This window comes from Schistocerca cancellata, chromosome 8, assembly GCF_023864275.1.
Source record: "Schistocerca cancellata isolate TAMUIC-IGC-003103 chromosome 8, iqSchCanc2.1, whole genome shotgun sequence".
NCBI lineage: Eukaryota > Metazoa > Arthropoda > Insecta > Orthoptera > Acrididae > Schistocerca > Schistocerca cancellata.
Window position 1 is genome coordinate 148,522,643 of NC_064633.1, and position 72,089 is coordinate 148,594,731.

Consider the following 72,089-nt stretch of genomic DNA (forward strand, 5'->3'; position numbering starts at 1 on the left):
TTGCCGAAATCAAATCGAAATAGTCACATGATGCTGGTCTGATAGCATTGTTTATATATGGCGCTAGGACGTAAACTTTAATGTTCCACTTATTTACTCTCTTTTCACGTAGCCATTTATAAGTGCAGCAACAGTTCTCAATTGGTGCAGCTACTGATGCATGCGAAAACAGTCCAGGGAAGAAAAACAATGTTTAGTAGGTAAGTACCACAAAGGATTATTATCGTTATCATACCAATAAGAGGTCCTTCATGCTTTGCTTGAAAGCAGGATAAACTGTAATCAAGGCACACAATCCGTAAGGAGGCAGAATAAATGAAGATCAGATTCGAACCTTACATGAGAGCTTTATACATCATAACAGGAAGGTGAATATGGAAGCTAATTTAATTTGGCGGTAATGAGCAAATGTGTCTAGCAGTATGTAATGCAAAAAGGGATGAAATTCAATTGACGGTAATTAACACACTGTTCCTATAACGCATGTTTGAGCGGAAGGTGAAACAAGCAGTGAGAGGTGTTTTAGTTTGGAATTCTGAGGGACAACGCAGAGGCATGGCCGCACTACAAGGGTACGAAGGAAACCACTTAAAGGGGGGTCCCAGGTGGAAAGCCAATGACTGACTGACCAGGTGACTCAGATGGGGAGAGCGAGTATAATGGCCCATCTGGGGGAATTCCAAATTCATACGAAACAAGACCAGTGACGCATTTTCGATCACATGTCCAATGACTCGTACACACATGACAGAGTCAATGTACGCATTTAGGCATCTGGAACGGGGACAAAACGTCCGATTAACGAAAACGCACTAGGAAGGAGAAAAGAGCCAAAGTTTCGACGCAGTTTAGTGGTAAGGACCTAGCGATTCATAGAGAGGGTTTCCACAAAATAAGAGGAACGCTCCTATTGGTCAAAAAAAGCCGTGACGTGAAAAACTAAAGAACCCAGGTGGGAAGACCGTTCTACTTTGAGGGAATATTTCGGGGACTCATCTCTGAACTGGCGTCAAGTGCAGAACAGAGCGCATAACACACTGTAGGATACAGAGGACTAATTTGTGTGTACACTGCGCTCAAAGCGGCTGATATCCAGCTAGAATTTAGCTGTAGCATCGTTTAGCTCCAACTGTGGAGAAACGAACCAGCCAATTAGTTAGCTGTTCTTGCAAGAACTGGGAGAGCACTATATTATGCACACTGCTCCAACCATCCACATGTATATCGCCACATTCTAAGACTAGGGATGAGTACATGCTCTCTCGCATAATGAGAAACATAGGGAATGTTTCTGCGGTAAAATTCAGGAAAGGTGTAATTAGTTTTACAGGAATTACAGAGGAAGAGAGTGGCCTAGCAGACGACAGCTCATCGCAGCTTAAGGTAAATACTGCGTGCAGAGGTGTAAACTTGTTGGTTCACCAGTTTGCGTCCACTGTAAACTCGCGCGACCTTTGGTAACCATTTGCTCAATTTGTCACATAACTAACTGTCCAACATAGACTTGATTGTCATCCTAAAAGTAGTACCGAACTTTGAACCGGAATCGCACGATTTTCGTAGTACTGACGAACATCATAATGTAAGTGTAGGAACAATTTTGTAAAGAAACTTCTAGATAAACTTTAATATTGTAGTGTTTAGAATAATTTTACCTTCTGAGAGTCAATATTTAAAATTGTTGTGTTTAGCATTATTTCGCTTTTTGATGTTGACGAGATGCGTTATCCTGACAACCGTTTTTTTTCGTCACATTGAGAACTGTGAAAAGCGTGTATGTTTGTGCTAATATTGCTACATTAAACATGTCATTGATACTTTCACAGTTTTCTTCAATCCTAGAATAAGTAAACCACAAAATATTGCACCTTACAAATCGTAGTTGTATATGTGTCATATATTGACAATACAAGTGCTACAAAAATTGTGCAGTGTGGGAGAATGCTACTAGTGAATGTCGTAGACACGTTTCAAGAGAATTTCACCTGCAGATAGCAATCTCAGACATCACCTGCGGATTATACAAATCTCAAAATCATTGACCTTAGTTTAAAGCCAACAGAGAGAGATACTTTGGTACTAGTACCCATGACATGGAAATGATTATGTGTTTTACTACTTCACATTACCTCAGAATCAAGAAAGTTGAAACATATAAAAACACAAAGAAAGTAAAAACGTAAGACTCTGCTGCACCATACAGCTACAAATTACATGTTTTTACTATGTCGTACTAGCAAGCTGTTTCGCAATTTCATCGCGGCATAATTTATATAAGCAGAGGCATATCAGTAGAATAAGTGTAGTAGATATCCTCCGAATAACGATGGCTTTTCCTACTTTTCTTATTACGAAAAAGTAGCGTTATCTCCTAAGTCCTCTAACGAATTTCATTCCAGTGATCGAATGCATTTTATTCATATGTCTATGAATCTCGAACGCAAAATAAAGGCTACCATTCAGAGAGATACGGCTGTAGTAGCGATGTAATTACACGAAATAAGTCTGTACTTGTGATGTTAATTACACTACTGGCCATTAAAATTGCTACACCACGAAGATGACATGCAACAGACGCGAAATTTAACCGACAGGAAGAAGATGCTGTGATATGCATATGATTAGCTTTTCAGGGCATTCACAAAAGGTTGGCGCCGGTGGCGACACCTACAACGTGCTGACATGAAGAAAGTTTCCAACCGATTTCTCTTACACAAACAGCAGTTGACCGGCGTTGCCTGGTGAAACGTTATTGTAATGCCCCGTGTAAGGAGGAGAAATGCGTACCATCACGTTTCCGACTTTGATAAAGGTCGGATTGTAGCCTATCGCGATTGCGGTTTATCGTATAGCGACTTTGCTGCTCGCGTTGGTCGAGATCCAATGACTGTTAGCAGAATATGGAATCGGTGGGTTCAGGAGCGTAATAAGGAACGCCGTGCTGGATCGCAACGGGATCGAATCACTAGAAGTCGAGATGACAGGCATCTTATCTGCATGGCTGTAAAGGATCGTCCAGCCACGTCAAGAACCCTGAGTCAAAAGATGGAGACGTTTGCAAGACAACTACCATCAGCACGAACAGTTTGACAACGTTTGCAGCAGCATGGGCTATCAGCTCGGAGACCATGGCTGCGGTTACCCTTGACGCTGCATCACAGACAGGAGCGCCTGCGATGGAGTACTCGACGACGAACTTGGGTGTACGAATGGCAAAACGTCATTTTTCGGATGAATCCAGGTTCTGTTGACAGCATCATGATGGTCGCATCCGTGTTTGGCGACATCGCGGTGAACGCACATTGGAAGCGTGTATTCGTTATCGCCATACTGGCGTATCATCCAGCGTGATGGTATAGGGTGTCATTGGGTTCACGTCTCGGTCACCTCTTGTTCGCATTAACGGCACTTTGAACAGTGGACGTTACATTTCACATCTGTTACGACCCGTGGCTCTACCCTTCATTCGATCCCTGCGAAACCCCACACTTCTGGTCAATGGTGGCCGAGCAACTGGCTCGTCACAATACGCCAGTCACTACTCTTGATGAACTGTGGTATCGTGTTGAAGCTGCATGGGCAGCTGTACCTGTACACGCCATCCGAGCTCTGTTTGACTTAATGCCCAGGCGTATCAAGGCCGTTATTCCGGCCAGGGGTGGTGGTTCTGGGTACTGATTTCTCAGGATCTATGCACCCAAATTGCGTGAAAATGTAATCACATGTCAGTTCTGGTATAATATATTTGTCCAATGAATACTCGTTTATCATCTGCATTTCTTCTTGGTGTAGCAATTTTAGTGTACAGTCAGGATGAGCAGAGTACTTCGGGAAAACCATACGCCACTCCTTAGCCAGGTAACTGTTTTAGTCAATGTATGTTGGCCACCAAAATTCTGTTTTGCGCATCCGGAAGCACACTCCATAGATATCTGTACCCTATGTTGGAGTCATCTGTCAAGAAAACAGCGTCGCATTAATATCTAATGTCGTTTAGTGGATTTGGTTGTGAGTTAATCGTGTTGTTAAACTTTTGTATGGGCGTAATTTCATAAGTGAGACTGCCTTTTGTGCAATAAATGGGCAGAAACAGGTTAATAAATTTCAGTGACTGTGACTGCACCAAAAATATCAATACGTGAGGGAATTGTGTAAAGAAAAAAATCCCACTCACATCCAGAACTGTCATTCCCCCAGCCTGGTTTTCAACTCTTGGAATAGCATAATTGTTTGGAACAGATTTGTGCACAACAGACAATTTTCAAACATAATAACGTTTTCCGTTTATTGGAATTAAATGTGCTGAATATCATTGTCTGACAGATTATTAGCGATCAACGAGCCTTAAAAGCAGATAGCAGCTTCAAGCATGTATTTATTTTAACCTCCTTGAAAAGTTCAGTGGAGAAGGCGATCATCTCCGAATTTAGCTCGTGGATCTTGTTATCATGGAAATAAAATTGACCCACCCACAGTGTATGAAAAACGACTTGTAGATGCCAAAAAGTGACGTCATTAATAACCCGAGAATTTAGCGGAACCTTGAATAAATATTAACATGAATTACCAAAAGTACTTACCGTAAAAAAAAAGTTTCAATTTGGGAACATACATAACTGTTATATATGAATGAAACAGTAAGTCCCGCAGTTTTCATTGTTTGCGTGACTTACTTGATGTAATTTACCCGAAATACGTTGAAACTGATTAGCTGCATTCTTCTATCGAATGAAAATATCTTAATAGGAAGCTTTAGACAGAACTAAGCTTCTTGGATTAGATATGTTGATGAACAATATTAGTAAGAAGGAAATTTGAGTTCTATGTAAATTTTTCACAGTTAAGTGAACATACAGCAGACCGTCAAAAATATTCATTTTTTCATTCTGTCTGTGAAGTGTAAAAACATACTATTATTGTGCTGTTTTATTGTTGTCCAGACATTGTAGCAGTGGTGTTGATCTAGGGATTGAATCTTTAGCGACGTAACGAGTGCGATCAATGTGCTTTATTTCACTCCGTTTAGTAGAAGTAAGGGTTCGTCCTGGGAGTACACTATTGGCAGACGGGGAGTTAAGCTCGAATGAATTATTGACACCTGCTAGTATTCCGCGTACCAGAGAAAATGTGAGTGAGACATAACAGGATCTGTCTTGTCCAAGAGCTTTTCAAAGCGCAGATTTATTGAACAACTGTTATAGACAAGCAAATCTGAAATTATTTTGTTGAATCGTCTTTTAGAGGAGTGTATGCAAATCGTCCCCTGGACGTCAAAATTCGGGAACAGGCGGCCTGGTATTGGGTAAAAAGGGGAAATATAGAAAAAAAACTGAGAGCATTTTGGTGGTGCGGGTGGGGGATAAATTTGCAGTTAAAAGAAGAGGAGAAGAGCTATGGTAAGAACTCTGGGACAGAGAGGAAGCAGGCAGCCACAGCAATTGAGAGAATCATACCTCATAAATTGGTAAGAGATGGAACTGATCCCCCATAGTATACAAAACAAGTCCGAACTCTGTTGCAGAGGCAACGGAAAAAGCATGCGAAGTTCAGAAGAACGCGAAATCCCGAAGATTGGCTAAAATTAACATACCCGTGAAATGTGGCACGGACTTCAATGCGAGATGCCCTTAATAGGTTCCATAACGAAACATTGTCTCGAAATTTGGTAGAAAATCCGAATAAATTCTGGTCGTTTGTAAAGTACACAAGCGGCAAGACGCAGTCAATACCTTCGCGGCGCAGTGTCGATGTACTGTTACCGACGACTGTGCCGCTAAAGAGGAGTTATTGAACGCAGTTTTCCGAAATTCCTTCACCAGGGAAGACGAATGGAATATTCCAGAATTTGAAACACGAACAGATGCTAGCATGAGTTTCTTAGAAGTAGATACCTTAGGTGTTGAGAAGCAACTCAAATCGCTTGATACGGGCAAGTCTTCAGGTCCAGATTGTATACCGATTAGGTACCTTTCAGATTATGCTGATACCATGGCTCCCTACTTAGCAATCATATACAACCGCTCGCTCACCGATAGATCTGTACCTACAGATTGGAAAATTGCGCAGGTCGCACCAATGTTTAAGAAGGGTAGTAGGCGTAATCCATCGAACTACAGACCTATATCATTGACGTCGGTTTCCAGTAGGGTTTTGGAGCGTATATTGTAATCAAACATTATGAATCACCTCGAAGGGAACGATCTATTGATACGTAATCAGTATTGTTTCAGAAAACATCGTTCTTGTGCAACGCAGCTAGCTCTTTATTCGTACGAAGTAATGGCCGCTATCGACAGGGGATTCAAGTTGATTCCGTATTTCTAGATTTCCGGAAATCTTTTGACACCGTTCCTCACAAGCGACTTCTAATCAAACTGCAGGACTATGGGGTATCGTCTCAGTTGTGTGACTGGATTCGTGATTTCCTGTCAGGAAGGTCGCAGTTAGTAGTAATAGACGGCAAATTATCGAGTAAAATTGAAGTGATATCAGCTGTGCACCAGGGAAGCGTCCTGGGACCTCTGCTGTTCCTGGTCTATATAAATGACCTGGGTGACAATCTGAGCAGTTCTCTTAGGTTGTTCATAGATGATGCTGTAATTTACCGTCTAGTAAGGTCATCCGAAGACCAGTATGAGTTGCAAAGCGATTTAGAAAAGATTGCTGTATGGTGTGGCAGGCGGCAGTTGACGCTAAATAACGAAACGTGTGAGGTGATCCACATGAGTTCCAAAAGAAATCCGTTGGAATTCGATTACTCGATAAATAGTATAATTCGCAAGGCTGTCAATTCAACTAAGTACCTGGGTGTTAAAACTACGATCAACTTCAGTTGGAAAGACCACATACATAATATTGTGGGGAAGGCGAGCCAAAGGTTGCGTTTCATTGGCAGGACACTTAGAAGATGCAACAAGTCCGCTAAAGAGACAGCTTACACTACACTCGTTCGTCCTCTGTTAGAATATTGCTGCGCGGCGTGGGATCCTTACTGGGTGGGATTGACGGAGGACATCGACAGGGTGCAAAAAGGGGCAGCTCGTTTTGTATTATCACGTAATAGGGGAGAGATTGTGGCAGATATGGTACGCGAGTTGGGGTGGAAGTCATTAAAGCAAAGACGTTTTTCGTCGCGGCGAGATCTATTTACGAAATTTCAGTCACCAACTTTCTCTTCCGAATGCGAAAATATTTTGTTGAGCCCAACCTACATAGGTAGGAATGATCATCAAAATAAAATAAGAGAAATCAGAGCTCGAACAGAAAGGTTTAGGTGTTCATTTTTCCCGCTGGCTGTTCGGGAGTGGAATGGTAGAGATAGTATGATTGTGGTTCGATGAACACTCTGCCAAGCACTTAAATGTGGATTGCAGAGTAGTCATGCAGATGTAGATATAGAAGGACTTACCAACACAGAAGCACACTAAACGAATATAACGTTACTCTCTCACCTATTTTTCGCATACGGAAAATTATTAAAGACTTTATTACAACCTGACACACCTTGAGTGAGACTACGGAAAGTTAACGGCCTGAGCAGACGTTGATGGAGCCTGGTAGGGAGGTAAAAGCATAAGATATTTTTATGACTCTTAACTCATAGAAACGGCTTGTTGGGAGTTGAAAGCAACTAGCGGCGAGCGCATACCTCAGTAAATCTTGCCGAGCAGGCCCACAGCCGTACAGGGCAGACAGGGCATCCCCTTGTCAGGGGAAGGCTCCGGCAGAATAATGCCACGATACCTGCCGCGGCGTCAGCAGAAGCCTGGGCAGGGACGACAGTTTAAAGGAACGCGTCTACACAGTGCAGTCGTAAGCCGGGTATTGTGTGCAGAGCCCTGCATAGTAATAATTCACATGTTTTCGTGTTTGCCAGTAGTGCAAGTAGGCCAGTGAATCACTTCCCTCGACCACCTCTGTTGTATAAGTAAACTCTGGCATTTCAGAAATGTTTAGAGATAGAATCTTTATTACAACTCAGAGCTACGACTAACAAGCTCCAAGGCACAGGCGTTCACTTGTTGCCGTGAAAATCGACACGACTTCAGAGAAAATCATCTCTTTTCCCATCTTCGAAAACTTAAAAAACTCAGTAATAGGCACTTTCCTTTCTCTTTTTTTAGAGACGCACATTTCTTAAGTCTGGCCCTACTTGTTTGTGCTGTCGTGTGGGAGGGGTGATTTGGCGCCTCTAGAGCCCTGTGATTGGCTCAAGAAGGGGTGAAGGCGGTGTCGTTCAGGCGCTTTGCAGGAAAACGGAATTTTTTTCTGGAGAGGTGTGAACCACTGGGGTGCGGGTTTTTGGTCTGGTGAGGGACTTTTAGTCGAAGCTCTGGCAAGTATGGTTGGTAGTTGGGACCTGTCCTGAGACTGACTTCACTTGCGAGTAGTTTAGACTGAGGAGCCAGTGATGAAACTCTTCCTGTATTGACAGTGTGACTTCAAACGTCTTGGACTACTCGTTTGCCATGGGCACACTTATTCGTTTTTGGTTTATCAGTCTTAATGTTTGGTATCCTTGTGTGCTCTGTCGTATAAGTGAGCCAGATTGGTCCATGGTACGACCAGCGAACGAGTGTGTCACACACTGAAAAGTACCATGATTTCATAGCTCTGGTAGAGAGTAAATTGCGATCCGTCTGCCTGATCGCTAGACCGTGAGATATTTGCATTTCTTTCGTGGCCGCGATCGATTGACAGGTGCCGCCTCCACATCTCACCTCCTCCGCTACACTCATCTCGCCAGCTGTAAGTCATGTCGCCGGTATCTGGGAGTGATAATTGATGAAAGATTGGGTTTCGCCAAGCACATTGAAACGACCACTCAAAGCTCACTAGAAGCTCTGAAAAGTCTCATCATGATAGGACACAGCAGCTTTCACCTTCCACCAGAACTCATAAAGCTATACCATAACACCATTCCTGCTTCCATCGTGGGTTACGGATCCGGAGTCTGGGCACACAGGCTCACGAGGATAGTGCCTGCTATAGCCGTAAGGAGGGTGCAGCGCAACATGCTTCTATGTTCTGTCGGAGCATATAGAACATCTCCTGGAGGGGCACTACTAATTCTCATGGGGGTGTGCTGCCTGGACATCAAAATTCCGGAACGGGCGGCCTTGTATTGGGTAAAAAGGGGAGATATAGAAAAAACTGAGAGCTTTTTGGGAGTGCGGGTGGGGGATAAGTTTGAAATTAAAAGAAGAGGAGAAGAGCTATGGCAAGAACTCTGGCACAGAGAGGAAACGGGCAGAAGGACTTACCAACTGCTCCCAAACATCAAAGAACGTCTCCAACTGTCGCATTTCCAACCAAGTAAGGGACTGCGACACTTCCTCACAGGTCGTGGACCGTACCCGGAATATCTTTGCCGGTTCGGGAAAAGGGCTACCCCCTCGTGTGACTGCGGAGCCGAACAGGGTACTCCGCATCACGTGATCTACGAGTGTCCTATCTTAGATGACGTAGCCAGCGACCTAAGAAACCAGCTACCAAACAATGACACCTATCACTTAATCAGAAACCCGACCACATTTGACATCATAAACCGCCTTGCCAGCGAGGTATCGGCAAAAATCCTGCTAGAATATCGTAGGGAAAACACATGAACTATTGATCACGACATGACTCAATGCGACCTATCCAATTCCGCCAGGGCGTGGATTGGCCAATCGCCGTGACGGTAGGAATCCGCCACGTCCTGGAACAGGGGGATGGTGCGCTAACACCCGAACATCACAATTGCACACCTATAGCGACATAGTAGATAGATAATTCTCAGTAGGAAGTAGAAAGGACATCTCCAAACAGAACCTGCAGCGATTTTCTAAGCGCTAGCCCGGCGCCAGGGGCATGCCCACTGGGAATAGCTCGGTGGGCACGGCCACATAGTAAGTTTATACAACAACTGACACGCCTGTAACGCTGCAGGAAGTAGCTTTTAGAATTGTTAGATTAGAGACTAGATCTTACACATTAAGTAAACAACCCATCATTTCCTGTAGCATGTAAGTAGACTAAAACTAGAATTAGAAAATGCTGCTAACATCATTAATTGTATTGGAGATATTAAGACCCACTAATGTGTAAGGTGGTGGGTTATTATGTATCATATTATTGGATTGCAAAAACAGACATAATGTCTTATGGGATAACAGCAATCAGTGATTTTATAATGTTACTTAAAATCCGTCTTGATTGCAAAAAAAATTTTTTTTATTAGTCATATGACCGGTTTCGGTTCATTCAGAACCATCTTCAGATCTGATGACGTAACATGTGAAAGTTGCTGGATTTGGATGGGTTACTCCTGTAACCGAAATATCAGATCTGAAGATGGTTCTGAGTGAACCGAAACCGGTCATATGACTAATAAAAAAAATTTTTTGCAATCAAGACGCATTTTAAGTAACATTATTGGATTGAATGTAGATTTCTTTTTTAAAAAAAAAGAACAGGGTAATGTACTGCCGCTGCGGCATTGTCAGGGCGTACAGATCTCAATCGCCACTTGCTCTCATCCGCACCTATGTAGACAAACTTCAGTAGATTTGATCATTGAAAGTCTGCTCAGCGTCAGATCAGTTCAGCTTGTGTTATCCACGTTTTTAGAGGCAGAGTACTTGACTCACTGATCAATTAGTTAAACTGTCTTTACGAATCAGGATCCGCCCATTGGGGTATTAAATCATCTGTTAGTTGTTTAGGGTATTCAAATGGTTCAAATGGCTCTAAGCACTATGGGACATAACATCTGAGGTCATCATTCTCCCAGACTTAAAACTACGTAAACCTAACCGACCTGAGGACATCACACACAGCCGTGTCCGAGGCAGGATTCGAAGCTGCGACCGTAGCAGCTGTGCGGTTCCCGACTGCAGCACCTAGAACCGCTCGGCTTTAGAGTATTCAATCTATAACTTGTTTAGTATAATTTATTTCTTGTCTGGTAAAATAAATGTTGTTAGTTCACTAAATTTTGCCAACATTCTCAATCAATTAAATAGGCCAATCTGGTTATCTTTCAAATGTGTGCGTAATAACACATGACACATGACAGTTTCTGCACCACCATTGATACTCGTATCTTCCTGCATTTCACTAAAGCCTTCTGGGATTGCCAGCATATACACATTACCGTTGTGGGCCACATGAATTTCCCTTAAATATTGGTACTATGTATTCTTGTTGATTCAGAGTCGAAAATTATACTGCAGTTTTAGAATCAACCTCGAATACCCATTTCCAATACTCACACCTACAAAACAGATTTTCGCGCATCTTAGTCACAACTCCTGAAATATGTCGTACGATGATGGTTTTGCAGGTGTATTTAGAGGTAAATATGGATGCCGTTTGAAAACTGGGTTGCCAATAGTTAAAAGTTAAGAAATAATAAATTTAAATTTTTTGTCTGATATTGAAGTTAAGATGAACTTACTGCGGAAATGCAGTAACTCTTTGAGGTGCAGGTAAACGCCATACAAATTTACACTAGAGGGGTGTGAAAAATAATTTACATATTTCTGATCTGATCCACTTGTAACGCTTTAGTTTGATTATTGAAAATTTCACCTTCACAAAGACAAAATATTTGCGTTAAATGTGGTCAACGCAGTTATCCATCGCCACATTGCGGTATACAAGTTCTATAGTTGGTGGTCCAACTTTAGTATACCTTCCTTTAAATTTTCATGGTGTCTCTTGACAGTTCTTGACCGCTGCAGGCACAAAGGTTCTTCGCATTCTGAACGCATCCAGACAGTTCGGACCGGGTAATTCTTGAACTGTAAACTGCACATCTTCTAGATGTTGAGTGAATTGGCTGATATTTACTGCTGTCGTGGAGAAAACTTTCGTCCACTTATTGCTTATGTTCCTCGATCTCAGATGATAAATTATTTTTGTATACAGAGGGTGAAGCAGTAGCCACTGAAAATACTTTTGGAGACTACAAACTTTTGTATATCTCTCGACGAACGTCTTTAATGGAAAATTGCTTCATTTCAGTTTCCTTGTGGATAAAGAATGCATTTGTCACACTGCAGTCTACAAAATGAATAAACCATTTCACCCACCATTTTTTGCTTTTTCTGTTTCTAGTACAGTCTGACATCAGTACATAATAATTATCCAAAATAGTTCATACTACAATTGTAATCTTTCAGCACAAGAGGCAAGTGATATTGATTAGTGTCCCGTCTTTTATCCTGTGACTTACTTTGGAAACATCTGATGGTGGATGATATATAGAAATCATGTTCTCTGCCCTGTTATCCTTCCATCTCTAGAGAACTACTCCATCATTGATTACTCTGTAATCGAATTCTCCTCTTTCTGCGCTTTGAGTAGAGGACGTAGGGCAGGATACATAATAAAAGAAAACCCCCCTAATACTTTCTGGAAGTTTTTGTGCTATTAAAAGTGAGTATGAACGAGTTGGGTTTAATCCTAATAGTCTTCCACATTTTTTCATAATATTCTATACATCTATAATGCATTCTTGGGCCCACTCAGTATTCGGGTCTTCTTTGGGGATGTCCGCTAGGTCTTTGCACGTCACAACACCTTTACTGTAGTTTCAAGTGGTATGGACATAAATCTTTTCACATTCCCCAAGAGTTTTTATTCTTCTTCAGATTGAGGTTTCAACCAACAACGTCCCATTTCGGAACTGTTTAACGTATTTTAATGTACCTACAGTTCTCTAAAAATTCTTTTGAATATAACAAGGTGAGACCATGTCAAAGCTTCCATCTTTCATTTCAAGTAACAAAAATACATTCTGACTAGTGGCATGTATTCAGTTACTACACAGACTGGACTTTTGAAACAGTTCTGTCTTCACATGCCCTCTTGTTACATTGGTTATTGGTACCTTCCATAGTCCCTCGCTTTTCTCTGGGAGGAGGAAGGAAAAATTCAGATCCGGAACCCACGAACATCTAGGGAAATAAAGGCCCACCAAGACAGAGACCCGCATGCCTTAGGTAAGTCTCATACAAATGTGTGGCAGGTTCCCCAGAGGTTTCCCGCTAACAACTGTTCCACCTCAACAGCCATGCATGTCATCAATGCAAATGACACCTTGAGATTAAGGATTTTTAATAGAGGATTTTATCATCCTCGCGATCTGGGCTATCAAGGCAAGGTCCCCATTCCTTGTGACACACAACGTCCACCACCGCGCCGCATGGTGGTCGCTGAAGCCTGCCCAGATGTTACAGTAACAGAGGACTGGAGTCGCTTACCGCTCCCCAGTTCAGGAATCCGAGTTCACCGAGATCATTCCTAGAAACGAATGCTAGCGGCAGGGGCGCATGCTTCACCTTCGAGAGCGTTGAGGCCCATCGTTCCGTCGCAACAACAAGGGCGTGTCCACGGACCACCTCGCTAGCCCCCACTATCTCTACATGAGCGGCTGGAGTGCTATGTCTTTCATTTCTCTCCGATACCTGAGACAGCAGTTTGGTCTTGGATACTTTTCGCATCACCACCTCACCTGTACAATCTCGAAGCCCGCTGACCTCCTGAGACCACGGGTGACCATTGCAATATTTTCATTACGCCTACGGTGATGCCAAAAGGATTTATAAGGACATGCGGCCTCACACTTCGCTACCTCCTTTGCTTCAATTGTTAACCAGCCAGTTCAGAAAACTGATGCTGCTAGTTTCTAGTGTCAGCTCTAGTACCTGCGTCTATCAGTTTACTTGTGCTACTGCAATTACTACAGAGACAACACTTCCTCCTGAAACATCGGACAAGGCCCTAGTAGCTAAAGCTGCAAAGCTCCTGAACCGTGACTTATTTTCAATGAATATTCTTAAGAATTTATTTTATTTACTAGCGATTCATCAAGAACATTAACACATTTAATCACACTATGTAAGCATGGAAGTAGTTCCCAGGGAGTAACTGATGAAATTATAACCAAATTCCTTTTAACAAATGGAAATTTTATTCACTTTAATAGTGCCTAAAAGCATTTTCTGAAAAGAAACAGATTTAAAATTATAATTAGAAAGCACCCTCTAAATATCAAAGTTACCATTTATTCAGAGGCAGGAAGAAACAAATTTTGACTGTATGAGCTTTCGGGCAGAGAACCTTGCCGCTCCCTCACACCGCTCACAGCAGCCTCTGAAAGACTACACTGGTGCAAATCTGCAACACACCAGATTGCTTTAAACTAAGAGTCTTAACAATTTACACAAGCACGCAAACTGTGCGCCCCCTCCGTAGGAGTGATGGAAATGGTACAAAACACTAACAATTAAAATATTAAGCTTGCCACCGAAGGTGCAACTTGATTTTAACTTCTAAGAAAAGTCTTACAGTGAAAGGGTGGCAACTTTATATACTAAAATGATCATTTAAATAAAAGCCCCTGAAATGCAATCCTATATAAAATTCAACAAGGATGACCAAACAATAGTTAAGATGCTCTACAGTACACAAATATCGCCTCTCAAGATCATAGGCAATAATATCAAAGTTTCCAAGGATCAAAACATATTTCAGGTACTAGGCCGTTACACTCCCAGCAATAAATTCGTTAACACACCAAATCCGACAAACATGACAGAGGCAGCTACTAACGTATGGTAGATTGATAGGGAGATTACGAACAACCCGCCCCTACTCCACAATGGAAAAACGGTCCACTCAATTTATAAACAACTACCTTCCCGCGGGTGCACAAACGAAGAAGAATGGTGGGAAGACCCCAAAGCAAAACGGCTGGTGACCTCACCAAGAAAACAAGTAGAATTTAACAAGAGTAAATCAAACAACATATCACCAAAAACTTAACTTCTAATAAACTGCGATTTCTCGAAAAGACCTGGCGCAACACCCCCAAATCGCTCTCCCGAACCGTCCGCTGCCAGCCGTTTCAACGGACGCAGGAGGCGCGCCTTCTCCCTTCTCACGGCGTCGCAGCTCGCACCGGACAGACCGATGTCGTGGGTTGACTCCTGTTGCTCTCGTGTCACCGAGCGAGGTGGCGCAGTGGTTAGACATTTGACTCGCATTCGGGAGGATGACGGTTCAATCCAGCGTCCGGCCATCCTGATTTAGGTTTTCCGTAATTTCCCTAAATCGCTCCAGGCAAATGCCGGGATGGTTCCTTTGAAAGGGCACGGCCGACTTCCTTCCCTAATCCGATGAGACCGATGACCTCGCTGTCTGGTCTCCCTCCCCAAACACCCCACCCCCCTCTCGTGTCGACCGCGAAGTCACTACCCCTCGCTATACGCCGCGGCCCACTGGACTCACGTGGCGACCTGACATGCGCCGACGCTCAAGACGGACAGGTCATCTTGTGTCTCAGTGCGCGACCGACCAACCAATCGATCCAACCGCCAATGATCATTGCCTGAGCAAACTCGAGCAGACTGGCGGCCTAACGCGCAGGCTCAGATGCAGGAACTAATCCCCGACCGCGCGACCACTCGCTGTGTTCTCTTACTGGCGCAGTGGAAATACTTTCATTTTGCCGGCTTTAAAGGTTGATCCGAACTACAGATATACTAGCACTCCGAACGACAGACAGACACTAACTGCCTAACAAATGTGGACGAGAGACAGATTAGCAAGCTGGGGACGAAAGACTGACCCAGACTGACCAACTGGCGAGCTCATAGTGCCCCTTAAATGCACGTGAACAGGCAACCTTTCCCTTTCCCCACCAGAGGGTGACACCAAAGCTGCGATTGCCACAGCGGTGCCACCGTCAGAAACGGAGGGCGACTGTTTCACACTAGGCGCTGCGGCGCGTTCTTCAAAACAGCAATTTTTTTACCACGGATCAGCTCCCAACCCTCCAAAGGTTTTTTCATCATGACAGCGACAACAGCAACCGTTACGAAATTGTCTCGAATGAAAAACAGCCCACAGTTGTTGCACTAGATTGTGTTTATTTTAAACATTGACCGTGGTTTCTGCTATAATAATATATCAGGCTTCTATAATATAAAAGGCTATATTATTATAGCTGAAACCGTGGTCAAGGTTTAAAATAAACATAATTTAGTGCAACTGTGGGCTGTTTTTAATTCGAGACAACCTCCAAAGGTTCATTCAAGTCTACCATTTAGTGCTGCCACTACCACTGCTGCAGTTGTGGTTCAGTAGCTACCCAGGGCAAAAAATCGAAGGTCAAGCATCTACCACCAACAGAGCTGGGAAGTTAGCAGTCCGATGACATCAACATGTTCCTACCTGAAATCTCTCACGATTCCTCTGCAGAGCTAATGGATCTTGAAGTCGGACTGGGGCAATAATCTCGCCCAAAAACTGAGACTCCACTCATTATGCACTCCCCTCCCCAACAGTAAGATGGCGTGAAAGTGCAACCTCCGTGATAGATGGTGCTCATATTACAGTGGAATATTAGTAGGTTCAGGCCACACACGGGAACTGAAACTGCTGTGTTTGCATTTAAGGCCACGATGCCCCTGTACTATGAGGCTATACCGGTCATCTGACTGGGGACAGAGGAAAGTTAGGGGCTGCTGTGTTGTCAATAACGTGTACCACTTCTCAGCTCTCCCCCTGGGTTGACCTGGAAACAGTTGCCATTAAAATTTAAGGTGTTGTAGGATCCCTTTTTGCTCACAGTGTCTAAATCAGCAAGATGCAGTAGATTCTGAGGCATTCACAGATCTTATAGATAAACTCCTCTGACCATTTCTGCTGCTGGGAGATTTTAATGCCCATCATGTTTTGTGGAGTTTGACCTCTGCTTGTGCTTGGGATCGGGTTTTGGATAGCATCACGACGTCTTACAAGCTGTTCATTGTTAGTATAGGAACTCCTACTCATTTCTGTGCTGCTACGATTCATTCTCAGCCAACGACCTCTCTTTCTCCTCTCCAGCCCGCACAGACTCTCATCACGTGGAAGTCATTGACGACCTTCATGCCATACACCTATTGAATGGAGTACTAACTAAAGAGAAGCCACCAAAATGGATAGTCGGCAGCTGGCTGTGTTTGAACACCTTGACAGAGTTCAGTAATGGGTGGATCACATTACACGAGTGATCCATCATACCACTAATTTATCCATCCCAAAGGCTTGAAGTCATCTTGGGAGGCAACCTGTAACTTGGAGGTATGGTGGGTGCCACACAGCCGCCCGGGACAGGCATGTGGCTCTTCGACCGAGTATCTCACAGCATTTCTGATCGCAAGACAAAGGCTTGATGTGTAATTAAAGAGAGCAAGAAAAGGTCATGACAATGGTTCCTGGACACCATCAATCTTCCCGCTTATGCTATGAAAGTATAGGAAGGAATCAGAAGTACTTCCCGTAAACACAGTCGTTTACTAATAGCAGCAGTGCAGTGGAACTTGCATTTATAACAGTGCAATGAGTTGAGGACGTAGGTCAGCATGGGTAAGCTAAGGAGATCCACTTTATACGTTCTGGGAGCTTTTTGATATTAAAAGTGAGGAGAAACAAGTCGGATTTAATCAGACTGCCTTCGACCCTTTTCATAACATACTCCACGTCTACAATACGTTCTTGGGCCAACTCAATTTTCAGATCTGCTTTGGGGATGTCCACCAGCTCCCAAACAACGCCTGGAGATATAAGTCCACTGTCGACAATCTGATCCGACTAGTGCCGACTGTCCAGAGGCTTTCCTTAAAAATCGTTGTCACTGTATATTCGTCGATATCAGCAAGGCCTACGATACTATTTGGAGACACAACATTCCTGAGCAGCTCCATTAATAAGGCTTTCGTGGCTACCAACCCATCTTCATACTGTCTTTCCTATCCAAGCGCTTTTTTGGGACTCGAGTTGGTGTCGTCCTGTCGGATCGTTTTGAGCACTTTCCTCAGGGAAGCGTTTTAAGTGTTATCATATTTGTCACTGCAGTAGACAGTATCACATCTACGGTAAGGAGCCTCCTTATTTGCAGACGAATTTCCTCTTTTCTGATCCTTCTCCAGTGTTGCAACAGAGACCCATCAGATCCAGTTTACAGTGTGGAGGTGAGAGGTGTGGGCTGCAAAGACGTGTTTTCAGTTTTCTGCAGATACGTGTGTGTGTGTATGTTAATTTTAATTGTTTTCGTCGTACTTTTAATTTACCTGACTTACATATGAGGGATACCATTCTACATTTTAAAGACTCATTAAGGTGTCTGGAGCTCATTTTTGATTCGAAACTCACAGACTTGACAGACAGGAACCCAGAAGACATTAAATACCTTAAAGTGCCTTAGCCACACGTCTTGGGGAACAGACGTGTGCTGCCGTTTTATAGGACTTCGCTCGTTCACAGCTAGACTATGGATGCACAGTGTATGGGCAGTGAGGCTTTCCTGCCTGAAGATCGTTGAAGCTGACCACCATGAGGGGGCTAGGCTGGTCAAGGGTGCTTACCAGACCCATAACCAGTCTCTGTGACGGGAACCACCACTCACCCTCTGGGGGCCTCATGGTGCATCAGGCATGTACACTGTAAGTTCCTCGCAGCTCCGATTTCATCTGCATATCATACTGTTGCTCAACTACCTCTGGAATGCCTTTTGCCCAATCTTTCCGGAGTAACAATGTCGTTTGAGATCTGTGTGCAGCGGGTGCTAGAGTCACTTGTTGTGGAGCACATACAACTCAAATTAAAAGGTTTTGACTATGTGGCACCTTCGTTACTGCAGAGGCCCAGAGTGATTTTAGATTTGGTGCGATATTGGAGAAGTTTCACTACGGCATATGTTTTCAACACATTATTTAAAGACATTTTAAACTGGACACCACTTCTCTACAGCTGTCGTTACGTATGGGTCGAAACAGGGGGCTTCCGTTGGTTGCTCTGTTATTTTCCCTGATTGTGTCCTCAAGGTCTGAGTGTCTTACGCTTTTACTGTCTTCGAAGCAGAATTATATGTGATCTTGTAGGCACTGGATGAGATGAGGTGGGTTTGAAGAGCTAAATTCATTGTCTGTTTCGACTCTCTGAGTGCCCTTCACTCTCCACAACACTTGAACCGAGCAAATGAAGAACGTCGAGGACACCCTCCTTCAGCTACAACAGCTGAGGAACGAGGCATCTTTCTGCTGGGTAACAGGACACATGGGTATTGAGGGGAACGAGATAGTTATTTCAGAATTCTGTCCCCCTGCATGCTATCACGTCACTGTTCGGGTGCAGAGTCACGCGTCGCTGGAAAGGCGAGTGGCTGGAAGTGATTTATAATAAGCTGGGTCTAGTAAATCTCACTACCTGGGCATAGCGTACCTCCTTTCGGCCACGAAGATGGGATGAAGTCCTGCTCACTCGTCTTCGCATAGATCACAGTCCTTTGGCGCATACTTTTTTTCTCCGACGAGAGGATCCTCCAGTGTATAGTGCTTGTGGCGCACACATATCTGTGAGTGCATCTTTGCCGGCCGATCTTGTCTCTATCTTAAGTGATATTGAAACAAATGTGATTGGCGTTTTAAGATTTTGTAATATGTCCAACTTGTTTCGGCAAAATTTATGGAGGTGCTCTTAATGTGTTAACAGAGTCACTGGCTCATCCACGTTTTTGGAGGTAGTCAGCCAGTCACATTTCCGTTTGCCTTTCTTTCACATCTTCTGTAGTTTTATATCTGTTTTAATCCTGTGGCAGCTTGTAGTTAGTCGGTTTAGCCCTTCAGCATGGGAGGCCCCCGTACGTCCGCATCTTGTACCGGTCACAACTGTGACCTGTTGGTAGTGGGACCATGGAGCGATGAAGTCAAACCACAACCCGCCGACTACAGTCTCGTAGAAGAAGTCTTCAGACTGGCAGCAGCCAGTACAACACAGTTCGCCAGAAGGGTTAACCTGCAACTATTGAGATTGTCATTACGTGCTATCGCTGGTGCAGGCTGAATGACCAAATACTGAGGACGAGATGTCTGAGACAGTGTATTTAATAGCCAGTCACCACTTCATTGTAGCAGGATAGGTGGACACTTGCTGTCGTTTAACCAAAGGTGTCAGCGGACATGTCCACACGCCGGCCGATGTGGCCGTGCGGTTTAAGCGCTTCAGTCTGGAACCGCGTGACCGCTACGGTCGCAGGTTCGAATCCTGCCTCGGGCATGGATGTGTGTGATGTCCTTAGGTTAGTTAAGTTTAAGTAGTTCTAAGTTCTAGGGTACTGACGACCACAGATGTTAAGTCCCATAGTGCTCAGAGCCATTTGAACCATGTCCACACCGTGGTGTCTCAGTTACGGACCGTTTTCCCTACTTCTGTGTATCTCATCAGTTCTAGAATGCCTTGGTGTTTTGGAGCTAGGATCTTGTATGCTATTCCTCTGGGTCCTGTCACACTGCACCGTTTCCTCTCCTTGCTATTGCTATGCTTTCTGTGTGCCAGTGAGTTACCGGTGTTGCCTGCTTTTGCATTATTGGCACGCTTCGAATGCTCTACATTTTGATTATGACAAATGATCTGTGTCGGACGTGGATCTTTTATCGTCTTTGTTGAGCAACAGCTTCGAAAATTTTTTAGTGCAGCTTAGGGTTGCTGCGCAACAATATGCAACCAAGTTGTGCTATAAGGACTGCAAATTAAAGGTGAAAACAATGCGAAACGGGATGGTTCAACGTGTTAAATTAGAAAAAAAACTAGGAGGAACTGATTTCGTTACTCAGTTAAGGGGAGTACCTGGCGTTTACGATCTGAATTCATATGTTGGTTAGAGATTGACTCTGTTTCCCACAGGATCATACCGGCAAATTGTTACCAAGATTTTAGGTTTAGTGCGAGATGATCATTAGTGACCGACAAAACTTTTGAAGTAAAGTATTAAAAAATTCTGTGATCCAAATCTCATATAAAATACGACAATTTCAAGTATCCAGTTCGATTTATTTAATTGTGTCGATAACTAGGTTCATCAACAGTTAGGGAAAGTAAATCAAATGGTTATGCAGCCTGTCATATCTGGCAAAACAATGCTTTTGATCATAAGAGCCGGAAAATTAATTAGAACAACCTAAGCTTAGTTTGGTGCATGGCTTTCTTTCTTTAATTATTTTATGAGTACTTATATATTTTATTGATGTTGTGATACTTGTGTACACGTTAATTACATAATGACGTAAGTATAAGAATATTATCTCGTGCTTCCAGAATGAGATTTTCACTCTGCAGCGGGGTGTGCGCTGATATGAAACTTCCTGGCAGATTAAAACTGTGTGCCCGACCGAGACCCGAACTCGGGACCTTTGCCTTTCGCGGGCAAGTGCTCTACCATCTGAGCTACCGAAGCAAGACTCACGCCCGGTACTCACAGCTTGCCCGCGAAAGGCAAAGGTCCCGAGTTCGAGTCTCGGTCGGGCACACAGTTTTAATCTGCCAGGAAGTTTCATTATCTCGTGCTGTTTGTTAGTGACGCTCAAATTTTGAAAAGCACCAACTTCAGAAGCACAATATTAAGTCAAGCGTAATACGTATGTGTTTAGCTGACATTGAATTCGGGATTGTGCTCTTTGTCTCCTGAGTAAGACTAAAGTGTGTGTGTGTGTGTGTGTGTGTGTGTGTGTGTGTGTGTGTATGTGTGTGAGTGAGTGAGAGAGAGTGAGAGGGTTAGGGAGAGAGGGAGACAGGGACAGACATGCACATACAAAGAGTACTAGCAGAATACAATCACTGTATTAATAAATACACGGCAACTTAAAATGACGTACATAAGGCCACGGAGGGGCTTCCCAATGCGGATAAAGTGCGCATGCACACATGTTACCAAGCACGGGGGCGTGCGTCGTTTCTGCCTTAAGGGACTACTTTATCCATTTTTTTAAAGTACCAGTACCTTCCGCATGAAATCATCGACGTGACTGACAGACAGAGGTTGCTAGTACTACAATGAAGTATTCCTGCGAACACAGTGCTTTGTAGTAGTCACTTACAGCATTCAAAGCAACGGTCGACGCGAAGGTTGTGTCACGTGATTGTAGGAACTGTGACACGAGGTTTTTTAATAGTGATCATAATCCTTGACAGTGAAAGTAAGTATATGGATGGAAACTGCAACGTAAATTTGAGTTTTCACTACTGTTTTTATGAGTGGTTCCGAAATGAAACCACAGGAACATCATGTACTTTTGATTTACATGTATGATATTTTTGGCCCATTTTAGCTTGTTATTCAAGACTACGATTTGTTTTAGGCATTGTGAGTTCACGGAAGTATCAAGATGTGGAATTGTATCAAGGAAAATGTGCGAAAGTACTGTCAAATATAGCTCTTGACACGATGTGTGTTTGAAAACTCTGTGATCCCGTGGATCAAAATTAAAAACACCTCCTTAGCGTTGCGTAAGACTCTCCCATGAAACATGGACTTTGCCGTTGATGGAGAGGCTTGCGTGCCTACGCGCTACAAATAGCTGTACCGTAGGTGCAACCACGACGGATGGGTACCTGTTGAGAGGCCAGACAAACGTGTGGTTCCTGAACAGGGGCAGCAGCCTTTCCAGTAGTTGCAGGGGCAACAATCTGGATGACTGACTGATCTGGCCTTGTAACATGATCAAAAATGGCCTTGCTGTGCTGGTACTGCCAGTGGCTGAAAGCAAGGGGAAACTACAGCCGTAGTTTTTTCGAGGACATGCAGCTTTACTGTACGGTTAAATGGTGATGGCGTCCTCTTGGACAAAGTATTCCGGGGTCTCCCATCCCGATATCCAGGTGGGGACTATTCAGGGTCATTATCAGGAGAAAGAAAACTGGCGTTCTGCGGATCGGAGCGTGGAATGTCCGATCCCTTAATCGGGCAGGTAGGTTAGAAAATTTAGAAAGGGAGATGGACAGGTTAAAGTTAGATATAATGGAAATTAGTGAAGTTCAGTGGAAGGAAGAACAACACTTCTCGTCAGGTAAATGCAGGGTTATAAATACAAAATCAAACCACGGTAATGCAGGAGTAGGTTTAAAAATGAACAAAAGATAGGAACGTGGATAAGTTATTACGAACAGCATAGTGAACGCATTATTGCGGTCAAGATAGACACGAAGGCCACGTCTACCACAGTAGTACCAGTTTATATGCCAACTAGTTACGAAGATGCCGAAGAGATTGATGAAATGTATCATGGCGTAAAACGTATTAGATACTGAAGGGAGACGAAAATTTAATAGTCGTGGATGACTGGAATTCGATAGTAGGAAAAGGAACAGAAGGAAAAGTAGTATGTGAATATGGAATGGAGGCAAGGAATGAAAGAGGAAGCCGCCTGGTAGAATTCTGCACAGAGCATATCTTAATCATAGCTAACACCTGGTTCAAGGATCATGAAAGAAGGGTGTATACATAGAAGAGGCCTGGTGACACTGGAAGGTTTCACATAGTCACATAGATTATGTAACGGTAAGACAGAGGTTTAGGAACCCAATTTAAAATTTTAAGATATTTCCAGGGGCAGATGTGGACTCTGACACAATTTATTGGTAATGAACTGTAGGTTAAAACTGAAGAAATTGCAAAAAGGTAGGAATTTCAGGAGATGGGACCCGGGTAAACGGAAAGAACCAGAGATTGTAAAGAGTTTCAGAGAGAGCATTACGGAGCGATTGACAAGAACAGGGGAAAGAAATCAGTAGAAGAAGATTGGGTAGCTTTGAGAGATGAAATAGTGGAGGCGGCAGAGGATCAAGTTGGTAAAAAGACGAGGGCTAGTAGAAACCCTTAGGTAACAGAAGATATATTGAATTTAACTGATAGAAGGAGAAAATGTAAAAATGCAGTAAATAAAGCAAGCGAAAAGGAATACAAACGTCTCAAAAATGAGATCGACAGGAAGTGCGAAATAACTAAGCCGAGACGGCTACAGGACAAATGTAAGGATGTAGAAGCATGCATCACTAGGGGGAAGATAAATATTGCCAACAGTATAGTAAAAGAGACCTTTAGAGAAAAGATAACCAGCTGTATGAATATCAAGAGCACGGATGGAAAACCAGTCCTAAGCAGAGAAGGGAAAGCAGAATCGTGGAAGCAGTATATGGAGGTCTATACAATGTCGATGTACTTAAGGGGAATATTGTGGAAATGGAAGAGAAAGCATATGAAGATGAAATGCGAGATATGATACTGCGTGAAAAATTTTACCGATCACTGGAAGACCTAAATCAAAACAAGGCCCCAGGAGTAGACAAACATTCCATTAGTATTACTGATAGCCTTGGTGGAGCCAGACTGACAAAACTCTTCCATCTGGAGAGAAAGATGTATGAGGCGAAATACCCTCAAACCTCAAGAAGAATATAATAAAACCAATCACCAAGAACGCAGGTGTTGAGAGGTGTGCAAATTATCGAACCATCAGTTTAATATGTCACAGTTTCAAAATACTTACACAAATTCTTTACAGACGAGTGGAGAAACAGGTAGAGGCTCACCTCGAGGAAGATCACTTTGGATTCCGTAGAAATGTTGGAACACGCGAGGCGGTACTAATCCTACGACTTATCTAATAAGAGAGGTTAAGTAAAGGCAAACCTACGTTTCTGGCATTAGTAGAATTAGAAAAAAACTTTTGACAATGTGACTGGAATATTCTCTTTCAAATTCTGAAGGTGGCAGGGGTAAAATACAAGGAGTGAAAGGCTGTTCACAATTTGTACAGAAACCAGAAGTACTTCCCGTAAACACAGTCGTTTACTAATAGCAGCAGTGCAGTGGAACTTGCATTTATAACAGTGCAATGAGTTGAGGACGTAGGTCAGCATGGGTAAGCTAAGGAGATCCACTTTATACGTTCTGGGAGCTTTTTGATATTAAAAGTGAGGAGAAACAAGTCGGATTTAATCAGACTGCCTTCGACCCTTTTCATAACATACTCCACGTCTACAATACGTTCTTGGGCCAACTCAATTTTCAGATCTGCTTTGGGGATGTCCACCAGCTCCCAAACAACGCCTGGAGATATAAGTCCACTGTCGACAATCTGATCCGACTAGTGCCGACTGTCCAGAGGCTTTCCTTAAAAATCATTGTCACTGTATATTCGTCGATATCAGCAAGGCCTACGATACTATTTGGAGACACAACATTCCTGAGCAGCTCCATTAATAAGGCTTTCGTGGCTACCAACCCATCTTCATACTGTCTTTCCTATCCAAGCGCTTTTTTGGGACTCGAGTTGGTGTCGTCCTGTCGGATCGTTTTGAGCACTTTCCTCAGGGAAGCGTTTTAAGTGTTATCATATTTGTCACTGCAGTAGACAGTATCACATCTACGGTAAGGAGCCTCCTTATTTGCAGACGAATTTCCTCTTTTCTGATCCTTCTCCAGTGTTGCAACAGAGACCCATCAGATCCAGTTTACAGTGTGGAGGTGAGAGGTGTGGGCTGCAAAGACGTGTTTTCAGTTTTCTGCAGATACGTGTGTGTGTGTATGTTAATTTTAATTGTTTTCGTCGTACTTTTAATTTACCTGACTTACATATGAGGGATACCATTCTACATTTTAAAGACTCATTAAGGTGTCTGGAGCTCATTTTTGATTCGAAACTCACAGACTTGACAGACAGGAACCCAGAAGACATTAAATACCTTAAAGTGCCTTAGCCACACGTCTTGGGGAACAGACGTGTGCTGCCGTTTTATAGGACTTCGCTCGTTCACAGCTAGACTATGGATGCACAGTGTATGGGCAGTGAGGCTTTCCTGCCTGAAGATCGTTGAAGCTGACCACCATGAGGGGGCTAGGCTGGTCAAGGGTGCTTACCAGACCCATAACCAGTCTCTGTGACGGGAACCACCACTCACCCTCTGGGGGCCTCATGGTGCATCAGGCATGTACACTGTAAGTTCCTCGCAGCTCCGATTTCATCTGCATATCATACTGTTGCTCAACTACCTCTGGAATGCCTTTTGCCCAATCTTTCCCGAGTAACAATGTCGTTTGAGATCTGTGTGCAGCGGGTGCTAGAGTCACTTGGTGTGGAGCACATACAACTCAAATTAAAAGGTTTTGACTATGTGGCACCTTCGTTACTGCAGAGGCCCAGAGTGATTTTAGATTTGGTGCGATATTGGAGAAGTTTCACTACGGCATATGTTTTCAACACATTATTTAAAGACATTTTAAACTGGACACCACTTCTCTACAGCTGTCGTTACGTATGGGTCGAAACAGGGGGCTTCCGTTGGTTGCTCTGTTATTTTCCCTGATTGTGTCCTCAAGGTCTGAGTGTCTTACGCTTTTACTGTCTTCGAAGCAGAATTATATGTGATCTTGTAGGCACTGGATGAGATGAGGTGGGTTTGAAGAGCTAAATTCATTGTCTGTTTCGACTCTCTGAGTGCCCTTCACTCTCCACAACACTTGAACCGAGCAAATGAAGAACGTCGAGGACACCCTCCTTCAGCTACAACAGCTGAGGAACGAGGCATCTTTCTGCTGGGTAACAGGACACATGGGTATTGAGGGGAACGAGATAGTTATTTCAGAATTCTGTCCCCCTGCATGCTATCACGTCACTGTTCGGGTGCAGAGTCACGCGTCGCTGGAAAGGCGAGTGGCTGGAAGTGATTTATAATAAGCTGGGTCTAGTAAATCTCACTACCTGGGCATAGCGTACCTCCTTTCGGCCACGAAGATGGGATGAAGTCCTGCTCACTCGTCTTCGCATAGATCACAGTCCTTTGGCGCATACTTTTTTTCTCCGACGAGAGGATCCTCCAGTGTATAGTGCTTGTGGCGCACACATATCTGTGAGTGCATCTTTGCCGGCCGATCTTGTCTCTATCTTAAGTGATATTGAAACAAATGTGATTGGCGTTTTAAGATTTTGTAATATGTCCAACTTGTTTCGGCAAAATTTATGGAGGTGCTCTTAATGTGTTAACAGAGTCACTGGCTCATCCACGTTTTTGGAGGTAGTCAGCCAGTCACATTTCCGTTTGCCTTTCTTTCACATCTTCTGTAGTTTTATATCTGTTTTAATCCTGTGGCAGCTTGTAGTTAGTCGGTTTAGCCCTTCAGCATGGGAGGCCCCCGTACGTCCGCATCTTGTACCGGTCACAACTGTGACCTGTTGGTAGTGGGACCATGGAGCGATGAAGTCAAACCACAACCCGCCGACTACAGTCTCGTAGAAGAAGTCTTCAGACTGGCAGCAGCCAGTACAACACAGTTCGCCAGAAGGGTTAACCTGCAACTATTGAGATTGTCATTACGTGCTATCGCTGGTGCAGGCTGAATGACCAAATACTGAGGACGAGATGTCTGAGACAGTGTATTTAATAGCCAGTCACCACTTCATTGTAGCAGGATAGGTGGACACTTGCTGTCGTTTAACCAAAGGTGTCAGCGGACATGTCCACACGCCGGCCGATGTGGCCGTGCGGTTTAAGCGCTTCAGTCTGGAACCGCGTGACCGCTACGGTCGCAGGTTCGAATCCTGCCTCGGGCATGGATGTGTGTGATGTCCTTAGGTTAGTTAAGTTTAAGTAGTTCTAAGTTCTAGGGTACTGACGACCACAGATGTTAAGTCCCATAGTGCTCAGAGCCATTTGAACCATGTCCACACCGTGGTGTCTCAGTTACGGACCGTTTTCCCTACTTCTGTGTATCTCATCAGTTCTAGAATGCCTTGGTGTTTTGGAGCTAGGATCTTGTATGCTATTCCTCTGGGTCCTGTCACACTGCACCGTTTCCTCTCCTTGCTATTGCTATGCTTTCTGTGTGCCAGTGAGTTACCGGTGTTGCCTGCTTTTGCATTATTGGCACGCTTCGAATGCTCTACATTTTGATTATGACAAATGATCTGTGTCGGACGTGGATCTTTTATCGTCTTTGTTGAGCAACAGCTTCGAAAATTTTTTAGTGCAGCTTAGGGTTGCTGCGCAACAATATGCAACCAAGTTGTGCTATAAGGACTGCAAATTAAAGGTGAAAACAATGCGAAACGGGATGGTTCAACGTGTTAAATTAGAAAAAAAACTAGGAGGAACTGATTTCGTTACTCAGTTAAGGGGAGTACCTGGCGTTTACGATCTGAATTCATATGTTGGTTAGAGATTGACTCTGTTTCCCACAGGATCATACCGGCAAATTGTTACCAAGATTTTAGGTTTAGTGCGAGATGATCATTAGTGACCGACAAAACTTTTGAAGTAAAGTATTAAAAAATTCTGTGATCCAAATCTCATATAAAATACGACAATTTCAAGTATCCAGTTCGATTTATTTAATTGTGTCGATAACTAGGTTCATCAACAGTTAGGGAAAGTAAATCAAATGGTTATGCAGCCTGTCATATCTGGCAAAACAATGCTTTTGATCATAAGAGCCGGAAAATTAATTAGAACAACCTAAGCTTAGTTTGGTGCATGGCTTTCTTTCTTTAATTATTTTATGAGTACTTATATATTTTATTGATGTTGTGATACTTGTGTACACGTTAATTACATAATGACGTAAGTATAAGAATATTATCTCGTGCTTCCAGAATGAGATTTTCACTCTGCAGCGGGGTGTGCGCTGATATGAAACTTCCTGGCAGATTAAAACTGTGTGCCCGACCGAGACCCGAACTCGGGACCTTTGCCTTTCGCGGGCAAGTGCTCTACCATCTGAGCTACCGAAGCAAGACTCACGCCCGGTACTCACAGCTTGCCCGCGAAAGGCAAAGGTCCCGAGTTCGAGTCTCGGTCGGGCACACAGTTTTAATCTGCCAGGAAGTTTCATTATCTCGTGCTGTTTGTTAGTGACGCTCAAATTTTGAAAAGCACCAACTTCAGAAGCACAATATTAAGTCAAGCGTAATACGTATGTGTTTAGCTGACATTGAATTCGGGATTGTGCTCTTTGTCTCCTGAGTAAGACTAAAGTGTGTGTGTGTGTGTGTGTGTGTGTGTGTGTGTGTGTGTGTGTGTATGTGTGTGAGTGAGTGAGAGAGAGTGAGAGGGTTAGGGAGAGAGGGAGACAGGGACAGACATGCACATACAAAGAGTACTAGCAGAATACGATCACTGTATTAATAAATACACGGCAACTTAAAATGACATACATAAGGCCACGGAGGGGCTTCCCTATGCGGATAAAGTGCGCATGCACACATGTTACCAAGCACGGGGGCGTGCGTCGTTTCTGCCTTAAGGGACTACTTTATCCATTTTTTTAAAGTACCAGTACCTTCCGCATGAAATCATCGACGTGACTGACAGACAGAGGTTGCTAGTACTACAATGAAGTATTCCTGCGAACACAGTGCTTTGTAGTAGTCACTTACAGCATTCAAAGCAACGGTCGGCGCGAAGGTTGTGTCACGTGATTGTAGGAACTGTGACACGAGGTTTTTTAATAGTGATCATAATCCTTGACAGTGAAAGTAAGTATATGGATGGAAACTGTAACGTAAATTTGAGTTTTCACTACTGTTTTTATGAGTGGTTCCGAAATGAAACCACAGGAACATCATGTACTTTTGATTTACATGTATGATATTTTTGGCCCATTTTAGCTTGTTATTCAAGACTACGATTTGTTTTAGGCATTGTGAGTTCACGGAAGTATCAAGATGTGGAATTGTATCAAGGAAAATGTGCGAAAGTACTGTCAAATATAGCTCTTGACACGATGTGTGTTTGAAAACTCTGTGATCCCGTGGATCAAAATTAAAAACACCTCCTTAGCGTTGCGTAAGACTCTCCCATGAAACATGGACTTTGCCGTTGATGGAGAGGCTTGCGTGCCTACGCGATACAAATAGCTGTACCGTAGGTGCAACCACGACGGATGGGTACCTGTTGAGAGGCCAGACAAACGTGTGGTTCCTGAACAGGGGCAGCAGCCTTTCCAGTAGTTGCAGGGGCAACAATCTGGATGACTGACTGATCTGGCCTTGTAACATGATCAAAAATGGCCTTGCTGTGCTGGTACTGCCAGTGGCTGAAAGCAAGGGGAAACTACAGCCGTAGTTTTTTCGAGGACATGCAGCTTTACTGTACGGTTAAATGGTGATGGCGTCCTCTTGGACAAAGTATTCCGGGGTCTCCCATCCCGATATCCAGGTGGGGACTATTCAGGGTCATTATCAGGAGAAAGAAAACTGGCGTTCTGCGGATCGGAGCGTGGAATGTCCGATCCCTTAATCGGGCAGGTAGGTTAGAAAATTTAGAAAGGGAGATGGACAGGTTAAAGTTAGATATAATGGAAATTAGTGAAGTTCAGTGGAAGGAAGAACAACACTTCTCGTCAGGTAAATGCAGGGTTATAAATACAAAATCAAACCACGGTAATGCAGGAGTAGGTTTAAAAATGAACAAAAGATAGGAACGTGGATAAGTTATTACGAACAGCATAGTGAACGCATTATTGCGGTCAAGATAGACACGAAGGCCACGTCTACCACAGTAGTACCAGTTTATATGCCAACTAGTTACGAAGATGCCGAAGAGATTGATGAAATGTATCATGGCGTAAAACGTATTAGATACTGAAGGGAGACGAAAATTTAATAGTCGTGGATGACTGGAATTCGATAGTAGGAAAAGGAACAGAAGGAAAAGTAGTATGTGAATATGGAATGGAGGCAAGGAATGAAAGAGGAAGCCGCCTGGTAGAATTCTGCACAGAGCATATCTTAATCATAGCTAACACCTGGTTCAAGGATCATGAAAGAAGGGTGTATACATAGAAGAGGCCTGGTGACACTGGAAGGTTTCACATAGTCACATAGATTATGTAACGGTAAGACAGAGGTTTAGGAACCCAATTTAAAATTTTAAGATATTTCCAGGGGCAGATGTGGACTCTGACACAATTTATTGGTAATGAACTGTAGGTTAAAACTGAAGAAATTGCAAAAAGGTAGGAATTTCAGGAGATGGGACCCGGGTAAACGGAAAGAACCAGAGATTGTAAAGAGTTTCAGAGAGAGCATTACGGAGCGATTGACAAGAACAGGGGAAAGAAATCAGTAGAAGAAGATTGGGTAGCTTTGAGAGATGAAATAGTGGAGGCGGCAGAGGATCAAGTTGGTAAAAAGACGAGGGCTAGTAGAAACCCTTAGGTAACAGAAGATATATTGAATTTAACTGATAGAAGGAGAAAATGTAAAAATGCAGTAAATAAAGCAAGCGAAAAGGAATACAAACGTCTCAAAAATGAGATCGACAGGAAGTGCGAAATAACTAAGCCGAGACGGCTACAGGACAAATGTAAGGATGTAGAAGCATGCATCACTAGGGGGAAGATAAATATTGCCAACAGTATAGTAAAAGAGACCTTTAGAGAAAAGATAACCAGCTGTATGAATATCAAGAGCACGGATGGAAAACCAGTCCTAAGCAGAGAAGGGAAAGCAGAATCGTGGAAGCAGTATATGGAGGTCTATACAATGTCGATGTACTTAAGGGGAATATTGTGGAAATGGAAGAGAAAGCATATGAAGATGAAATGCGAGATATGATACTGCGTGAAAAATTTTACCGATCACTGGAAGACCTAAATCAAAACAAGGCCCCAGGAGTAGACAAACATTCCATTAGTATTACTGATAGCCTTGGTGGAGCCAGACTGACAAAACTCTTCCATCTGGAGAGAAAGATGTATGAGGCGAAATACCCTCAAACCTCAAGAAGAATATAATAAAACCAATCACCAAGAACGCAGGTGTTGAGAGGTGTGCAAATTATCGAACCATCAGTTTAATATGTCACAGTTTCAAAATACTTACACAAATTCTTTACAGACGAGTGGAAAAACAGGTAGAGGCTCACCTCGAGGAAGATCACTTTGGATTCCGTAGAAATGTTGGAACACGCGAGGCGGTACTAATCCTACGACTTATCTAATAAGAGAGGTTAAGTAAAGGCAAACCTACGTTTCTGGCATTAGTAGAATTAGAAAAAAACTTTTGACAATGTGACTGGAATATTCTCTTTCAAATTCTGAAGGTGGCAGGGGTAAAATACAAGGAGTGAAAGGCTGTTCACAATTTGTACAGAAACCAGATGGCAGTTTTGAGAGTCGAGGGGTTTGAAAGGGAAGCAGTGGTCGAGAGGGAGTGAGAAAGGGTTTTAGCCAATTCCCGAAATTATTCAATCAGTATATTGAGCAAGCTGTAAAAGAAACAAAATAAAAATTTCAAGTAGGAATTAAAATCCACGGAGAAGATATTAAAACTCTGAGGTTTGCCGACGACATTGGTATTGGGTAAGAGACAGCAAAGGGCTGCAAGAGCAGCTGAGCGGAATGTATAGTGTCTCGAAAGGAGAATGTAAGATGAACATCAACACAAGCCAAATGAATACAATGGAATGGAGTTGAATTAAATCAGGTGACGCTGAGGGTATTACACTAGAAAATGAGGCACTTAAAGTAGTAAATGAGTTTTTGCTATTAGGGGAGCAAAATAACTGATGATTGTCGAAGTAGAGAGGGTATAAAATGTAGACTGGCTATGGCAAAGAAAGCGTTTCTGAAGAAGAGAAATTTGTTAACATCGAGTATAGGTTTAGGTGTCAGGAAGATCTCACTCGAAGTATTTGTGTGGAGTGTCGCCATGTATGAAAGTGAAACATAGGCGATAAATAGTTTAGACAAGGAGAAATGGTTCAAATGGCTCTGAGCACTATGGGACTTAACATCTGTGGTCATCAGTCCCCTAGAACTTAGAACTACTTAAACCTAACTAACCGAAGGACATCACACACATCCATGCCCGAGGCAGGATTCGAACCTGCGACCGTAGCGGTCACGCGGTTCCAGACTGAAGCGCCTAGAACCGCTCAGCCACAACGGCCGGCAGACAAGGAGAGAATAGAGCTTTCGAAATGTGGTGCTACAGAATAATGCTGAAGGTTAGATGGGTAGATCACGTAACTAATGAGGAGGTACTGTAGAGAATTGGGGAGAAGAGAAATTTTTGTCTTAACTTGACCAGAAGAAAGGATCAGTTGGTAGGACACGTTCTGAGGCATAAAGGGATCACCAATTGAATACGGGAGGGAAGCGTGAAGGGTAAAAATGATAGAGGGAGACCAAGATATGAATACGCTAAGCAGATTCAGATGGATGTAGAATGCAGTAGTTATTCGGAGGTGAAGAGGCTTGCACAGGATAGAGAAGCATGTAGCATGGAGAGCTGCATCAAACCAATCTCAGTACTGGAGACCACAACAACAACAACGACTTCATACACAACTACAAAGAGAGATGCGCTACAGAGAGGTGCAGCAGCTGTCGTTGTAGGAATACTGGACAGGATCAGAAATGATTAGGGAACAAGTTAACACAACAAACGGAAGATTTACTGAACTCGTATTTCTCCAAACGTATGAAGACTCATTAGAAATGATGGAACAAGAAACAGAGTCCAGGAATCGATGTCGCAAGAAAGAAGCACGAACGAAGGTGTCGTAGCGTAGTGGCTCGAAGAAATTGAGAGGCTGTCGCTGGCCGTACAGTATTGCGGGGCGGAGAGCATTCGTAGACCAGAGATGCTGGAGGCGTAGCTCAGCGAAGGCACACTACTAAGTCGTTGAATGGAAACTTGCTATTCCATTGTGAACTGTCATACGTCGGTAGCTCTGTATGACAATTAAAGTAACTTGTTGTTTACGTTTTGCTATTTCCTCTTGTATTCGTCTCTTACAACAACGATAAAGGTCAGTCTTGAGAAAAAGAATTAAAATTAAGTTGTTTTTTAATATAGTCTGGATCAAAGAGTTATCAAAATCATTGCACAAGAATTGATCAGAGTGAGTCTCAAGTTCGTATGGCACTAATAAACTAAAGTGCACGTTATTTTTATTATTTATTCTTCCACGCTCACGTCAGGAATAAAACACTACTGGCCATTAAAATTGCTATACCAAGAAGACATGCAGATGATAAACGGGTATTCATTGGACAAATATATTATACTAGAACTGACCTGTGATTTTCACGCAGTTTGAATGCATAGATGCTGAGAAATCAGTACCCAGAACAACCACCTCTGGCCGTAATAACGGCCTTGACACGCCTGGGCATTGAGTCAAACAGAGCTCGTATAGCGTGTAAAGGTACAGCTGCCCATGCAGCTTCAACACGATACCACAGTTCATCAAGAGTAGCGATTGGCGTATTGTGACTAGCCACTTGCTCGGCCACCGTTGACCACACGTTTTCAATTGGGGAGAGATCTGAAGAATGTGCTGGCCAGGGCAGCAGTCGCACATTTTCTGTATCCAGAAAGGCCCGTACAGGACCTGCAAAATTCGGTCGTGCATTATCCAGCTGAAATGTACAGTTTCGCAGGGATCGAATGAGGGGTAGAGCCACGGGTCGTAACACATCTGAAATGTAACGTCCACTATTCAAATTGCCGTCAGTCCGAACAAGAGGTGACCGAGAGCATCACGCCAGGTGATACGCCAGTATGGCGATGACGAATACACGCTTACAATGTGCGTCCACTGCGATGTCGCCAAACACGGTCGCATGACCATCATGATGCTGGAAACAGAACCTGGATTCATCCGAAAATATGACGTTTTGCCATTCTTGCACCCAGGTTTGTCGTTGAGTATACCAGCGCAGGCGCTCCTGTCTGTGGTACAGATTCAAGGGTAACCGCAGCCATAGTCTCCGAGTTGATAGTCCATGCTGCTACAAACGTTATCGAACTGTTGGTGCAGATGGTTGTTGTTTTGCAAACGTCCCCATCTGTTGACTCAGTGATCGAGACGTGGCTGCACGATCCGTTACAGCCATGCGGATAAGATACCTGTCATCTCGACTGCTATTGATACGAGGCCGTTGGAATCCAGCACGCCGTTCCGTATTACCCTCCTGAACCCACCGATTCCATATTCTGCTAACAGTCATTGGATCTCGAGCAACGCGAGCAGCAATGTCGCGATACGATAAACCGCAATCGCGATAGGCTACAATCCGACCCTTATCACAGTTGGAAACGTGATGGTATGCATTTCTCCTCCTTACACGAGGCATGACAACAACGTTCCACCAGGCAACGCCGGTCAACTGCTGTTTATGTATCAAAAATCGGTTGGAAACATTCCTCATTGTCAGCACGTTGTAGGTGTCGCCACCGGGGCCAACCTTGTGTGAGTACTCTGAAAAGCTAAACATCTGCATATCACAGCATCTTCTTCCTGTCGGTTAAATTTCGCGTCTGTAGTACGTCATGTTCATGGTGTCGCAATTTTAATGGCCAGTAGTGTATTAACTGTATAGGTAAGGAGAGAAACATTGGAAAAAACGTAACTGTTCACAGAACTGTTCTTATTATTTTCCGAGCAACTCTGGTTACAGTTAACAGGCTACGCAACCGTTTCATGAATTAATAAACATATGAAATAGTGTTTAAGACAAAAGAAATATGACGTAATACCAGCAAAACCAATATGCTTAATTTTTCATTGAGAGTTTTGAAAGTATCCTTGGTATTTCCACCGTCGTAGTAGATAAATGATGACATATGTGTACCGAAACGAACGGATACAAGAAAAGTGAGAATTTCTGCGATGCACAGGAAAGTAGAGCTTAGCCCTGTAATGTTTTTACCCTACATTGCTTTAGTTTGGACTGCGTCCTCTGCTGGCGTTTCCCCAGAAGGGAAGTTCGTAAGGAGGAACAGCGCGACTACTGTCTGGTGGTGCAACGAGAAAGTAATTTCCGCGCTGGGGGAGGCAGTGATCAGTTTCCGGGCCAACGGGCCGCAGCCGATCGGCATCCGAACGTTCCCTGCGAGGGGGACGAATCATTCCTGTCCGGTCCTCCCCGCTGCCCGTGTCTGCCCCAGGGCTGCAGCCTGCGCCGCCCCCCGCCCACGCAGCGTGGTGGTCCTCCTCACCCCCCCCCCCACCCCCTCCTCAGCCGGCGACATTTCGAGCATCGAACGAGAGGGCCGCCAGGCGCCGTCGAGAGGGCGGCGCAGAAGAAGGGAGCAGCGATAACCCGCGGAGCGGCCGCCTCAAAAGAATGGATATTACGCGCTGATCGATGCGTGCCCGGCCACGACGCCGTAATGGATGCGGGGTTATCTGCGGGGGGGCTTGAATTTGGGTCACGATGCGGAAGATGCGCGAGATTAACTTGAGACGAGGGCGGCTGGTCGTGGCGCCTGGCTTTCAGCAGCCGCCGCCATTGTTCCCCCACCGGGTTGGCGCTACATTCCGCCCCCGATGACACAATACGCCGCCTCCGGAGGAGAGCGAGGGCCCGCCACGCACAATACTTGTTGCGAGCGCCCGGCGGGGCCGCTCCTCGCTGAGTACCCGCACAGCCCCAGACGCCGCCGCCGCCGCCGCCGCCGACGCCACGCGTCCCGACGCCCTCTCAGCGCCGCGCCCGTTGTCTTCCGCCAAGCCTGTCTCTGGCAGCAACAGCCGTTTCATCTGCCACAAGTCGCTGCCTTCCACAAGTCACGAAACTCTCTCTGCAACCCAACACCTCTCTAAAATGATCGACACACTAGACAGAAATTACGAGTATACTAATAAACAAAAAACAACACAAAAAGCTTCATTACGTATGTTGGTATCCGGACTCTCTTCCTAATACAATTAAAAAATGCGCATTCGGACATGTCCGAAAGAACAGATACCATCTTAGTATATATATATATATATATATATATATATATATATATATATATATATATATATATAGTTAATGCTCACCGGCCACTTGATCATCTTCTTCTTCTGTGCGAATGCACAAACAGTGCCCGAACTCTTACGGGAATCGGCAACGCGCCGCGAGTAATGAGTATAATGGGCGGGGGTACTACGAATGTAGTGCGGGACAATACGTTGAGAATGTGGGTTTCGCGGGAGGCGTGCCAGTCGCGCTATCCTCTGTGTCGTCAGTGGCTCAGATGGATAGAGCGTCTGCCATGTAAGCAGGAGATCCCGGGTTCGAGTCCCGGTCGGGGCACACATTTTCATATGTCCCCATTGACGTATGTCAACACCTCTAAGCAGATTTCACTGTATATGAATATCGCCGTAACAAGACAAACGACACACATTAGTTACACTACAGTAATAACACTGTTCAATCACAGTAATGTGACCACCTGTCAAAAGCCTGAATAACCAACTTTTGCTACACAGACCACTGCGAAACATGCAGGAAGAGAGTCAGTGAGGTACCGCAAGGGACTGCCAGGGATGTGTAGGGCATTCCTACTCCATTGTCGTGGCCAGCTGCTCTATATTTCTTGGATAAGGATCCATGGTGTGAACAGCCCTATCGAAGTGGTCACGGAGGTCCTCTTAAAACTTTTGTGTCATGGTGGAAGCCTCGTGAGAGAGGTCCACCGAATGAGCGTCTAGGGAAATGATTCCAGTGGTGGTTTCCCGTTGCCTTTCACTGATGATGATGAAATGATAATGACGACAACACAAGACCCAGTCGCTGAGCGGAGAATACCTCCGAGCCAGCCGCGAATCGAAGCCGGGCCCCTTGGCGTGACAGACCGCCGCGCTGAACACTCAGCGGACAGAGGACCTCGGTTGGGTTTAAACCCGGGGAGTTTGGTGCCTAGGGGAATACGGTAAACTCACCCTTCTAACACCTCACGTACACGGCGAGCTGGTGTCACACGCCTGGAGGCGAGTAAAAACAAATTGGACATGCGGTTGGACAAGGTCTCAAAGGATACATGCATAGCTATTTTGGTCTATTGTGCCTTCTAGAATGACATTAACGCCCAGGGAATGCCACGAAAACATTCTCCACGCCATAACGCTCACTCTTGTTTGTAGGGTGTTAGCTTTCAGGCGTTTCACGCCGTATACGCCAACGATGCCGATGGAACATCAAACGAGATTGATCGGTCGCTGCCGGCCGTTGTGGCCGAGCGGTTGTAGGCGCTACAGTCTGGAACCGCGGGACCGCTACGGTCGCAGGTTCGAATCCTGCCTCGGGCATGGATGTCTGTGATGTCCCTAGGTTAGTTAGGTTTAAGTAGTTCTACGTTCTAGGGGACTGATGACCTCAGAAGTTAAGTCCCATCGAGCTCGGAGCCATTTGAACCATTTTTTGATCCGTCGCCACTTCGTAGTGGACGTCAAGTTGCGATACTGACGTGCAAATTCCAGGTTTCGTCACCGATGAACAACGATCAGTGTAGATGCACGAACCAGGCGCCTTATGCGGAGGTCCATACGCAGCAACGTCCTGCTGAATTGTCGTTGATGAGGCACTGTTGGTAGCCCCTTGGTTCACCTCGGTCGTCAGTCACTCAACAGTTTCACGTATACATTCGGCAGCTGTTGTTCACCTCTGTCATCTATTGTCCGAAGAACACGACAGTTACCTCGGCGCCGCTTTTCAAAAGCGCCATTTTATGACGCACGGTATACTTTAACCACGAAACGTGAACAATTTATTGACTTCATCCTTTCAAAAACGCTTCCATCCTCGGCCCGGAAAACTATTGATCAGGCATTTTTAGACATCAGATGATTCGCTCTGTTTCCTCGTTATGACAAGTCTGCAATGTTTCCGCGTCTCGCAGACATGCTTTATGTAACGTCCACTGACACTGCTGCCACCTGCCATCAGTGAGTGCCTATTGTACTCTGACTCCGACGTAGGCAGTGGTCACGTTAATGTGACTGGTCCGAATATTAGTAAATTCAGTTCTAATGACTATGGTTTCAAATAAATTTCGGATCATTGTTGTATTTTGTTAAAATTAATATTTACACTATTTTTAATTAATTTATTAAGTTCCACTACCTAATCACTACAGTGGAACATGTAACACTATTTTACAATCGTTAACTTAATACACATATAGTGGTTAACTATATTTGTTCCCATTTCTGAACGTATAGGTGTATCTACGAGGGTCACTCCAAATGAAATGCACACTATTTTTTTGTAAAAATAGTTTTCATTCTCCATGTGTGAAAGTTTTACAGTGTGTAGATACATCCTTCCCGCTCGTTTTCTAACTTAGTTCAACCTGTTCCCGTGGCGCCATCACAGCCTGTCTTCAAGAAGGCTGCTACACTTGACGTTCGTCAGAAGCAATGTGCTGTCACAGAATTCCTGTGCTGTGAATACGACACAGTGCGAAACATCCAAAAGAGGTTGAAATTGGTGTATGGAGATGCTGCTGTCGATCGCAGTACAGATAGTCGGTGGCCAAGCAGGTTACGTGACGAAAGCGGGCACGGCAATATTGAGGATTGTTCTCGCAGCGGCAGGCATCGTATTGCACACACTCCACACAGTGGGCAGAGAGTTAACGAATTGGTGACTGCTGACAGACGCAACTCAGTGAACGAGTTGTCACGCTACGTTGGGATAGAGGAGGAAAGAGTTTCCAGAATACTGAACGTGTAGGCGTTAAAAAAGTTTAGCGCCAGGTGGGTTCCCAGGAAGTTGACACTGTATCACAAAGAAATGTGAAAAACGGTGTGCAGCGAACTTTTGGAATAGTACGAGAATGATGAATTTCTTGGAAGAATTGTGACAGCTGATGAAACATGGCTCCATCATTTTTCACCGGAGACGAAGAGGCATTCAATGGAGTGGCATCATGCAAATTCCCCCAAGAAAAAAAATCAAAACCACATCTTCTGCTGGAAAAGTTATCTCTACGGTGTTTTTCGATTCCGAAGGACTCTTGCTTGTGGACATCATGCCAAGTGGAACCACCATAAATTCTGATGCATATGTGACGACACTGAAGAAAGTTCAAGCTCGAATGAGTCGTGTTCGACCACATCGGCAAAAGCAGTATGATTTGCTGTTGCACGACAATGCACGGCCACACGGCTGTCAGAAACCCATGGAAGCGATCTCAAAACTAGGATGGACAACAGTGAAACTCCCGCCTTGCAGTCCTGACCTGGCTCCATGTGACTATCGTCTCTTTGGGAAACTGAAAGACTCTCTTCGTGGAACAAGGTTTGAAGATGATGCCTCCCTTGGGCACGCTGCTAAACAGTGGCCCGGACAGGTTGGTACAAAATTTTGCCGTGCGGGTATACAAGCGCTCGTTCCAATATGGCGTAACGGAGTTGAGAGGGATGGAAATTGTCTGGAGAAATGAAAATATTGTTCCCAAGGGATGTTCCTACACACTGTAAGGCTTTCAAACATGTAGAATATAAGATGGATTAAAAAAATAATGTGCATTTCTTTTGGAGTGACCCTCGTAGTTTGGCCAATGAGTTCCATCTGGCTGGTCCAGAAGGTTTCCCGTCCATACCAACGAGGAATTTGCCCTCTGCTGTTGCTAACAACTACTTTATGTTCTTCAAAAACGCATCACCAGACAGTAAAAAACATTACTCAATTGAAAACCTGATTACGAATTGTGTAATACAAGAGTCACCTGTTAAGGGGAAGCCTACAAATCTCCACCCGATAGCAGAGGTCGAGATATTCGCATGCGATATCGTCGCAGAATTTTCAGGATGACAATGCGCGACCGCACCGATCAGTGCTGGTGGAGGAGCTCTTGCAACGAGAGGATATTCGGCGAATGGACTGGCCTGACAGATCCCCCGAGTTAAATTCCATCCAGCACGAATTGGATACGTTGTGGAGAGGCATTTAGGCGTGTCCGTATGCACCAAAGATCGTTCAGCAGCTGTCAACCGTGCTGGTGGAGAAATGGAATGCCCTCTCCCAAGAACTCATTACAAACACTGTGACCAGCATGGCCCCACGTTACAGTGCGTGCACTGCCGTCCGTTGTCTTCACGCACCGTATTAAAAACGATGTCTCGCCTTTTGTATTGTCCAGGCTATCATCATAAATAGCGATGACTTCCGTGTAATTTGAATAAGTCGTTTCTGTTCGTGTAATAAAGTATTTCCTTCAATTGCCTTCTGAAATAAACTGTAGCAGGTCTTTCTATTTATGGACCAAGTTTCATCGGGCTATGTTACATGGCAATGAACATGCAAATGCTACTAACTTCATTAAGTTTTGCACTGGAGTGTATATAATGTATCGTAATTAACAGTGCAGGACATAGGCGAAAATTTTCGATAGCAGAAGCAAAAAGGTTCTAAAAACATAGGTTCACAAAAGAGTTGTTTGTGAAGTTCAAATGGTTCAATTGGCTCTGAGCACTATTGGACATAACATCTGAGGTCATCAGTCCCCTAGAACTTAGAACTACTTAAACCTAACTAACCTAAGGACATCACACACATCCATGCCCGAGGCAAGATTCTAACCTGCGAGCGTAGCACTCTCGCGGTTCCGGACTGAAGCGCCTGGAACCACTCGGTCATCGCGAACGGCTGTTTGTGAAGTATTTGTGAATGTGTCGTTACGAGCGGACGCTGAATTCTCTATTAAATATAGCCTCAGTTATTACAAATGTATGTGAAATATAAACTGTTCAATAAAGTCCATTTTTAGATTTCATAAGACATCAAACAGGGGCTACCTTAGTAAGAAGTATAATGTACTACTTCACGTGACATTAGGGAAGTGTTCCACTTTCGCCGTCGCATAGGATGCTGTTCTACCTGTACCTGAACACGGCTGTACAACTCGCTATTTCAATTCTTCAACCATGTAAAACGGAGTGATGTCCATTTAGTTTTGAGATAATCACAGTCAGAAAAATACAGAGGAATTGAGCTCAGGCTATCTCGGAAGCCATGGCATATAACCTTATATACATATTCATTTTGCATTACACTGACAAAGTAGAAATCGTCTTGCATCAGCACTGAAATGTTTCAGCGTCCATCATGCACCTACAACTCTCTTCACCCAAGGGTGAAATTAAAATATAAGTAGATGCGAAACTACTATAAAAGTTTAAATTTCTGATACATAGTAAGTAGGACAATTTTTCATAACGAAATTTGGAATTATTTCACAAACGACTTGAGTGCGTGCCCAGGTTCACTGGAACGCTTTTGCATCTATTGCCGTATAATTTGATCCGTGTCAGTACCGTTATTTGAGACGATGAGTCGTATACCTGTATATACAGTTTAGATATCAAGTGTAATGTAACTCGTCCACTTGCCTGAGTAGGCAGTAAACAAATGGAAACACAAAGAAAATGCATACCTGTCATTTAGCCAATCGTTGTCCTATGTATCTGCATTGTGTGCTAGAACAATATATCAAATTCAATGTTTTAGTAACTTCCTGTTTCCAGAATGAGAATTTCACTCTGCAGCGGAGTGTGCGCTGATATGAAACTTCCTGGCAGATTAAAACTGTGTGTCGGACCGAGACTCGAACTATGGACCTTTGCCTTTCGCGTTCAAGTGCTCTACCAACTGAGCTACCCAAGCACGACTCACGCCCCTTCCTCACAGCCTTAATTCTGCCAGTACTTCGTCTCCTACCTTCCAAACTTAACAGAAGCTCTCCTGCGAACTTGTTCACATGACTGGTATACTGTGATATGTGGAGGAGCAGAAATCAATTACCGAGTAAAAAGAAATAGGGTAGCATTTAAAAGAGACTTATTAGTTTACACATCTTCATAACTAACAGAGATACAAAACAGGCAGTCTTGCTGGTTAATATCGCACGGGTAGGTAAATAAAAGTTGCGTGTTACAGTATTTAATTTGCTTTTGGACAAAAAGTTATTTTGGATGGTGAAGGCAAATGCGATAACTTACCTTCTTCTTACCTATTACGGCCTCTTATATACAAGATATCCCGCTCCCTGTCCTTTCCTCAATTGCCATTCCTTTTCCTCCTCTAAGTACCAATGCGCCACTGCCTTATAGTTAGGCTCGGAGGGGGAGGGGCGGAGGGGTGAAGGCTAAGGAAGAGAACCCTGAAAGAAAATCTCGACTGGTGCCCCAAAGGCAACAGGATGGCGTACTACGCCCTCTGCCGGCAGCTCCTACAACAAATGTGATACCAGATGTATTGACTTGCCTTTCCTCTGGACACTATCACTTACGTAGGAAAAAATACCGTGATGAACGGGCGACTCATGTGTCTTTATATTTGTCGCAGAGGCACGTAGCATCCCGGAGAGGACACTTCAGGGACATTCAAGGACATCGGCACAACACGGAAAGAGATAGTTACTGGTTATGAGCTCTGTCTGACTGGCGTAAGACTCGAGCACCAGGAGTTACTTCCGACGGCGAGAGAGATCATTGCATCTCACTGCACAGCTACACCCTGCCTCAAGCTGGACAGCCCCCAGCCAGTAAGGTGCTGTCCCGCCACTATCTGCCTGAGTGAGTGGAGAGTGTGTGGAGCTTAGACGTAATCTTCTACAAGCGCGTGGATATAGTACACCTACTGAAAACTAAAAGGATATCATTAAGTAATCATCATTGTGTATTGCCACCTGGAATGTTAGGACCATGTGTCCAACGTACACTGACAATACCCGAGACATTCGGGTCATTCGCAAGACTGCTGCAATTAACAGAGAGCTCCATCACTTGAATTTGGACATTTTCAGGACTGCAGGAGACGCGGCTTCCAGAGAAGGGCTCTGTCAGAAGAACAAACTACGCATTCTTATGGCGGGGGTATATATCAAGACGAGACAAGAGTTCACGGCGTAGAATTTGCACTTAAAAATACCCTCCTCAAGTGTACTGTGCCGCCACCTGTTGGAAATATGCTCTTCGGCTCGTACTATCAATATCTTGAATCTGTACGCTCGCACTTCATCATCCAGGGTGGAGGAGAAGGATCTGTTGTTTATTCAGCAACATAACAGCCAAAGTAACTGGTTCCGAGTCATTATATATTCCAGGAGACTTTAATGCTCGAGTTGAATCAGGTAATGACATGTGGCCGACTCACGTAGGTCATCAAAGAGGGGAAAAATCAATAAAAATGGCTAGAGTCTGCTGGAAGTCTGGTGCTTTTACTGAATATGCGTTAGAAACACGTATTTTCAAATTAAGGATCGAGACAAGGTGTCCCGGAGACACATGCTTTCATAACTGGCATCAATTTGATTTTCTCATATCTAGGCGTACAGATCTCAAAAACACAAAACTGCAGTGCCTGTAATATTCCGAATTACGGTGCCATGTTCCTTCGGACATGCTTAAATGTTTGAAGGAACAGGCACTGCGGCGGCTACAGCCGTTATGAAATACATGAAATGTATTTGCAGTTGCGAATATGGACGACCATCAGCTGTATAATTGAATAGCAACGAAATTTTTGCCGGAACGGGTCTCGAACGCGGATTTCCCGCTTATTGCAGGCGACAGCCTTACCATTTGTCCATCCGTGCACGACTCACGACCAGACCTAAACTCCAATATGGCGTCAACCACACGTCGACAACCTATACTAGTACATCATTATGTATATCCCCGTACGTAGGACATATTTTACTTGGAAGTCGCTCGCTCTACACTGGAATATACATAATGGATGTACGAGTAAAGGTTGCGGACACATAGGTGACGATGTATGGAAGTTCAGATGCTGCCGTGAGCCGTGCTCGGATAGCCAAAGGGTGAGGTTATTGCTCCCGATAAGCGGGAAATCCGGGTTCGAGGCCTGGTCCGGTACAAATTTTCGTTGTTGCCATTCTATAGCTGATAGTTGTCCATATTCGCAACCTCGAATAAATTCCATGGATCTCAGCCGGCCGGTGTGACCGTGCGGTTCTAGGTGCTTCAGTCTGGAACCGCGTGACCGCTACGGTTGCAGGTTTGAATCCTGCCTCGGGCATGGATGTGTGTGATGTCCTTAGGTTAGTTAGGTTTAAGTAGTTCTAAGATCTAGGGGACTGATGATCATAGATGTTAAGTCCCATAATGCTCCGAGCCATTTGAACCATGGATCTCAAAAATGTCCTACTGACACGAATCTCTCATAGTGCTAAATGCAACACTGACCACGCTCTGGTGGCGTGCACAGTGAGGCTCACCCCTAAGAAGTATCACCACACCAAAACCGAGAGATCAGCCCCGGATGAACACATATCATGTTTATGCCGTACAAGCAAAAAGGAATGTTCGTAACAAAGGGCACATTTTTCTGGTGACATCTACAACTCGGCAGTATCGGCTTATGGAATGAAAGAAAATCGAAAGAAGGACGAGCAAAATAAGGAAGAGATGGAGCCAGTCACTGAGGCTGAACGGAAAGCCTTGTTTCTTTAATAAAGAAACCGACATGACAGACCTCGGGAAGACTGACCAGGAGCAAGGAACATGGCACAGCAAACCTACAGGAGATGTGAGAATAAGTATTGACTCAGTTAATGTGCAGGTATACAGAAAGCGGCCGACTCTGGAGACACTGTGGCAGTTTGTGACGGTATTTAAAAAATAACTGGTCCATTTGGGAAAAAAGCAGCTCTCTGAAGTCCATGAGAGGTGAAGTCATTACTAATGAACACTACCTCTAGTTGTATGCAGCTGAGAATGAAGTTAGCAGTGATGCATTTGGCACCAACAAATGAATGCCAGTTATGGAACAACTAGATACAATGCCTGCTATGGAAGAGCTTAGCAGAGCAACAGATTCCCTCGCTATTAGAAAGACTACAGATAATGATGGGATCTGCACAGAGGTGGTGAAGCACAAGAAGTCTGTCCCTCTCAAACATCTACACTCACCTCTCACAGCTACGTGGGGAAAAGTTTACGTTCCACAGAGGATGCGGAATTCGAAGATTATTACTCTGTAGAAAAGAAACGAGAGGAAAGTGACTGCAACAATTACCGAAGAATCCCATTACTAATTGTAGGCGGGAAGGTAGATGCAAGAGTCATCCTAATGCGATTTCACATCCTAGTTTCCAGACTATCCAGAACCCGAATGCGGCTTCAGACCTGGCCCATCAACGTTGGAGAAGATCTTGTCTCTACGGCAGCTGCAAGAGAAATTTCGTGAGCTTGACTTGTTAAGCCATTTGTTTTAGTGAGCAGAAATTGGCTGTTCAAGTTGCCACAGAAGAGTGAATTCCCACGAAAACCAATACAAATTGCTTCTTTCCATGAGTAAACGAAAGCAACGGTAAAACACCGGAAGCATTTCCTATTAATATCTGTGCGGAGGAGAAGTGTGTGTTAACGTCCTACTCTATTTGGGATCTTCTTTTTTTCCCTTGTGTTGAGATTTTGCTTTGAAGACTGATGGAAGTTTATTCAACATGACCCACCCAAGACCAATATAGTTGTTATCAGTGAGTTGTTATACGCAGATGATGCAACTCTCGTAGCAAACACAGAAGATGAGCTGCAGTATATCAGACGCCCGCTTAACTCGCTGGGCAGAACAGGTGATTAGGATTGTGGAAAGGGCAAAATAAGGTTGGGGTCAGTTTCATCTTAAAATTGTAATTTATTAAACGTAATTTAATAACACATTTACAACCAAAGCGGCACATAGCCGACCTTTTACAACTACGAGTTTCAAACTCCAAATCTTTCAAGGCAGAAGGCTTCCAAACAAGAAATCTTAAAAATCAATAAGGTCAATTTCAAGTGACTGAAAACAGCGAGTTACAATTACAAATAAAATAATTATATATATCACAGCTAGGCTGAAAGAATCAAGGCAAGGGTGAATAGACAAACATAAACAAAATTCAATACAAACGGCTGAAGGCCCAGAATAAAATTTTCAAGATTTTAAAAGAAATTACCATAAATTTTCAAAGGCAGAAGGCCTCAATGTTTAAACTAGGAAGGTAATTTTAAGAATAAGGTTTCAAGCCGCAATGTTTAAACTTGAAAGGTAATGTAAAAGATAAGGTTCCAAGGCTGAAGGCCCACAATTAATTTTCCAAAATTAAAAAAAAAATAACCATAAGCGTTAAATTTTAAATAGAAAGCGGACACAGAGAAAAGACAACACAACGGCAATACTCTATCAGCAAATATCCTTTTGCCGGAATTCAAACTTACTTACATAACACAGTAGAAGCAAGAATTTTCCGTTTATCATTGGCTGTGATAGATTATAAACAGACAGTTAAACACCGGTGAGAAAGATAGTAAAGACAACAGCACTCAGAAGCCTCCAGGGGACGGTCTGCCCTCGTTTACTTAGCTGAGGCTGTTGGTGAGCCCAACTACACTTCACCCGCCGGAACCCAACCAAGGGACAGCCACGGACCTAACAATCGGAACATGAGAATTCAGCTTGCCACCAATCGGAACATGAGAATTCAGACACAAAATGTTACGGGCGTGATTATCCACAATCAAATATGTATATGTATTGAGCTGTCAAAACTACACACCGTGCTGGACAGCGACAACAGTTGAGGAAAGGACACTGCCTGAAATTACGTTGGTGGCCTGGGCACGTGACCGGATTACTAACGGCCACAAGGCAGAAAATTCCGCTGGTGCACTTGAATTGTAATCAACCAACATAGTTAATTAAACCATATGGCGGCTAAATTTGAGCAATACAAAACACTCGGTGTTGCTCACAGGAAAACATCTCCAAAAGTGAACCACCAAAACCAACCACACAACATGAATGGACGTGGCTTGTGTACTTAAAGCCACTACTCAACCTTCACGTCCTGGGTCGGTGAACCACGAAGCTCGTAGCGGTCGGACAGCTCCACACAAGCTCTGACCGCCAGCGGACCATCCGACTGGCACGGCGCGCTGATAACTTCCCTGGTCCGCAGCAACCGACTGACTCTGCCCTCAGAATGCCGACAACATCTAAAATAGTCGTTAGTGCAAATAACATCAACCACACGCACAATCTGACAAACACTGCACGAAGACCTGAACGATAACCAAACGGTAACTAAGGACGCACGAAGACAAATCGGGAGTCGATGAGCACATGCACACACACACACACACACACACACACACACACACACACACACAGCCGACTCACGAGCGATCGGCAAGCCAAAACGCATCGTCCGCTAGGACGACCAACCGACGATCCACCAAGAACGTGGCCCAGCTCAAGTGGTGCATGGCGGCAATGGTCGGGCGAGCCATGTCGACGCATACCTCACTGCTGCTCCAACTCGACTGCACTAGTGCCGCATTGCAAATCTCCGACTGGCAGGTCCGGACTGCACTCCACACGCATTTCAACTGACTGGCAGACCGATCTCGCGACCCGAACTCGCTTCCAACAGACAACGACCGGGAAGTAATAACAGTCAAGCAAAGATACTACGAGAGGGGCTATATTGATACGCGCTGCTAGCGCCGCTCACGGTCGGGCAGAGAAGCAACTCAGTGACACCAGTAATTTAAATTAACGTAGTGAGGAGGAAGTACGTACAAAACAGTGTGTAAAATACATGATGGCGGGAACATGAGCCATGCAGGGCTTAGTATCCAATTAACAAATTATCACATTCCTGCGAAAAATTAGGCCTTACCATCAGCCTCCGAAAGACTAAGATGATGGAGCAGGGCACCAACAATCTTCCATCCATCAGCACTTACTGAGATTCCCTCCAGGTAGTTGATGACTTTACCTGCTTGCCATCTACATTATGTAGCGATTTGTCTGTAGTCACCGAGATTACAAACAGAGTCGCAAAAGCATCATCTGTCATGACTAGATTTGAAAACAGAGTAAGGAACAGAGGACTGCTCACAATAAAATCTAAATTACAAGTATACTATGAAAGGGTCCTGTAGCCACCTTTCATTAGTCCGGTAGCCCATTTCCACTAGCATTTCTTTTTCCTTTCCTTGTTTATCTTTTCTCATAACTCTCATAGTGGTGCGATTGAATGTGTGGTTGTGTGTCACGCTGCTAGACGGTGGCCTAGTCTGCTGCAGAAAGTCTGCGATAGTAATACAGATTCAGCAGCAATTGTACAGAATAGCCAACCCTCATAGTGGTCAAGTAGGCAAAGAGGTTTGCGCTACTTGTGAGACATCCATCTGCGTTAGGTTGGTGGCGGAAACGGCATCTTTGGGTTTTCCGGGCCACACGGAGCGTGGAGGAGGCTGGAGATGAAAAGGAGAGGCAGTCTGCCGCCGGTACGGGAAGCGTCCACAGCCGTGCTCCAGTCGAAGAAGGGTGAGTTAGACTGACCGCGCGGCGCGCTGTTACTTGGCGAGAGGAGACTTGTCAGCCTTTGGTCTCGCTTTTCAACTCTGAAAGACTGCTTTGCCTTGTCGCAGCAAGGAATGGAAAACTTTGACAGCTTTTTCTTTCAGTAAATTTCTGTAGCAGACTTGGATCCGCCGGAAGAGCGCAACACAAAGGTGTCGATAAGAAATGAGCACTCGCTTCTGTATGAATGTCTGTTTGCCTTCAGCTGTGCCTGTATACACATTTATTTTTCTAAATATTAATACCTTTGGCTTGTAAATTTTCCTTGCTTTATGTGTCTTTCGCCCGTGGGGAGCCGACCACGTGGTTGAACATTAGAGTTGTTGGGCTACCGCCATCACTAACTGTCCGGTCTCATGTTTGTTTTAAAGAATGTTAACTGTTCATGAGTGTGTGATGTGATATTGTTGCAACTTGGGCACGATACCTAGAAATTGCGTCTCCACAAACCACGTGGGCACGCGGGTGTACTGCGAAACGTGTACCATTTCACGAGTTATTGCGATCAGTTATCAGGCAACAGCAGTTGTATGAATGATTCACACCAATGATTTTAGGTGTAGATTATAACGGTGTATGTATCGATGCTTTTCTTTAATGTTTTAGGAATTAATGTTATCAGGAATTGTGTACATGCCTCACATCCATATCTTAGGAATAAATGCCACTCACCTCGTAGCTTTCCTGTTAGCACATTCAACGCGTTTCCTTACGCACAGGTCCAGTGATAAGTTTCCCCTTTTATTTTAAAACAAACGGTTTAGATTAAGTCGTATTTTCAGGTGTGTTGCTGGGAGCTGATCTTCTGCACATTGTTCATGCATGTACTATTTTATTTTAAATTGTTGATTCTCGGGGACAGTGGACGGGAAATACTATTAATTAATCGCATCCCCTATGAGCGATATCGCGACGTACGTATTTTTATGAGTTTTTGGTCTGTGATCAAATTAATTTATTTTCCGACTCGGCCAAAACTTTGATTAGTTGTATGGTTAGAGTCCGTGGCGATCCTAATCTTCGCACGTTAATTTCGCAATCAATAAGCATTTCCATTCCCACTTTTAACATAATAACCCGTAGAAACAGGTTAGTCACAACTACACTTGTGTTATCAGTAACCACCTCTATAGCTGTGAGACATCGACAACTCTTGCTAAGAACGAATCTCGACTCAACAGGTTTCACATCCACCGTCTACAGATTATCCTTCACATCTGTTGAAGAGTATTACAACTATGGAGCACAACTAGCATTCATACCCTCCTGAGCCACCGACGTCTAAGGTGGCTGAAGTTCAGGAGCATGGATCCTGAGTGAATACGGAGAACTTCAGGAGGCTGTGAGGCCAGTTTGAAGACCGCACCTTCTCCTCAAGGATGTCTGCAACTGGGACCTGAGCAAGACCAGTATTAATCCAAATCGCTGGGAAAGTACTTCTGACACCCTTGGCAAGTGCTAACTGTGCGAAATGGGGTGAAACTTGCAGAAGACGAACGAACACAAGAGAAAAATCAAGAGGAGGACAAAACGGAAATGGAGAGCGTCTTCTCTTCGAAGACCCTTACTTGCCCAAATTGCAGTAGGGACTGCCACTCGACTACCACTTTTCAGCCACAGCAGGCGTTGTAGACTCTGAACCAAGTATGCTGCACCATCATCCTTCGAGGACAGACGGATGATTAACACTACTACAGTTTCTGTACACTGCTTCATGATTAGAAAACTGGCGTCAAAAGTATTATACCACACTGAGCTGAAGTAAGTCCCATGGTGATTCGTCGTCATCTCTTTTGTGTACTAGTAATGATCTCTGATAGATGATGGATAAGAATGGTGCTTAGGGCTATCTAGATGTTAAAGACAACATCGCTCGTTGGTTCGTTTGGGAACATAGTGAATAAAATTAATGACCCCAAAACATCACTATTACTACTTTGGGAAGACAGTACGCAAAGAAACGGTCGATGACATAGAACACCGTTCATTAGTATATCAAAGCTGATTATAGCGCCGTAGATTCACATTACACAGCTGAAATCATTAGACTTCAGACAAACCGCCGTGAGAAATAAGTACCGAGGAAGTGAATACATTCACTCACATACGTGTCAGCCCAATTACTCAGTGTTCATAACAATGCACACGGATGTATCACAAAACATCAGAATGTGATTAACTTTGAATGATACATCGAAAGAACTGCTACAGTATAGTAGAGATGGTAAATGAAACAAATACGCAATGAGACGTACAAAAATCACATTTTTATTCAAAAACAATAACTACACTGAAGTCGCCGCGATTTATGATGGTCCGCTGGACATTCAACAGGCGGGCCATGGTTCTTAAAATGGTGTTCCATTGCTGCGGACAGCAATGGGTATTCTGAAACGCACTTCAATGCTGGCAGCAAGGTTGGTTAGGAGTGTTCCAAACCTCCATCAGCGCGGGTGATGACTGTTGAGTGGTCGTTGAAGCATGTGAACGTGCTCCAATACGTCACATTGAAGCATCTCATACGTGGGATATAAGTCAGGGGAACAGGTAGGCCAGGTCAGACGCCGAATATCCTTTAGTTGTGCGACTGAAAAGACGCACGTGGGTAGGAGTATAGTGTCACAATAGCTTTGGCCGGCGAGTGTACCGTGTTCAAAGATCAGTACGGTCATGCAACTTTGTGCCTCCCGACACCATAACACCCGAAACACCAAAGCGATCATGTTGACAATGTTCCCGGCTGCATTACGTGTTCATACCTGTCGCTTATGATGGTACGTCGAGATCTATATTCAGAATGAATCTGCTCTCACCCGAGAAAAGCACGCTACCACACTCCTCGTTAGTCCGGTTCCTATCCTCATGACACTACGGTGATGACAATGTGCGGGCGTCAACGGAACACAACGTACTCGCCGTTCGGCAAAGACACGATCCCCATTCAGTGCCCCGCCGTACTCCTGTAGTGCCTGAGACGGCGTGCCTTGTATTCCTAATAATGTGGTTTGAATCGCACACGCAGTTTCACGTGGCTCTTTTCTTGCCTGTTGCACAACATAGTGGCCATCTGCTGGTGTAGTTGACCATGGTCAATCACCTTCCGTCTTCGGGATGCAGTGTCTGTGGTTGGGAAAGCCAGCTATGAAGCTGAAATAATGCTGTGAGCAATGTCTAACTCGTAGATTACACTCAACGTAATACGTCGTGCTTCCGGTTCACAGTGTCAAATCATTCAAATATTTTCTCCGGATCATGTTGCAACGTTGAACACTACCACAATGCACTGTATCAGCTCGCTTTGCCCTCCCGCTTCCCTCCATCTGCCTCATGGTGCAGACCAGCTCCATCTGGCGCTATAGTCACGCTGACCTCACGCCATGTGATGTCCAAGGAAGCCTTGCAGACTACTGGCAACATACTCCCCCTCCCTTCATTCCCACCTAGTTTTTAATGTTACTTTATCTCTTTCGTCCTTCAGATTGTGTACTTGCAGCACAGGGTAAAATAATTTATACAAATATACTATGTGATCAAAAGTATCCGGACACCTGGCTGAAAATGACTTACAGTTCGTGGCGTCCTACAGCGGTAAAGCTGCAATTCAATATGGTGTTGACCCAACCTTAGCCTTGATGACAGCTTCCACTCTCGCAGACATATCTTCAGTCAGGTGCTGGAAGGTTTCTTGGAGAATGGCAGCCCATTCTTTACGGAGTGCTGTGCTGAGGAGAGGTATCGATGTCGGTCGGAGAGGCCTGGCACGAAGTTGGCGTTCCAAAACATCCCAAAGGTGTTCTATAGGATTCAGGTCAGAACTCTGTGCAGGCCAGTCCATTACAGGGACGTTAATGTCGTGTAACCACTCCACTACAGGCCGCGCATTATGAACAGATGCTCGATCACGTCGAAAGATGCAATCGCCGTCCTCGAATTGCTCTTCGACAGTGGGAAGCAAGAAGGTGCTTAAAACATCAATGTAGGCCTGTGCTGTGATAGTGCCACGCAAAAGAACAAGGGGTGCAAGCACCTTCCATAAAAAAACACGACCACACCATAACACCACCGCCTCCGAATTTTACTATTGGCACTACATACTCTGGCAGATGACATTTCACCGGTCTTTCGCCATACCCATACCCTGCCATCGAATCGCCACATTGGGTACCGTGATTCGTCATTCCACACAACGTTTTTCCACCGTTCAATCATCCAATGTTTACGCTCAGTACCCTAAGCGAGGCGTCGTTTGGCATTTACCGGCGTGATGTGTGCTTATAAGCAGCCACTCGACCTTGAACTCTTTCTCACGTCCCGCCTAACTGTCGTTGTACTTGCAGCGGATCCTGATGCAGTTTGGAATTCCTGTGTGATGGTCTGGATAGATGTGTATTAGACATTAAGACCCTCTTCAACCTTCGGCTGTCTGTGTCAGTCAACAGACGAGATCGCCGTGCTGTACGTGTCCCTTCATGTTTCCACTTCACTATCACATCGGATGTTTAGGAGTGTAGAAATCTCGCGTACAGACGTATGACACAAGTGACACCCAATCGTCTGACCACGATCGAAGTCCGTGAGTTCCTCGGAGCACCCCATTCTGCTCTCTCACGATGGTGAATGACTACTGAGGTCGCTGATATGGGGTAATCAGAAGTAGGTGGCAGCACAATGCACATAATATGAAAAACATATGTTTTTTGGGGTGTCCAGATATCTTTGGTTTTTAACTTAACAGTCAATTGTAACGTTAAAAATATAGTATGAATGACGTGAGTCTTCACCTTCACAGTGCAAAGCGAAATCATACACTGAGGCCTAGAGATGTATACGTATTGACGGAACATAGCAGTAATGAAGTTGCAGTTGCCTCTCTCAACCAGACAATTTTGAGCTTACTTCCATTCATAAGCGACTCCTTCTCCATCCAACTGAATTTTTTCCTCAGTCCAATGATTACATAAGGCGCCCATCACAACACATTGCCCAATCCCCCATATTAGGATGCGTAATGATGAAAACATCTTGTGCATTTTACACCTCGCATTTACAAGTTTTTAATATTATCTTTTTTTAATTTCTTTAATGACTTACTACTTTATCACTTTTTCTGATATTTCAAATATAAACATCGTGTTCTGTCTTTTCACAGTGCTGCTTTAATAACTATAATATGAACAATACCAACAGTACATCTGCTAATAACCACTTAATTCAGAAGTACCTCGAAAACCTTTTATCTGAATACTGAAACCTATACAAAATACAGTACAGTCATGTTGTATAATTAGGTGTAATATTGCCGAGAATAAAGAACTTCAAGTTATATATGTAGCTTTCACATAGCATAATCGTGTACCTGTAAATATTAATGTCTTTTTATCTGATAGAAAATAAAATAAATTGGTAAATATGTCAGTCTCGGATGATCTGGCAATTACGGATACGGATGTAGAACAGATAAATTTATTGAAAGGATATGAAGATAAGACGATGCAACATTTCGTTTTATGTAATCGTGTCAAAGATACAGCCAGTGGAAGACAATCCAAATACAGAGTGCTGAGCTATTAAGAGAGTCAACTGTCCTAAAATCATATAGATACCAAACAGTTGTAACCAGTGACAGGCAACAATAAGAGACGAAAGAAGATGGCAGCTAGTTTACGTATTCACCTCCGCTGACCATGTCATTGGGTATTTATGTCTTAATTTCCTTGGTTTAGTTGAAAATATACATCCTAAAACGAGTTATTAAAACCGAGTATCTGTTTGAAAACTGAATCTCTCTCTCTCTCGGCGAATGCCCCAAGAGACAGGTGCAACAAGAAGGACATGTTTTAAAGTGAGGTGCTGTGAAAATAAGAGGAAATTACTGAAACTGTCAGCGTCATCGCAATGTACCCAATCGTCATGAACCGATCAAAGTGCGAAAATCGGCCACTGACTGATTCACAGGCATTAAAACTTAAGCAGAAACGACTATATAATTAAGGAATTCGCCTTCTGTTGTTCGTAAATGGTAATAAAACAACTCATAACCACAAGTTCGATATCTAGAAAGTTTTGTCTTGATCTGCCTAGATTTGCTACAGGTGCTGATGACAAATTTCTTTGTTACTACAGCAGCTGTGCTGGGATACGTCATACACCAAGTCAACACTGTGCTACTTCCGATAGCCTCGACTCCTCCGCGAGACGTTGCCTCACGCAGCGCGTTCATTTAATTACAAGAAACTAATGCCATCGCCAGTTCAGCCTGTCCAGCCTAATTCCCATCACGGCCAGAGGAAGCTTTCAAAAGGCAAGCCAAGCTTGCACAACGCCTTCTTCACATTCGCGACTACTGCAATCGGTTTTTTTTCTTATTACCGCTGTTCGGAAATCAGTGAGCCGTGAAAAGTCCCTCGTCTATGGTGCCTATTTTCTTGTAAGCTCATTCTCTGTTGCAGCGTTATTTACAAGTGCTGACGACATCATGGCCAATTTCTTTTTTGTTCCAACAGTTGCAGAATAATTGCTCCCAAAAATTCACCATTGAACAACTGTTTTTCTCGTCATAAAATTTCTATTCTTAGAGGACAGAAAGGGTAGTTCCACAAGCACGGCTCAAATGCCGCCTTCGGTTGGTGTCGCATTCAGAGGGGTGACATCAACGACTGCTGTGCACCGAAGGCTTTGACATGTCAGTTTCAGTTTGTCGATTTGCACTAGTTGACTATGAAAGCACAGACATTTCCACCTGGAATACTGACTGCACGGCTACAGATACGAAATCATAGTTGTTTACAGGAAGTCAAACCGATATGGTAGGTATTTACCTATTGTGGCGCGAGCTCCAGCACTTAAGGTAGGTTTACAATGACTATTTTTTTCAAGAAAGACATGAAGTAATCGATGTCTCTCTGTCCCAGCTAATAGTTAATGTTGCTTTCGTAATACCTGATGGATGAAATGTTTGCTGTTGTTGTGTTTCCGGAGGTATAAATTGAGTCGCCATTCCCACAAATAAGTAGCGACAAACAAAAAGTCGGGGAAAAGGAACAAAAGCGGGATTCCACTCACCGAGGCCGAAAAGTTCAAGGCCTGTCGTTCGATTGGAACCTCATTCATTAAAGTGGAAGACAAAGCCCAGCTGTTAAATATAAAATAGATCTGTACAAACGACGTTTCTCGAATGAAACTTACTGATTTATTTGTTCTCGGAACCTAGCTTTTCACGAAATATTTTCACGCTTTTGGCAAAGTGTTTGTGAATACAGTCTCGAACTTTCACTTGTGTTTCGGGTCCGCCTCCAGTGGACAATGTAGCCGTTTGTTAATTCCACACAAGGAAACTCTTTCATTTAGTGAGGCTTTCGTTACAACGTGGAAGGACATCTACGTTAACTCCCATTAATAACTAAAAACTACGCATTAATTGTGCCGTCAAAACGGTATCAACTGCTGAATCGAATGATAGCCCTACAACTCAGTTCGCTCTGATACGTTGTGCAATAATTATGAAGGATTTGTTATTTACCCTAACAGCTGTTGAATAAACTTTATTAAAACTTCTTACTAGTCTCTGTCCACGCGGACCATAGTCTGGCACTGGACAGATAGTCGGTTTGGCATCTTGCTTTCTGATGTATTACGCATAGTTATCTTCATACTGACTAAATTAGACAAGCATCCGTGTTTGTGTAATCTACATTACTTAGCTCCTAACACAGTTCACGGTACACAATACACAATACCGATAGCAGGTACGTAACGTCTTCCATGGCCAACGAAAATTTGATTTTCAAAATTTTGTATAGATACTGAGCAAATTTATAAATTTACAACACTGTCATAATATACTCACTAAGAGCTATAATCTTACCTTAAAAGCTTAACACACAAGTATTGCAGTTAGAGACTGTGTATGTTTTCTTCAGGCAGTGTAACACAGGACAGGCAAATACCCAGACTGTATTCATCCAGTACAACACAATGAGAGCAGGCAGTGACTTGAAACAGATTCTACATGTAATATGAAACTTTTACTACCCTTTTCCTCGCGACGCTCTCATATAATGGCGAAAGGGAAAAAAATTTATTCCTTACATTTTCGCCGTTCCTTTAGTAAAACATCACAGTTAGTCATACCGTTTTAATTTCTCACTTCTTTACTACCAACTCTGTTCACAACACATATACTTGCAAAACTGTATCATTGCGAGACACGCAGTTCAGGAGATATAACGTCATAAACACTGAGATGGCTGAAAAAATACTCATCCAGTGTTTGATACTGAAAGCACTTACAGACGTTCAACAAACTTTAAACATAATTTGAAATCTTTCCTACACTTTTATATGCTTCACGTCAAATATTTAACACATTAACTCATGTGTAAAGTAATCGTACGTTTGAAAGTCATTCATACATGAGAGCGGTTCTTTATAGAATCGGGTGTTTACTGGTACGTCAATGAAACACTTGTCATATCTGCAGAGTATTGCAGTGAGGTGACCATGGAAGGAAATCGTTAGCCATTGGAATAATTTTGCAGGACCCATAGCTCCCTATCATCAGCAACATATCGATACATAGATTTGGTATATACAGTCATGTTCGGCACCAAATTTGTGAGTGCACACAAATGACGTCGTCACAGGCACCCGAATTCCCATGCGCGCCCTTACGAGGTGTCCGTCAGTTACGCTTATGCAAGAACGTGAACATAGTGCTCACAAGGAGATTAAGATTAAACGACAGCCATAATATAAACAGATTTGTCGCACCGTAACTGAAAATAATTTTGAGGATGAACTTCAATATAAAACTGATAAACTAAAAATTCAGCTGCTATTCGAGGCTTTGTATTATTCCTACAAAAAGAAACATTAAGTAGAACTTTTCAGTACATAACTTGCTCACCTGCATATGACTATCCCACGCACCAGACACTCAGACACCTTTTGCCTACGTGACCTTGCCGCCTCCTACGGGCCTACCGCCTTCTCTACACAATGCTCTGTGATGCCTGCATCCCACGACTTCCTGTATTCTACAGAAGTCTTTTGATGAAAATTGTGTAAATCTCAAGTTACAGAATTTTCCAGTAAAAATTAAATGTTTCATCTTTTTCAGAACCAACTTTTTCCCAGCTGACGATCAGCTTATAACCGAAAGCTTGGATTAGTTTTGAAGTTCTCTTTAGAGGTTATCAAACACTGCAACCACTGTGATTGTACAGTGTGACATTGATTTCATGAAGAATACTGTTGCACAGTGGTTCTAAGTATTCAGGAACGCCGACAATGGCAGCAGCCGGCAGCAGTGGCGGAGCTGTGTCACCGATACGCCTTTGAGGTACAAAATACATTCAGCCCCTTTAGCTGGCCGTGTAGGTTTAATTTTGATGCAAAAGTGTGCGAAATAGGGACAGGGGTTGAACAAAACTACGGAAACAGCGCGAGAAATGCGTGCTTGAACATAAAAGCAAAGCCTGCAAATTGCACTGTTAAATCTGACCACAAATGTCACGCCAGCAATGTCCTCAGTAAGTTGCAATTATCATTCGTTCTTAGGTAAGTGTTCTGTGTAGTTGTGAGAGCATTATGCGATGTGGGAGGAAAGTAATGACTGCCGGCCATGGTGGCCGAGCGGTTCTAGGTGCTTCAGTCTGGAACCACGCGACCGCTACGGTCACAGGTTCGAATCCTGCCTCGGGCATGGATGTGTGTGATGTCCTTAGGTTAGTTAGGTTTAAGTAGTTCTAAGTTCTAGGGGACTGGTGACCTCAGCTATTAAGTCCCATAGTGCTCCGAGCCGCTTGAACCATTTTTTTTAAAGTAATCACTGATTTTTTTATCTAGCAAAGTTTTTGTTATTTTCAAACAACAATATTCTCCCCCTTTAAAGTAGCTCCATTTGGCGCTCTACAATGGCAAAGCCGTTGTTCCCAGTCTTGGTATCAGCGCTGAAAGGCTTCAACAGCTTTAATCAATCGGTCACTTCATTTTGAATGTTCTCCAGAGTCCGAAATGATATCCTTTTAAGACACTTTCCATGTCTGGTAAAAGAAGGAAGACAGAAGGACACGGATCAGCTGAATAAGGGGGCTATCGAACAGCAGAAATGCGTTTTGAGCTCAAAAGTTCCGTGATGGATGTGGCGGTGCGACATCAGGTTTGAACGGTTGAATGGCTCTGAGCACTAGGGACTTAACGTCTGAGGTCAACAGTCCCCTAGACTTAGAACTACTTAAACCTAAGGACATTACACACATCCATGCCCGGGGCAGGATTCGAACGTGTGACCTTAACAGCAGCGCGGTTCCGGACTGAAGCGCCTAGAACCGCTCGGCCTCAAAGGCCGGCGTGACATTGGGCAGCATCCACTAGTGTCTAATGTTCTACCTCACTCGATTTACCGTTTTCCTGTGACCTTCAAGGACAACGTTCTAAAACACTTAGTTGAGAGTTTGGCCTGGAGGATCAAACTGTTTATGCACGGTACCTCCGCTATCAAAAAAGCACATAAGCATTGCTTTCATCGTTGATTTATTTTTTTCGGTCGAGGAAATATCTCAGCGTTCCACTTCTCAGTTTGTCACTTTGTCTCGGAATCGTAGTGAAAACTCCTGGATCCATCACATACGATCACACGACTGAACCATTAGCGGTCACTGGCAATCCTCTCAAGAACATATACTTCTCTTCGATTGTCCTTCTGCTCAGTTTTGCGGTTTTCCGGCACCATTTTGGCACAAACCTTTCGCATATTCAAAACATCGGTCAAAATTTGATGTGTGGTGAAAATGTTTAAGTTTAACAGGCGCCCCATCATCCTTATTGTTAAACATCAGCCTGATCTCACAAGAGCACGCAAATGCTGGACGTGTTTTTTTTTATGTTGAAGGTCTCCCTGAGTGAGTTTCATCTTCAACGTGTTCTCGTCCTCACAAAAATGATTCGTGCCTGTGAGAAACTTTGGGTGTTGATATGGAATGTTCCCATAGGCCAGTTACAGCTTTTCAAACGTCACACTCGCAGATTCTCCTAGTTTAACCCAAAACCTGATGTCATGAAGTTGCTCTATATTCCGCTGTTCCGTTTTCGTAAACACAACAAAAATACAAGTTCACGGGCGGCGTTCTCAAGAATCATATGATGGCTGTACGCAGCTGAAACTCAGACTGAGCGTATGGAAGGGATGAACACACTGGTCTATAGAAGCAGAACAACACAGTGTTGTCTCATCGCTCATAGTGTTGCCAGCCCCATAACATTTCTCACACAACTTGTATACCGCAGCTAAGTGAATTCGAACTCGATCAAATTATTGGTGCTCGTGCTGTGGGTGCTTCCGTAGCCAAGAGAGCCGACGGTTTTAGTGTTTTAAGAGGCAGCGTATGGAAATTTTTTACCGTATACACGGAAAGCGGAAATCCATCAACCGCTAATTCACAACACAGGCGAAAGTGTATGTTGAGTGATCATGACAGACGGTCATTGAAAAGGATTATGACGAAAAATGTGAGGACGACAGCTGTGAAATTCACTGGATAGCTGAATGTCGCACTCGCGAACCCACAGCGCCAAAAGTACAAGAGGGGTAGTTCATAAGCCCGCAGAATTACTTGAAATTTCAAAACCACTCATCAGTGATGCACATGCCCGCAACAGGAAAAAATGGTGCTGAAGCCATAAAATCTATTGAACAATGAAAGAACGTCATTTGGTCAGATAAGCCTTGCTGTACAATGCTTCCTACTTCTGGCCAAGTTTGCTCCCAGTAGTAAAACATGGAGGAGGTTCGGTGTTGATTTGGGCTCTCCTATCGTGGTATTCCATGGGCCTCTTGGGTACACTGCAAGACCGCATTACTGCCAAGGAATATGTGACCATTTTGGTTGATCGACTACATCACATAGTGCAATGTTGTTTCAAATAGTGATGGTGTTACCTGATCACAGGTACCTTGTTCACGCGACTCACATTGTCCAGGACTGGTTTTCTAAGCACAAGAATGAGTTTTCGTAATACTCTTGTCCACCACAATGACCAGGTCTCATTGTTATTCAGCATTGATGGTCTACGTTCAAAAGAAGGGCGTATGATCGCAGTCCACTTTTATCATCTTTTGCTGATCTTGTCACTTGATTTGAAGGAAGAATAATTTAAGATAGCCTTGAACACCAAGAGGGCCTGTATTTATCCATTCAGAGACTAGTAGAAGCTGTTTCGAATCCCAACGGTTTCCTACACGGTGGTAGGCGTAGTGATATGTTGTGTTTTTTATGCTTCCAAATTTTGTCCACAGCCTGTATTCGCTTCTCTTAACTCCGACAAGGAGAACACGGCAATTGCTATAACCCGATTTCCCAGAAACTTCTCTGAGTGGAACAGGAGCTCAAATAAACGGAAACGTTTTAAACGAAATTATTGCCAATGCGCAAGGTCTCCATCAGTGTTAACGGCGTTGCTTTCGCGAGTGATATTCGTACGAAGAAATGTTATGTGGCAAACCTGCCTTCGAACGACGCTAGCGGTGCTCGGAAACCTGTGTTTTGAATGTTTCTACAATCGATATCATCCAAGGGAATGCATTAAATCTTCCTGAAGTTTAAACATAGGAATAACACCTAAGAATTAGTATACAAAGAAACTGATATGAGAGTAAAACATCAGAATAGAGAATTTAAAAGTAGTGCAAACTCTCAACATACTACACAAACACATATATTATGTAATAAATGTGTGACAATTATTGTGATATCCAATTGAAATTTTACAGTTACTGCAACACCCATGCATCCTCTAATCTGATCCGAAACATTCGGGCAGTAACCTTCTGCTGAGTGGGTAGATAAATATTGTGTTGGCAGAAGAGCCAACACCGTGTTGCTAGAGGAGGCCGAAATGCACGCTTTTAAGATCACGCAGGCTGGCGTGAGGTCTGGAACAGTTATAGGAGTTGAGTCTAGTAAAAAAAGGAGGTAACTGCTAGAATACTTAACTTTAATCCGTAGTTGGAGAACATCGCTCTTGTTGATACATTACATAATCTCAATATAAACTGGTAATGGCGCCTTGCTAGGTCGTAGCAAATGACGTAGCTGAAGGCTATGCTAACTATCGTCTCGGCAAATGAGAGCGTAGTTGTCAGTGTAGCATCGCTAGCAAAGTCGGCTGTACAACTGGGCCGAGTGCTAGGACGTCTCTCTAGACCTGCCGTGTTGCGGCGCTCGGTCTGCAATCACTGGCAGTGGCGACACGCGGGTCCGACGTATACTAGCGGACCGCGGCCGATTTAAAGGCTACCACCTAGCAAGTGTGGTGTCTGGCGGTGACACCACAATAAATGTAAACAAAAAAAATTAAACAAGATAAAGTAAATAAAGGGAATAATCGGTTTCCGAACAGCGAAATTTATATGCCGCGACCTTAGCCACTTCTTTTCAACTCGGAAGTAGGAGCCGTGATCTCCTACGTACCTTTTTTTTCTCACAAAGGGAGGTATGGGGGCAAAGTGGGCAGGGGCCGCTACCCGAGGCATGGCCACGATGTCCCGTTCCCACCCTCCAGAAACCAAGGGAAGCACAGGTAAAGTGGAGCAGAGGTACAATGAACATCGTTTGGTTGTTTATTTATTTGGTTTTGGCATTAATACCACGGATAATATCAGGAATCCGGCGTCACGCGAGGAGGAGAGCGTAACAAGACGTCAGACTAAGAAGAAAATTTCTATCACCAGTGAATATATCAGTTCTAAGAGTGGAAGAGGCGGGTATTAACTTTTCATGACTGGAACACCCTAGCTCTGGTGTGGCTTAAGGAAAACACTGCAGAGGAAATTGGAGAAAAATTGTATTTTCTATTGCGGAGTACTGCACAGTGGCGTTCATGAAAGAATTGCCAAACTCCTCATCAGAAAACAAGTAGTATGTCGTGTGCCCACAAATCCACCTCACAGAGCTCGTCTTTGCTTGCGGGAAGTATCCCACGTCCGGAAAGAGGAGCAGTTGAGTAGGTATCTGGCGAGGAGCCGTACGGGTAATTAGGGACAACATCTGTTGCACCAAGAACCAGACACCTCTCGCCGATCTGCACACCAGGCGGTGCTCGTCTGTGTCCCAAACATCACAGGCGACACAGAACGGGGTGTTTGCGAGGTGAATTTTGTGAAGGCGTGACCGGCATACTGGCTTCCCACTGACAGTAAGGTACCATGCAGACAGGACGTTAGTGTCAAGATAAGGAGCGCACACCGATCGACTAACGGCACGCCAGTCGACTTGGGGAAGCTTCCCCCAACCACATTCGCTGACCTGTGCTGCCGAAAGAAACCATAGTCGCCTTCGTGAACGTCAATAGCGCTGGCAGTATCACAGTGTGGACGCATTTCAGTTCAAGGATAAAGTGGCGGAAGTAAAAGAAGGACGGCGGGACTTGCGGAAGTTGGATGGGTGCTACGAGAGAGTGTGGTGCAAGGGCCTCCAGCAATAGGCTGGTGAGGCGCGTAGGACTACGGCGGCACATTGTCGTGTGACAGCCAATGGAAAGGGCAACCGCTCTGTCAGGCACATGATACAGCCCTAGACAGTTCTTGTACTGCGGGAGGGTGAAGGTTTCGTACCTTATTTTGAATAGGAAGCCGTGACAAACAAACGAACCCAATGCCGCTAGCACTGGGCGAGCCATGGATGGCGGAATAGGAAGTGTCTGTGTCACGTGGGGGATACGTGATGCCAAATTTACATTTTCGTATTGTGTGCGTTGCAGAAGATCGAGTACACGTAAACGGTGATCTAAGAGCCCAGCTCGTAATTGGGAAAGTAGAGGTCGGCAGTAGAGGGCAATTGGCCGCCGCAGATCACTTTCGAAATCGAGTCCTAAGCATCGGAGAGTATCAGCTACACGCAAAGGAGCAGCACTGTCCACAGGAAGTCCCACCCCTACAGCGAAGGTCCTCGATTAGCGGACGTTAAGGCAGATACCAGAAGCTTCGCCGTAGGTGGTAATCCACGCCAGCGACTCTCCGATCTCGCACTGCAACGAAGAACGATGACGAAATAGACTGCCCATGCGTTGCAGCTGAATACACGGTCACCGAGAGACATACCAGAGAGGTGCTGACGGAGGCCGCTCACCAACGGTTCCATGGCGAATGCATACAACAGCACAGAGAGCGGGCAGCCTTGACGCACTGATCGATGGACCGAGATGGGACGAGTAAGACGGTCACTGTAGAGTTCACAAGACGTCATTCCACGAAGGAAACGCATTATGACGTCGATTGGATTATCAGTTTAGCCCATATTGCGAAGCACCGGTTCCAGGAAGTCGTGATTGACGCGATCGAACGCGTGACTGAAGCAAAGAGCAATCAAAAGTCCTGGCACACGACGTGCGTGAGCAAGAGAGATTATGCCCCGACAGCGGCAAAGGGCAGTGCTTATGTTATTGGTACTTCCCAAGGAAGTTTGACGGGGTAAACCAAGTACCGAGCTCTCCGTTTAAGCTGCGCAGCCAACAGCCGAGTAAAGATTTTTGTATCGCTGCTGAGGTACCCAGAGGTACCCAGAAGCTTGTGAATGGGAATGAGGAAACATCGAGGAAACCGTCTGGAATCGGCACGAAATGTGACGTAAGGTCCTGACGAATATCGGTCCACAATGGCGCCAGGAGGGGACGAAATGTTCGATATACCTCCTGCAGGAGGCCATGAGGGCCAGGCGACCTGTTCATAGAACTCGCCTGGATATCGTCATGGACTTCGTGACGTTAGCAATCAGATCCATCGACGCATCGAGGGAACCGAGCCAAAGGAGATCACGAGACGGCTGTAATGTTGGCAAGGCGGTGACGTTGTTGAGAGTACAGCGTAACATAATGTGCGTGGAGGGCAGACCCGATATCCCGTTGCGTATCATAACGCTGCCTGTCAGCAGTCGTAAGAACATTAACCAAATTCCTCTGACGGTGGCGTCGTTCTGCTATGACATGATACGTAGATAGGCGCTCTTGCACTAACCTCATCGAGCGTGAGGGCCCTCATCATAGCTTATTCAAGGTGACGGCGAAAGAGAGACGTGAGTGTGCCTTGGCACAATTCGCCATCTCCAAGCCCTCTGGCAAATACGGCATCACATTACATTCCCGGAGAATGGTGAAATAGAATTCCAGAGTCCGTCGCCGCAACGCCTCAACCTCCCTTTCGTAACCAATCAAGGCCTTGCGGAGAGCAGGCTTTGCACAGAGCACCCTCCATGACAGAGCAGACTGACAGGCATCACGGCGTCGACGAAAACTGCCCACGTGATCTCAATGAGCTGCCGGCAGTCGAGTGACGTAAGGTGGATCGTGTTCAGTTTCCATGGTCCACGGCCGCGCCACACTCTTTGGCGGCAGAGATTGATGGCGCTGATATGTGCGTCATGGTCAGAGAACGCAATAGGCCAGACTTCAGCAGCCTACATCTAGAATATCGCGGGAGATGTAAACACGCTCGAGTCAACTGGAAGAATGGCTAGTGAAATGTGTAAGCCCGGAACAATCACCATGAGCATGCTCCCAAGAATCCACAACGCTGAGGTGCTGGAGAATTGTCGCTAGCGCCATGCACAGATAGTGACGTGGTAGTTGGTCTTTAGGTGCCTGGGTGGAGTTGAAATCGCCTCCCATGATCAATGCATCCTGCCGATACAGGAAGAGAGGCCTGACTGTCTCTGAGACGAAGTTGGAATGTTCACGGTGTGGACCCGTACCAGATGACGCATGGACATTGACAATCCTGACTCCACTAAACGTGAGAGGCATACCTCTGGCATCAGGGAGATAGGTAACTGCATCAGCGAGGATACCGTCAAGTAATTGGATCGCCACCCCACTACCGTTAGGGGAAGCAGAAGAAACATCTGCTGTGAAACCATGGGGAGCATAGAAAGGTGCAACGTGCATCTCTTGAAAGAGAGCTAAATTACGTTTGCGGCATACGGCATGTCATGGAGTAAAGCAGTTTGTGGAGTATGTGAACAGTGTTGACATTGACCGTGGCTATGTGATAAGTCTGGAAAGCTGCCATCGGCAGGAGGACAGGCAATTCAAACACGGGAGAAGCACAGGGAAGTCACTGTTAGGCCCCACGGATGGGTACACCACTGTGGCGGGGAGGGAGCCGACCCCGCCAAGGGATGGTCCATCGTTTCGCATTCATCCAGAATGTCCATCCTCAGCATCGACGTCATCCACCCAGGAGACAGATGTGTCACCGGACTGGTTCAATGGAACAGTATCAGAGGTGCACCCGCAGGTAGCGTCAGACACAGACGCAGGCACGGGAAGGTCGGTGTCCGAGGATGGACGCTGACTTGAGACGCAGACGGGGAAGAACGTTGCGCCTTCAGGTGGCAGGTCGTCAGAGGACTGCGCACCATCAGTTGCAGGGTCGTCATCCTGCGCAGACATCCGATGGATGGAGTCGTCAGAAGGGATACGGCGTTGTCCCTTTCGTTTCCTCGGCGACCGTTGCTTCTTAACATGCTGTTCCGTGTCGGATGGCGATCAGCTATCGTCCGACACCTGGCAAGATGGGATAAAAGCAGAGGTAGGTACAGCTGCATTATCATCAAATAAGGTGTCTAGGCAGACAGCTTGTGCCTGCTGACGGCCATCGTTCATTTGTATTGCCTCCAGTAGGGATGTAGGAAAGACAGGCGAAACGTCCATTCCTCGTTGAGAGGGTCCATAACGGGTACCGTCTGATTCAGAGGGGGCGTAGCAGGCAGCACCGCCGCAGACGCGTAACACTGAGGTAACGCAGAGGGCGCCGCAGGTAGAGCAACGTCTCCGATCGGCGTCTGAACCAGTCTACGTCGGAGGCATTCACAACGGACATGGCCGTCCTATCCAAAACGTGAAAAAGTGCGCGGCTGGCCATCGTACAAGACGACAGCCCTGCAGTCGGCAATAACCAAGTAGGAGGGCACGTGTTAGGTAGGTTTTTGTCTGATGGGACACCATTGAGGACACGGTAGTTTTGGAATGTCTTCCATGTTTCGGCTACGTGACTGACGTCGTGGCCGTAAGGTTTAAAAGCAGCCCCCACAGCGTTCGAAGTTACTTCAAACGGTAGTTGGAAACCCCGCTACATTCGGAGGCCAAATACACTCCTGGAAATTGAAATAAGAACACCGTGAATTCATTGTCCCAGGAAGGGGAAACTTTATTGACACATTCCTGGGGTCAGATACATCACATGATCACACTGACAGAACCACAGGCACATAGACACAGGCAACAGAGCATGCACAATGTCGCCACTAGTACGGTGTATATCCACCTTTCGCAGCAATGCAGGCTGCTATTCTCCCATGGAGACGATCGTAGAGATGCTGGATGTAGTCCTGTGGAACGGCTTGCCATGCCATTTCCACCTGGCGCCTCAGTTGGACCAGCGTTCGTGCTGGACGTGCAGACCGCGTGAGACGACGCTTCATCCAGTCCCAAACATGCTCAATGGGGGACAGATCCGGAGATCTTGCTGGCCAGGGTAGTTGACTTACACCTTCTAGAGCACGTTGGGTGGCACGGGATACATGCGGACGTGCATTGTCCTGTTGGAACAGCAAGTTCCCTTGCCGGTCTAGGAATGGTAGAACGATGGGTTCGATGACGGTTTGGATGTACCGTGCACTATTCAGTGTCCCCTCGACGATCACCAGTGGTGTACGGCCAGTGTAGGAGATCACTCCCCACACCATGACGCCGGGTGTTGGCCCTGTGTGCCTCGGTCGTATGCAGTCCTGATTGTGGCGCTCACCTGCACGGCGCCAAACACGCATACGACCATCATTGGCACCAAGGCAGAAGCGACTTTCATCGCTGAAGACGACACGTCTCCATTCGTCCCTCCATTCACGCCTGTCGCGACACCACTGGAGGCGGGCTGCACGATGTTGGGGCGTGAGCGGAAGACGACCTAACGGTGTGCGGGACCGTAGCCCAGCTTCATGGAGACGGTTGCGAATGGTCCTCGCCGATACCCCAGGAGCAACAGTGTCCCTAATTTGCTGGGAAGTGGCGGTGCGGTCCCCTACGGCACTGCGTAGGATCCTACGGTCTTGGCGTGCATCCGTGCGTCGCTGCGGTCCGGTTCCAGGTCGACGGGCACGTGCACCTTCCGCCGACCACTGGCGACAACATCGATGTACTGTGGAGACCTCACGCCCCTCGTGTTGAGCAATTCGGCGGTATGTCCACCCGGCCTCCCGCATGCCCACTATACGCCCTCGCTCAAAGTCCGTCAACTGCACATACGGTTCACGTCCACGCTGTCGCGGCATGCTACCAGTGTTAAAGACTGCGATGGAGCTCCGTATGCCACGGCAAACTGGCTGACACTGACGGCGGCGGTGCACAAATGCTGCGCAGCTAGCGCCATTCGACGGCCAACACCGCGGTTCCTGGTGTGTCCGCTGTGCCGTGCGTGTGATCATTGCTTGTACAGCCCTCTCGCAGTGTCCGGAGCAAGTATGGTGGGTCTGACACACCGGTGTCAATATGTTCTTTTTTCCATTTCCAGGAGTGTACAATATGACTGCAGTCCTCGAATGTCCGTCAGAGTATCGACACTTGAGATCGCCGTACAACTTCGGCGCACAACCCGTCATTCGCGAGCTGTATGTACACAGTAGTACTAAGGATTGAAAAATTTATTCAGAGAATGTCTTTTGGAGGAACACGCATTTCATACTGTATAAAACGTTCAACTTCATACGCCTTCGGTCGTTCGTGATCTAATGGAAAAGTTAATTTAACTGTGGCGCTGCGGTAAGAAAACGCCATGATAGTAAATGCAATCGAACTCTGAAATAAGCAGCTACGTGGAAGTAAACAAACGCGCGCTCCCGCTCAAGCAGCACAACTGACGACACGCAAAACAGATTTGTACGTCTCACCACTGAGCCACCTAGCAGGTAAGCAGATTGTGCATTAAAAGGCACATAAAGTGCCTCGAAATTATTTCGAAAAATTGGACAGTAGTTTTTTTCAGAAAGATTCGAGTATACACGGGTAACCCGAGAGATGTGTTCGCTTATTCTGACTCGCCTTCCACTGAGCGAAGTTTCCGGCAAATCGAGCTATGGCACTTGTGGTGTTCTTCTCGTCAGAGCTAGGAGCGTTAGCTGCAGGTGGTGGACAAAAATATGGAATCACCAAAAACAAAAGACATTACTATGCCTAATACAGTGTAGGAAACCGCAGAGATTTAAAACAGCTTCCGCTCGTCTCGGAATGGATCAATACAGGTCCTCTATGATATTCAAGAGATTCGTAAGCAATTCATTCGGCTGCAAAATAAGTGACAAGTTAACGACGATAGAGGTGAATAGCGATCACACACTAATCTGGACCACAAATACTGAATAACTTTGAGACATGTTGTGACAATGCTGGCCAGGGATGATGCGACTATTAATCCTCGTGTTCAGAAAAGCAGTCGTGAACGATGCGAGCTGTGTGTACAGGAGCCCTATCATCACAGTTTGTACTACTGGATGGATCTAATCAACAAAAATATTCACGTAGTCCTTGGCAGTAATACAACCTTGCATTGTAACAATAACGGCTCAATAAATGCCACCACATCCACTACTCAAATCATTACCCAACCCCCACCATGATTCACCCCTGCCACGTAAACTCCATCAGACGCTGGAAACAGTGTGCAGCAAGATTCATCCGACCAAAAGACTTTCTTCCATTGCTCCATAGTCTAGGTTTTATCGCCGCGCGGGATTAGCCGAGCGGTCATAGGCGCTACAGTCACGGACAGTGCGGCTGGTTCCGGCGGAGGTTCAAGTCCTCCCTCGGGCATGGGTGTGTGTTTTTGTCCTTAGGATAAGCTTAGGGACTGATGACCTCAGCAGTTAAGTCCCATAAGATTTCACACACATTTGAACATTTTTCTAGGATTTATCGTTTCGGCTCCACGTTTTCCGGTTACGGGTTTTTGCATCACTGAAGCGTGGGTTCGGAATTCCAGCTCGCTCTACAGTTCCATGCTTATGAACAACCCTTCATGTTACTCTGTTGCTGACAGTATTCGTGAGTGCGACGTTTATTTCTGCTGTGATTTTTGCAGCTATCGCCTTGTTTTTCGTCACAATCCTTTGCAACGACCATCTGTGACGATCACTCATAACACTTCTGTTCCGCTGTTTTTAGAGGATGTATTTCCGCTTTCCCTTCATGCGATATAAAACTTGCATACGGTGTCTCTTGAAACATTGAACGCTTCGGCCCTCTTTATTACGGAAGCACTCACCATAAGAGCACCAACAATTTCCCTACGTTTTCATTCACTCACAAGTACACAGAACTGTTTTCTAACAAAGAATAGCATTTGCAAAGTATTGAGCGAATTACCTAGGTGCCGTTTGTCGTCAAATACCACAGCGCAATCAACAGGCCTGGCTGGCATTACAGTTTTGTTCACGAATGCATCTCTCGCGCTGTTTCTATCCAACCCCTGTACCTATTGATTCACACACTGTGTTGTATCAGGATTAAAATTGTTGACGATCGTTACTGCTACATAATATACGTTTTTCTCTTTGTACATTTCTGAGCTAAAACGTAATGACCACTGCGGAATGCGAGACTGAATGCCTCCTTATGGTGTTGCGGGCACGTGATGGGGTAAGGAAAGAGTTTAAGTGGAAAAGAATGGCAGTCATTATAGCGAAGATACGTGTGGCAAATTCGGAAATCCACTGAAAATATGCCGTTTTGATAAAAACAAACTGTTTTGGTGCTGCGGCTGGAAACGAGAATCTCTGAAACGGCGAAACTCGCCGCCTGTTGACGTACTACAGCCGTGAGTGGTTGAATGCTGGTGAAATAACGAGTATACCTTATGGTATTGGACGATCACGTCTCGTCATAAAACGTAAAGGTCGGAGATTCCCCATTGCGTAATCCAGGACAGGCAGCGATCTGTGGCAGGAGTGACGACAGAGCACAGTGCTGGTGCAAGCACAAGTGTATCGGAGCACACCGATCAAAGTCTATCGTTGAACATGGAGCTCCACATCACACACCCTTTACGTGTTCCCGTATTGACCCAGCGACATGATCAGTTATGGTTGCAGTAGGCACAGCATCACTGTGTTTTCACAGTGTATCAGTAGTGACGTGTCACCTGTTGAATGAATTGCATTTCTTGTTACATCAGGTCGATGGCAGGGTCCTTACACACCACCATCCAGACGAATGGCTGCACGAAACATGCACCACACCACAGACGCAGGCCGATGAGGGCAGAATTGTGCTATGGGGAACATTTAGTTGGGCTGCCATGAGACTTGTGGTAGTAATCGAAGACATCATGACGGCAGAGAACTGCGTGAACATTATTGCCGACCATCTGCAATGCTTCACGCTTGAAGACTCCCTTTACAGCGACGACATATTGCAAAAGGGTAACTGTCCATGTTGCAAGGTCAGAATCGTGCAACAATGGCATGACGGGCATCATAGTGAACTCACACTGATGCCTTGGCCAGCAAATATGACTGATCTATACCCACTGGAAGACATATCGGACGCCAACTGCGTGCCCGTAAACCACCATCCCGTAATATGTAGGAAATTCTTGACCGGTGCCTGGAAATCTTGTGCGACATACTTCTGGAATCCTGTCAAAAACTTGCTGAACTCATGCCAAGCAGAATCTCTGTTGTACTGTGTTTCTAATGTGGAACAACACGCTATTAAACAGGTGGTCATAATGTTTTGGTTCAACGATGTACACTGACAGTGTATTACTCACGAGGAAAAAAGAAAACAAACATTTTCACAGGATTTATTGACTTACAAATAGCATTCGATTACGGAAAGTGGCGTGATATGCTTGAAATCCACAGAAAATAAAGATATACTCTAGGGGATGACGGATGATTCACGCTATGTACAAGAAGCAAGAGGAAACAACAAGAAATGAAGACCGCAAGAGTTATATTCTGAATACAAATGGGCCAAGGAAAGCGACACAGTCTTTCACCTCTTCTGTTGAACCTGTGCAGGGTGTATCAAAAAGAATCGCCCAGCTACCGCATGTCTATATTACTGACAA